At 41.2% G+C, this 67475-nt stretch overlaps 1 protein-coding gene across 4 annotated transcripts; it reads right to left on the bottom strand.

Annotated features, from left to right (window-relative positions):
* Positions 1-7075: 7075 nt before the first annotated feature.
* LAMP2 (lysosomal associated membrane protein 2) lies at positions 7076-44901 on the bottom strand. 4 transcript variants are annotated; one of them, XM_059050070.2, is made up of 9 exons: positions 44676-44901; positions 34008-34126; positions 33107-33320; positions 28343-28501; positions 27220-27407; positions 26298-26420; positions 22901-22964; positions 22089-22253; positions 7076-12755 (listed from the first exon to the last, which is right to left on the bottom strand). In XM_059050070.2, the coding sequence occupies exons 1-9, from the start codon at positions 44737-44739 to the stop codon at positions 12616-12618; spliced, it is 1236 nt and encodes a 411-aa protein (XP_058906053.1). In that variant the 5' UTR covers positions 44740-44901; the 3' UTR covers positions 7076-12615. The 4 variants fall into 4 exon arrangements, with proteins under 4 accessions (XP_058906053.1, XP_066879662.1, XP_058906054.1 ...); XM_067023561.1 differs by having other exon boundaries at positions 7076-9925; XM_059050071.2 differs by lacking the exon at positions 7076-12755 and adding an exon at positions 17316-19714 and having other exon boundaries at positions 44676-44897.
* Between the last annotated feature and the right edge of the window lie 22574 nt (positions 44902-67475).

Below are 67475 nucleotides of genomic sequence, written 5' to 3'. Positions count from 1 at the left end.
TGGAGAATGGCTTTGTGATACACTTGTGTATGCTGATAGCTCCCTGGAATTTTGGGAGGATGGGACACAGATGGGACTTGGGAATATTACAGTACATTTTAATCCGGCAGTTCTCAATGCATGGTTTCTGAGCCAGCAACATCAGGATCACCTGGAAACTTATTACAAATGCAAATTCTCAAGCTCCGCCTCAGACCTCCTGACTTGGGAAGTTGTGGGAGGCGAGGCCTAACAGGTGTTTCTGGTGCTTACTAAAGTTTGAGAACCTTTGTAACCCCTAGTGTAGTGTGAACAAATCACCCTGGATCTCGTTATGGTTGGTTCATTTAGGGCTTCACAACACACTCTGATGTCCATTGGAACGTCTGTCGATGTGTATGAAAGCAGACAGCCCAGTCACAACTCTTCCGTAGCTCAGTGCGATCACCTAATATTTCAGGGCTGAAGTTTTTCATAGCAACCTGCATGAATCTTTGGCCAGAATCATTGAGGTTGGCCGTCAGTCATCCCGTTGTTCTAGGCTGGGCACATGCACGTAAAGGCAGCAAGTTGTTTAAGAGCCTGGGCTTTGGAGCCAGAGAGACTGGCTTCATACATCTTCTCTACCATTCACTAGCTGTGTGACCAAAAACAAACTAGTGAATTTCTCTGATCCCCCAAAAGTATTGGCTCCCTTCCCCCACCGTTAGGGTTCTTCTCTGTGATGATGGGGTAATGGGTATAAAGGATACCCACTGTGTGCCTTCTCATACCACTGAGTACGTACTATGTGACACTGTATGGCCATTATCCCATTGGTGACCATCACAGCTCCAGAAAGTACAGGCATAATAGATACCTCTATCAATAGTTCTTCAAGGAGGATATTTTACTCCCATTTTTACAAATGTGGTAACTCAATAAGTTACCCAAAGTCATTTAGCCGGGAGTTGGTGAAGCCTGGGTTCTAACCCCAGTCTGCCTGGCACCAAACTCCATGCCCTTTCTACTGTATCACAGAGCCTCAACCTTGTACCCTTACCAATTAGTAGCAGTTAACAGGGTCTGTCAATACCTTGATGGATATAACTGACCATAATGGAAGGACTCTGAATCATAGCGGCAGTCTGGTGGAGAGGGAGGTGAGTGGAGATGGCAAAAGAGTCAGGCTTGGTCACTGTGGAGTGTTGGTGCTAGGACAGAAGGTGCGGGAAGGAGTGTGGACAGGGCTCCTGGGGGTGTCAGCCTGCTGAAAGCTGCAGAGACAGAGATGCAGAAGAGGCTGAGGCAGCGTGCGGTGGCTGCCACGTTCTCTGCCCCACCTCCTCCGAGCCCCTTGCCGTCAACACTTCCACTACCATTCGTCTCACTCCGCTGCAGAAGCAGTGGGCTCCAAGCCGACCCTTCCTGTGGGGGTCTCTGCAGGCAGCAAGTGTAAAGTTTAGGGATGGGGAGAAGCACCTCTCAGGTGTCACAGGGGGCAACAAAAGACCGATCGATAATAGGTGTGCCTCTGCATCCCTCTGGGGGTGAGAGAGCTGTGCCTGATGCATGGCAAATGGCAGCCAACCAGACTAATGAGCAGTGTCAAATAAAAAGTTTTCTTTGATAAAAACAAGTTTCAAATGAGGGCCGAGCCCTGATATCTGGTAGGAGTGGAGGCTTTGTCTTCTCACAGAGCCAACTCTTATTTATAAGCAGGATGCAAGAGAGAACCAAGGAGATTAAAACCCACTCTCCTGGGAAATCATTTTCCTGAGGGCCTTTCTGACTGTCAAAGTAAACTAGTTTCACCAAAACAAGAAGTAGGAAAAGCGATTAAAACCACGCACAATCCCAAAACCTGGAGGCGACGGCTGTTTACATGTTAATGTATTTACCTGATACACACACATATGCATATATATATCCACATACATACATACCAAGACACAATATAGTACATACTTTTTTGTAGCCTCCTCAACTGTGAAAGTAGTGGCTCAAATCTGGATCCTTTCCGTGGTGGGCTCCGCACCCCGCATGGGGGAAAGTATAGGGATTGGGAGAAGCACTTCTTGGATGGCAGGGGAGCAGTTATAGATATAGATACATAGATATAGATTTATTTACCAAAACAGAAATATGGTACATACTTCTTTCCTACATTTGTTTCTCACTTAACTTGAATATTGTCTCATATTTGAATTATTTGAGAATGTGACTTTAAATGGCCGTGTAACGTGCTGTCATGTCAGTGTTTCAATTTACTTAAGCTGTTCTGTCTCATTGGGCATTTAGATTGTTTCCAAATTTTCATTTCACTCTCAACACTAGGTGTGCAGAGTTTTCTGTACTGTGCCCAAGAGTAAATATAATCATTTAAAATATCTTTAACCAATTTGAAAGATATCTTGTTTTGATTTATATTTCTTTGCTTATTAGAAAGATGGAGTATTTTTTCAAATTGCTTATCCATTTGTATTTCTTCTGTCATGACTTAGCTATTCATGTCCTTATTCCAGTGTACTCATGGAATATTCATCTTGTTTTGTATTTATTTGATAGTAAGGATATTAACCTAACCCTTTGTCATACTTAAGATGCAAGTATTTTCCCTTGTTTGTAGTTTATCTTTAAATTTGTGTGTGGTGGCATTTTGATAGTCAGAAGTATTAAATTCTTATATATTGAAATATTTTCCCCGTCATTTCTTCTTTTTCTTTTATTAGGAAGGCCTTTATTCTGAGATAAGATACAACCATCTATATTTGATTCTGTATCTTTTACAGTTTTTAAAAATTTAACTCCTTAATCATCCTTGAATTTATTTTGGTACTTATGAGGTAGGTCTCAATGTATTTTTTCCCCTAAATAATCAACCTAGTATCTCAGCATCATTTTTCAATGTTCCATTCTTTCCCCATTGATCTGAAAAGAACATCTTTATCAAATACCAAATACACACACACAGTGTGTGTGTTGTCCATTAAATTGTTGGTCTATTATTATATCCATCTAACATTTGATCCTAGCTTTATAGCACATCTTAATAAATGCAGTACAAGTTATCACTCATTTATTTTTTTCTAAACTTTCTTGGTAGTTATCACCTGTTTATTCTCAGTTGAAGCTTTATAATTTGACCCTACTCCTTTGAGTCCCAGATGTACTTCCTTCAGTTGGATTCTGTGAGGCTTATCCAATCACTTCATAATTCATTCCTTTTTAAAATATAAATTTATTTTATTTATTTATTTTTGGCTGCATTGGGTCTTTGTTGCTGCGCGCGGGCTTTCTCTAATTGTGGCGAGCGGGGGCTACTCTTCGTTATGGTGCACAGGCTTCTCATTGCGGTAGCTTCTCTTGTTGCAGAGCTCGGGCTCTAGGCTCGGGCTCTAGGCAAGCTTCAGTAGTTGTGGCACGTGGGCTCAGTAGTTGCGGCTTGCAGGCTCTAGAGTGTGGGCTCAGTAGTTGTGGCACACGGGCTTAGTTGCTCTGTGGCATGTGGGATCTTCCCGGACCAGGGATCAAACCCGTGTCCCCTGCATTGGCAGGCAGATTCTTAACCACTGTGCCATCAGGGAAGTCCCATTCCTCTTTTTTTTTAACCTAGTTTGAGTAGATTTCTGTTCCTTAAGGCTTTAATCTCAGCCCTATTCTTTCTCTTCACTTCCTCCTTTCATGATCTTATCTAAACATTTGACACCTATCATCTTTAGGAAGAAGATTACAATCTATATAATTTTAAAAAGCTCACGTTTACTGCTTACTATGTATATTTGGTGGCATTCTCTTATTTAATTCCCTTTAAAACCCTCCAAGATAGGTAGTAGTACCACCTTCATCTTACAGATGTAGAAACCTAGGCTTAGAGAGGTTAAGTAACTTGTGCTGCATGTTAAGAGCCAGGATTCAAATTCTTTTCTGATATACCTGCCATCCTAAGCTACGTAGCATTTAAAAGAAGGAAATGTGAATACTAAAAGTTCTGTCTGCTTTAAAACTGAAAATCATAGCCACCAAAGATACAGACTTCTGTTTTTGGAATTGAAAATGACACAAGAAGCAGTATGTCATACTAAAGGGAGGTTGTAATGGTAGCGTGCTTAAAGGCATTGGCTCTGACCACTTGGGTCTGAATCCCAGATGCATTCAATGGATTAATGGTGTTATAATCCACATACAGCACTCTCCACAGTGCCCGGTACATATCAACTCTAAGACGTACATTTTTCGGAGTTCCCTAGTGGCCTAGTGGTTAGGATTCCGGGCTTTCACTGCCGTGGCCCGGGTTCAATCCCTGGCTGGAGAACTGAGATGCTGCACGGTGCGGCCAAAAAAGAAAAAATATATATATACTTTTTTTCACATTTTTGAAACCAGTAGGTCTCTCACAGTTTAATTGGCAGTATTTATCTTACAACTGCTGGCATCTTAGATTTGATGAAATAAAGTAGAAAGTGCTTAATAAGTATTTAGCTATTACACAAGATGACCACTCATCCGCCAGCAAGTATTTCTTCAGTGTGAACTATGTGCCAGGCACTGTTCTAGGGACTGGGATGGACTAGTAAACACAGCAAAGATTCTTGCTCTCATGTTTACCTTCTAGTGGGAGACAAACATGAAATACAGATTAACAAGTAAAGTATATAGTATGTCAGATGGTAATAGGTGGTAAGTAACAGAAGTGAAACAGAGTAAGGGGGATGGGAAGGGGTGGGGGCAAGGAGTGCTGCTCTATTAGACAGAGTGCACAGGGAATGCTGCCCTGACTAGGTGACATTTGAAGAGACCTGCATGGGATTAGAGGGTGAGCCAGGAGGATAGCTGCGGGAATATCTTTCCAGGTAGAAGGCAGAGCAAGCACAAGGGCCTTGAAGTGAGGGCACCCTTAGGGTCTTTGAGGGGTAGCAAGAGGGCCATTATGGCTGGAGAGAAGCGAGTCCAGGAGAGTAAATGAGGTGGGAGGGGGAAGTGCTGCAGATTATAGTTGGAAACTTTAAGTATGTGGATAAGGATTTCTTGAAATCCTCTCAAAAAGGCTCTAGATCTAAGAGTAGGAACTGCGTATTGGGGTTCACAACCACCTAGCAAGGATTGCTGAGTGTCATGGCTACACTGCACTTAAGGCTGGGGGACTGCTGGGGGTAGAGATGGCATTAATTTAGGTAAAGTGAGGAGAGAGACAGTTCCACTGAGTCTCTTAAACACACTCATGCACAGTCAAAATGATTCATGGTGCAGAACAGTTTGAGGGCAAAATGATAATGATACGTGATCAGAATAACTAGATGAGGCTACTCTGAAAAAGAAAGTGACATTCAGGGCTTAACATTACTAAATGAGGTACAGCACAAACTGGCCTTGGTTTGATCTTTCAAAAGGCATGCTGCCACAGCATCCGTCCTTGCTTCAAGTGGGCTGGACAAAACTAAAGTTATTTTAAGAATACGGAAGAACATTTACAGGGTAACTACATGTAGGACAGAAGAGTACAGAAGTCAGATTTCTGTAACCATTTAATGTAAGGTACACGGTTTTTAAAAAATCTTTTGTTTCTTAGCAGCCAGGATGCATAGTGGTTCAAAGCATGGTCTTTGAAGGCAGACGGAGCTGGGCTCAAATGTCAGTTTTGTCACTTTTACTCTTTGTGGGACTTTTGTTAAGTAACCAACTCCAGCCTCGGTTACCTCCTCTGTAAACTGGGAAGGATACTGCCCAACCTCAGAGAGTTGCTATGAGGATTAAATGAAATGTGTGTAAAGTGCACAGCACTGTAACTAGTTGCTCAATAAAACTATAGGGCTTCCCTGGTGGCGCAGTGGTTAAGACTCCGCCTGCCGATGCAGGGGACACGGGTTCGAGCCCTGGTCCGGGAAGATCCCACATGCCGTGGAGCAACTAAGCCCGTGCGCCACAACTACTGAGACTGTGCTCTAGAGCCCGCGAGCCACAACTACTGAAGGCTGCGTGCCTAGATCCCGTGCTCTGCAACAAGAGAAGCCACCGCAATGAGAAGCCCGCGCACCGCAACGAAGAGTAGGCCCCGCTCGCCGCAACTAGAGAAAGTCCGCACGCAGCAACGAAGACCCAACGCAGCCAAAGATAATAATAAAAAAATTATAAAATAAACAAATAAAACTATAGCTGCATTTTCCTACTAAAAATGTATTGTATACCAAGATTTCTCCTGTTCATTATCTCTTGAAACAGAGGGACTCAAATTTACAACTGCCATCAAAATACACAGACAATAAAAGCAAAGACAAAGCAAAACGTTTCCCTAGAATTAGGCAGTTCTAGCATTACAGTGTACACACTGAATTTAAAAAGATGGACCTCCAAGTTGACTTTTTAGATACATGGCAACACACATAGAACCACTCTACTTGCTATCAATAATCTTAAAGTGCTTCTTTCAGAGGCTCTATGAGGTGCAGAGTTGTGAAATATATTCAGCGAAGCTGAGACAAGACAGGTTCTGTCAAGAACCCCCTCCCCAGTCCCACAAACGCAAGGTAAGGTCATTTTTTGACTGAATTAGAAGCCATTAAACATTTATCAGAAAATGAAACCCTGTTCCTCAGGAACTATGGAGAGATCCAAAGTTCAATTCCTTCTCCCACCAAAAATGTCTCTTATGTAAAAAGGAATGTATGTCATTTAATCCAATCATATAACATGTGAGCATTAGGCTGGGTTATAAGGAATTTTCAGAAAATGGATAGCTCCTTCTCAGCCCCTGTCATATCCCTGAGGTGTATCTTGCTCAGAATGGAATGAATTTCAACAGTGAGTACATTTTATCAATGCAGACATACATATGCTGAAAGTACACTTATTATGAAGCTCTTACATTTGATTTCCATATTTTATTTTCAATACTTTCTTGTAATTTTCATGACCACATAGGCCCCCATATTTGAAATGTCTGCATTAAAGGTTCTAATGCCTTCTTAATGACGGCACTTGGTTAATTTTTGCAGACCTATGAGATCATGAGTCCTATTGACAATTCAAAAGACAATAATTTGAGGAACTTAGATTTTATAAATCAATCTAAGCTCTTAAGACTGAGAACATGGAATAAAAATGAAGTTATCCATAGTGATATAGATTGTATGATCTTTATTATATTTTAATCCATCAATCTAAAATTCACACACATCAGATCAAACAGGAGTACCACAGTATTTATTTTGTAGGTATTAATTAGTTTACTATATTGATATATACAAAACTTTAGGTAGCAGCAGGCATCAGTTCTTCCAAAGAAGCTTAGGTAAAAACAATTCTTTATGAGTTCAAAGTCCTACTATTTGACCCCCCCTATTGTACTGACATAAAAATGAACTCAGTGAGCAAAGCTTATGGAACACTCAGTTCATAGATTTTGGGCTTCCTGTATTTTATTGGAGTTGAAGCAGTTATTGTTTGAACCCTCTGTTAATATATTTCAATTAATCTTAATTCTCAAAGAATTAAAACATGTTTGCTAATTATCTAAGATAAAACCATGATACCCAATGAAGAATTAGTGATGTTAGTCTCCTACCCCAAAAGTAGAAAACTTTTAAATGAACCCATAATTCTGAATGTATCTGAATTTTCCAATCCATATACCTAGCAAGGTCACAAGCTGATTTAAATAATCTGGCTTTTAGACAATCATCTCAAAAATATTTTTTGAAACGAAGCCACTGTTCTTTATGATGCCATCATTTTGACCAAATAACAAATTGTTTTCAAAGGAGAACATTTTAAAAGGAAACATTCTTTATATACTTAGCAAAGAGACGAGAGCTTGAGTCTACAAGTCAGAACCAGAGAGTTCTAAGGGAAATGCAGTTGAGCAATCTGTTTCTACTCCAGTTTGGAATATATGCTTTTGAGATGCACTATATATAAAGATAGTAAAGAAAGATGTTGATGAATTTTCTTTTTAAAAAAAACCAAAATTTTCCAATTTCATGTATCAGCAAAGAGACCTGGCATCAGTTAATGCCAGCAATACAGTGGTGAGCATCTGCATTGTGCTAAGAGGTAGATGGGGACCTAATCCTTGGATGTAATAACTAACTTTATTTAAGATTTAGGCTTAATTTTTTAATCCAAGGAACATTTTTAAATTTATTTAGTTTTGGCTGTGGTGGGTCTTTGTTGCTGTGCACAGGTTTTCTCTAGTTGTGGCGAGCGGGGGCTACTCTTCTTGAGGTACAGTGGCTTCTCTTGTTGTGGAGCACAGGCTCTAAGAACATAGGCTTCAGTAGTTGTGGCTCGTGGGCTCTAGAGCGCAGGCTCGGTAGTTGTGGCCCACGGGCTTAGTTGCTCCGCGGCATGTGGGATCTTCCCGGACCAGGGCTCGAACCCGTGTCCCCTGCATTGGCAGGCGGATTCTTCACCACTGCGTCACCAGGGAAGTCCCAATCCAAGTAACATTTTTAAAGTGAAGGCAGATCTTTGGAAAACTTTTCTTTTTTAGTTATATAGAGATAAAATAGCTTGATAAAATAAACATCTGCCTTATGCTAATAACAGGAGTGCAAAGCAGCCATTTGGACACTAGAGAAATACAATAGTGTGCTTCCAAATCAAAGGACAATTCAATAGCCTAGCCAATCAAGCAGACACTGGGAGGAGTGGCCTCTAGTACCTTACTCCAGTAGCCAGAGCCATTAGAGGTCCCTACAGGGATATAAGTCTGTATCAAAATCAACAGATTTACAGAATAATCCTGGTCCAGCTCTGGCCAGGCAGCCATATGACTGATGATACTTCAGGGCCCACTAGCCTCTAGAGTTAGCACATGCTGCTGTGAGAGAAAAGAAACCAATACATTAAAATTATCATTTAGAACTTATTCATACAGGGGATGAGAGAGTATAGGAGGCACACAAAATAGAGAAGCTTTGTTTTGTTTTTTTAGTGGAGGATGAATTAACTTTGTGAACAAGTTAAGGCTGTAAGGGAAAAAAAATTCTAAATCATAACTCTAAAAAAAATAACCCTTTCTATATCAACACCTTAAAAAAAACCCACCATAGATCTTACTCATCCTTCAGCATAAATGGCAAGTCTGAGGTAATCAATATATTCCAAACTCCAGTAGGAAAAAAAAAGACATCCCTGTTTGTTTGGGGTTTTTAAAAAATATTTATTTATCTTGGCTGCACCGCGTCTTAGTTGCGACATCCTTGTTAAAATATATAGTAGCCACTAACAGTAATAAAGAAAACAGCCAGACTTTTGCTATTAAATACAATATTATGAAGACATTCCTTTCTTTCTTTCTTTTTAACTAGCAGGAAAATTAAATCAGAATTTAAATAATCGTGTTTAGGCCGTGGGGAACCTAAGTCTTATTACAAACCAAATTTTATGTTTGCCACCAATGAAAACGAATTCACTATGTTCTTGAATTTGTTTCCTGAAGCAAGTTAAATTCTCTAACAGCTTTGATTTTGCAAATAATGTCAGAGGCAAAATACAAGTAACTGCAACATATAAAATTATACTTTAATAGAAATGCTTTCATAATTGGATCCAGAGGCTTAGAATCATTAGTCACTAAAAAAAAGTAGTCTAAGCCACAATTTTTCCTTCAATTACACTTTTACAAAGGAAGAAACAAATAGGAAAAAAAGAAGAAATTGGTCCTAATAGTGCTACTCATGCCCAAGTTAGCTAGCAAACTCACTGAGGTTAATCTGCATATCTCAGACAAGCAATTGCACAGCATTTCCTGGCTCTTTAGCCAATGGAAAACGTAACTTCTGATGGCAAAAAAAAAAAAACCCAAAAGCACTACATTGAATTGATTACACAGACTGATAACCAGTACGACTTTTCCTTCTTCCAATCATATAAGAGATAAAGACAACAATTATAAGGAAGCCCAAGGCCACACCCACTGCAACAGGAATAAGAAAGTTGAGGTCAGAGTCAGCAGAACATTCTTCAGCTGTTAGAAAAGAACAGACAGAAAGCAAGGAAAGGAAATTAGTAAGGAATGCAATTAAGCAGAAACAAAACAAGAAACAAGCATTTTGAAAGAGTACATAGGTTAGTCTTTTACAGCATTACCCTTATTTTCTTATTTTCACTATGTCCACCCAAGTACTTCCAAGCAACTGATCCTCCTGTATCTCTCACTGTCACTTCATCTCAAATAACACCTAATTCCTCAGTACAAAAAAGCAGAAGTTAAGGGAAGAACGGGAAAGGGTCCAAAACAAAGAATTGTGCTTGCCTAATATGGGAAGATTTTATGTTGAATTGTCTAATGGCACCGCGGGGAAAGAGCAGCACTGCGGGAATCTTCACTTAAAACCACTACCTGCTTATTTCCCCACTCCCTTTCTCCCCTGCCACAGCTATCGTGAAAATACTAAATAAGAATTCTGTATGAGTAATAACATCTAAGTTAAAAAGGGCTCATGATCAAGAAAATGCAGTATAATTTTTTTCATACAAGCATTAGGTAGCTATCAGGTTATATGTAATTATTTTTAGCTGAGCAGTGGCCTGGAAGGATAATAGCACAGTCCAATGGACATTGCAGTACACTCCACCGGACCAGCAGGAAGGCGGTGTGCACATGTAATGTAGATTCTGAGCTCTGGACTGAGACAGAACTGAGTTTCAATCTTGATTCCTTCAATTACTAGCTAAAGGACCTTGGTCAATTAATTTAAACTGGGCCTCACTTTCCTCATCTGTAAAATGGGGATAAGAATACCTATATTATAAGGTATCTGAGGATTAAATAATATTTCTAAAGTATATGATACACATCAGGAGGTCAACAAGTGTTCATTCCCTTCTCTTTTCCCCCCGCGTTTGTGATCCCATCCAAGGAGGTTTAGGCTTTGAAGTAGCAAACAGAGGTCAAAATAGGAGCCATTGAAAAAGCCAACATTCAATACTTTTAAGAATACTTAAGCAAACAAAGTTGGTATCATGTGTCATTTATTGAAATTAGTTAGTACAGAAACTCAAAGTGCCCAGTTCTGATCTCACAGTTTCAAGTTTAAACTAGTCTTACTATTGAGTGACTAGACTTCATTGGGACAATTTTTAATCAAAATGCTAATAATGGTTTTGTTGCCCACTAGATATGTAACCTCAGTGAAGTCACTCCTCTTTCTGAAAAAATTATGGGGTTATAGTAAGGAACCTTTAAGGTCCTTTCCAGTATAAGTCTAATGCAATTAACAAAATGTGATACTTGGTGTGATTTATGATTGAATAATAACTTGCATTTTTCCTCTAGTTTTATCTTTTCCTCCTCTTGCACTTTTGTCATTCATAAAAAAAATGCTGCTGAGGTTCTGAGTATATAGAACAGATTTTAGTAATGACATTAGGTTTTATTAAAAAGATTTACTATATTTTACTGAAAGCCTTCAGAGACTGATAGCTGGGTACCAAAATGCTGTAATCGGTGAACTACAAAAATTCTGAACAAGTCAATATATACATAGAATGAATTAATAAAATAATCACTTCCATGGGAAATTCTCAAGTCTACTGATTAAGCTTCCTTCTTATTTATTTGTCTATACATCCAATATCTGTGCTGCACTTCTACCATGGAGCGTGCTTCAACAGGGGCTGATTATCTAGCTCATTTTCATGCCAACAGCTTCTGTCTACACGCCATCTATGCTCTGCCCCACAGGGGCCGTCTTGGAAAAGGCAGAAGCCGAGTTGCTGCTTTGCTTCGCTGCCTCCCTTCTGAGATTGCTGCTGCTTACAGCTCATAAGTACCAGTCTGATGACAACACTAGATAGATTTTAATGCTCTAGAGACCAACAAGATGAGGTAGAGAAACACAACACAATCTCTCCTAATTAGTTCACAGAATATTTCTATCTTGCAATGCTAATCAGGCATCCAAGGAAGAGAAAAACATTTTTAAAAAGGCAAGTGGTTAAATATGCTTGAATCCTTTCCATCTATTATTGCTGAAAAAGAAACAGTTTTTTGAAAACTCTAATTCTGAAGCCAGTTGAAGCTCTGTTGCAGCCTCTTGGGTCTGTTTTTCACCTAGGGAAAAAATCACAAGCCAAAGATACTGACTTCATCTTCAAAGAAAGTCACATAACCTAAAAAATGCTGATGGTCCTGAGGACATTCAACTGAAAACCAAGTTGAAGCATCTGATGGGCATTTATGCCACATCAACATTTATTTAATGAACTATATGCAAAGGCACTGTGATGAGCTTAAATCAGGATAATTCTTATACACTGAAACAGAACACCGGTAGTGAAACAACATTTATTAATTCCATTAGGAGACAACTACATATTTTATCTTCATAATGGCCATGTTAATGAGTTTAAGGCATCTTGGGTTAGAATCAAAATTTGGCCAAGGCTTCTTAAGATAGACCTTGAAACACCGCACACCGATGTTCTTTTCAACAAGTTTGTCTTCAGGACCAGTAAATACAACATTTTTTTAAAAATTTTATGCTGTTCTATTAACAGTTTTTATTAATAAAGAATTATCTCAAAATGCTGGGACTGATTTAAGAATTAAAGTTTCAATATATCAATCTTAAAGAACAAAGTATTTCAAAACTGAAAGGGAAGAAAATCTTGTTATGTGCATGTATTTTTATATAATCAATCAGACTGCAGGTTCTAAAATTGCTCATATCCAGCATGATGGCGCTTGAGACCAATAAAGTAAGCCAGCAACACTAGAATAAGCACTCCTGCCAAGGCTGCTCCCACCGCTATGGGCACAAGGAAGTTGTCGTCATCTGCACTGCAGTCTTGAGCTAGATGTGGAGAAAGGACAATTGAGAACAGAAACAGTGACAAAATTTCAGATCTGTACATTTTAAGTTAAAGTGACAGTACTTCCCAACACACATATTTGTGTTTTACACCAAGGCAACAAGTCATTGGAATTCATTACCAGCAAATGAGATGTTCCACAAAAGTGATTTTCCAAATAACCAAATCTTATACTTTTAAGTACCCCCCAAAATGCAGTCATTTTGGATGAAAGATATATAAAATGATCACATCATACTTCACAGATTTTTCAAATGGAAGATAATGGATAAATATAATTAGCCTTTCCTTGATGATCAGGCTTTGAGCTTTCAGAGGCAAATAGTTATGATGTTGAAGAAGCATAGTGCCTGGAACACTGCAGATTGGGAAGTATTAATGAAATGAACCAAATGAACAACTATATAAAGCATATGTAAGAACCCAATGCATAGGAATATGGGGCCATTTAGTAGTAAGAAAAGGTATAAACTGGCCCTGATTGCATAACTGTTTGCCTCAAGATTTCAGTCTGGTGTAGGAGTCAGATAAGAAAATCAGTGGTTATAATTTCAAAATGTGCTGTAATAGGGGCAGGGAACACACAGTGTCATCGAAATATTTCAGAGGCACACTCAACTCAGCCTTGTTACACAAGACACAGTTTGAAAGAGGTGACACCAGAGCTGAATTTTTAAGAATGAGTAGGAATTAACCATGCAGGTAATGGGTGAAGGGCGTTCCAGGTATAGAAAGCAGCACAGACAACTATGGAGGGTAAGAAAACATAGCACTTCGGGTGAAATGCAAGCAGGTTGGCATAGCTAGAACAATGGCTTAAGAGGTACTCTTGGAGGGCTTCCCTGGTGGCGCAGTGGTTGAGAGTCCGCCTGCCGATGCAGGGGACGCGGGTTCGTGCCCCGGTCCGGGAGGATCCCACACACTGCGGAGCGGCTGGGCCCGTGAGCCATGGCCGCTGAGCCTGCGCGTCCGGAGCCTGTGCTCCGCAATGGGAGAGGCCACAGCAGTGAGAGGCCAGCGTACCGCAAAAAAAAAAAAAAAAAAAAAAAGAGGTACTCTTGGAAAAGAGGTGGAAAAGGGTACTAGGATCATCTCACAATGGCACCATATGCTCTAGGTAGTTTGGCCTTATACTGATGCCCCCTCCAAAAAAATTGCTGCAGAATTTTAAGCAGGATATTTGTTTCAGAAGTTATGGCAGATGGAAGACTGAAGGTATTAAGTTAGGAAGCAACTCTACTGCTAGAAGCCAGATGACCAATAATATGGTCCTGAACTCGGTAAATGAAGTGCAGATGCAGAAGGGATGGACTAGAGATCCAATTAGAAGACAGAATTGACCAAACAGATGTAGGAGGAGACAATATTGTAGAATGGCTTCCAATCCCATGATAATGTAGACACCGGTGCCATTCATTGTGATAGGGAACACAGGGGGAATGTATGCATTTCAGTTTTATTTGTAGTTATTTTTGTGGGGTTTTAATTTAATTTTTAAAATTTGCGTGCTGGGGCAGGGTGGAGAGGGATATGTGGAAGAGGGAGACATTCCGTTTTGGATCTGCTGAGTTTAAGATACCTATGTCCTAACCAAGTGGTTGACGTGATAGTTCAAACCAGGGACAAAGATATTTCTCAGCAAGGGCGGATAAGAGTAATAAGAGGATCAGAGACAAAACCCTTGGGAACACCAATATTTGAAGAATAAAGAAAAAGTAGGAAAGGCAGGTAGAAAATGGTGCCACAGAAGCCAAGGAAGGAAGCAATTTCAATTATCATGGGAGAACAGTGTAAAATATTAGAGACGCCTGAGAAATGTCCACTGGATGTAGCAATACGGAGGGTGGGGGCTAGGAGTCAAATTGTTGCAGGTTTAGGAGTGAATGGGACGTGACTGGTTAGGAGATCAAGAACTTGGGATGGGGAACACACAGTACTCGTTATGAGACGTTTAGAAGAAAGGTAGGTAGTTAGAAGGGGGACACAGGGTCAAGAAAGGATACCTTCAGGGTGGAAGAGACTTGTGGTTACAGGATGAGGGAAAGAGCCATGAGCATTTTACAGGTTGAAGACACTGGTACAAAGTCTCCTGGGAGGCAGGGGAAATGGGATTCCAGAAGCACTGTCCAGAAGAAAACCTACTGAGACTGGAGAAGAAAGGGATAGTACAGATGGAGATATGTTTGCAGAGAGAGGAGGTGGCTAGCGTGTTGAACCACCGCTTCTATTTTCCATTTCCTTGCCTCTTATTGCCCTAGTTCTCCTCCTAGCTTGCAATTTACCAGGGATTGATAAATCAGATAATTAAACTTATTAGAACTGTGCCGAAAATAAAAATGAATAGCTGCAAGGCACATCTGATTGTGTTTGCATGTAAGAAATGTGCCAGCCTTTTGCTAGTCTCTGGGGCAATAACTGGGAACAAGATGCAATCCTAGAGTTTATGGACTTTATGACATCAATTTTGGCTGCCAGCTCAATGATCTTTTTTACTTGCTTCTCGGTTTTGTTAAAAATCCAGATAGCTGAGGTTGCCAGATGTGACTTGTGAATATATGGTGTTAAGAGCACCCAGTTAGCTCCTCCCCTTCAATTTCCCAAATCACCACCCAGCATATAAACTATTAGGTGACATGACCATAAAGTATTATGTCTTGGATTTAATATAACTTGGTTTTTAAAAACTTCATTAGATTAATTTCTTATTCTGGCAACGAATTCATAGTCCTCTTTCCCAAATTGGGTATTTGACCTAGTACTGAAACGACTTTCATAAATACTGCCAATAAGGCTTTGTTAAGGCTTTCATGCAAGACAAATATTCCCAGAGTAGATCAAAAAGGCAATTCTGCTAATACAAAGATCTTTCTAGATGTTGTCATTTACTTAAAATGCTCTCAGTATGTGAAGTATTAATTTATAATAATTATTGATTTTTATGAATTTGGCCTTTAAAAATTCTTTAGGTAATGGAAAGAAATTTTGGTAAAACAGTAATTTTAATAAAATCACATCCAAGAAAAGAAAACCTCATTCTATAAGTCATTTTGACCTGATCTATTTGCCTAATGTACACTTGAGACTTTTCTGGGGAAAGGAAAAGTGTATTTGTGGAAGAGTTTAATAGTCACGGAAGCAATGAAGATTTTTAAAGATAAAGTTTCATTGACCGTTGAAATCTCGATGGAAAGGTTCATGTAGATTTTTAAGATGCTGTTAATCTTCAATTTTCTGTTAGTTCAGAAATTTTTCAAATACAGTTTTCAGCGTGAGGGCTGAAAAGCCAAGATGTACATTTCTAATAAAGTATAAAACAAACACCTCTTCAAAACCAATGTGTCAAAAATTCTCTTTGGAAGAATCAGCATTGAGAAGCACATCCTTACGTGACATCTTATTTATTATATAACTTTTAGATCTATAGTCAAACTGTTTGAAGTATATTACATGAATCTGAAGATACCTGAAGCTACTCTATACTAGTTTCAAAAATAAGATATGGTAATTATTGATGCAGAAAGTTATGTACCAGGGTAAAAGATCAGGAGATAGGTAGGAGAGAGCTGAGCCCAAGACAATGTAACATTATCTATCTAAATAAACAGATAAAAGGCTATAATCCTAAAAATATCTGAGTCTCATAATAATTCCTCCTAAAAAAAACCGCAAGAAACTTCAGATGGTGTGTTTTACACTGTATGTAAATATGTTCTTGATGCCTAACAAGTAGCTTCTTATCAGGTTCCTTCTGAAAATACTCAAATGTACATTTTTCTTCATTGAAATGAAAAACTATCACTCAAAGAAATAAGAGTAACAGGACTTAACAGCCCTCAGTCCCCAGATGAAAAAACGAGAGAGACTCCAGTTGAGTAGCTTGACCAAAGTCACATGGTAGCTAGTAGAGCTGGGAGCTCTGGACTAACTACTGGCAGTCATGTGGCTTATCTGGGTAATCCAGAGGAAAGCGACTAGCCAGGCTGCTGAATTTCTGTGTGATATACTAAGGTGGACTGGGAAGCTATCTGGAGATTGGAAGGTTCAGGCATTTTAAGGTGATCTGAGAGAAAGATTACACACAATCCTATTTTGGCTCAGATCAATAGGTCAGTTTGTGTGGCTGAAATGTACAGATACTAAATATCAGCCTCAATTTAGGACCTGAGAAAAGTGTACAGAGATATTCTGTCACTTTTACTATGAAATAAATATTCTAGATCACTGGTTTCCTAATTAATTGCCTGAACATCAGGTTCAGCTGGGGAGCTTACACACACACACACACACACACACACACACACGCAAACACGTGCGCGCGCCACACACATCTCATCCCAGACCTGATTCTTACTCTATAGCCACCCCAACATCAGTAGGGACCTATGTATGGGACCACTCTTCCAGACAGTAATACACAGAACATTCTGGAAATAATTAATTCTACTTCTAAGCATTTCTTAAGTTTTTCCTTTTGGAAGAAATTGCCATTATGTAGTATACAAAATCTAGACTTTAGCCAATGGGAAAGAAATGTGAGCAAATTTCCTTAAGAAATAAAAGAATCTTTATTGTTTGTTTTAGAAGCAATATGTTGAGCAAATGGACAGGCAAATATCTGAAGAGAAATACCATACATCAACTAGTGGTTTAAACATCTGAGGAAAAAACATGGAAAGTATTTACATGGACCAGTTTCTTTATACAAATGCTAACCCATGAAAAATACCCAGAAACCAAATAGAGTGTTATATCATCAAGGTGTAAATCCGTGAAAGCAAAACTACAAAAGGTACAAAGAACACACATGGCTATAGGAAATGATAGTGTAAATGATAGCATATAAACTGGCCCATGTAAAATACAAAAATATTCAATTAAGTCAGATTTTCTATAAAACAGTACTAATTAGAGGTATTTTAATATAAATCAGATATATAATCTAAAGGTAGAAACTTTTAGAAACATTAACAGCATTAAGCCAGTGTGCCACCCACTTGTGCTTCCAATTTTTATTTTTTAAAAAAGCTGCTTTGTTTTGACTCATGAGAAATATCTAAGGCTCACATTCTTGCAAGCATTATCCATTCTTACAATGTTAACAATCTTACACTAAAACACTATTTAAATAAAAATATTTTTTAAAAATCAGATTTATATTTAGCCTTTAAAAAGTGCCTTAAGCTGGCAATGCAGCTCAATGTAGCTTTTAGAGGGGCTTAGTCAGGAATCTTATTCTGAGCTAGTAAGATTTTCAGGCTACTCTAAACAGAGAGCAAATTTAGGTGGGAGAAAATATTTATCATGCCAATGTAACTCGAAAGGTAGTTATAGACATACACATGGTAACATGCAATTGCCTCTGTGTGTGTGTCACTAGACTACCAAATTTATTCAACGCAAACAGTTTGGAACCCAGATATCTCATTTTCTAGTGAATGGGAGGCACACATAATCTCCCATCCCCCAAAACACGGAACCTGCCATATATTGCTGCATGTTAACAATTTTTTAATATTTGCTCAGCCATCTCAATACCAAAAAAAGAAAAAAGAAAGACCTAGAAGCAGCAAGAAATACTTGATGTGCTAACTATCAAGCAGCAATGTTTTACTTTCTCATATAAACATTAGGTGGTGCAGGTTAAATGGACAATTGGTGCGACTCCCCAGAGCACAGAATTGAACACAAAGTACATGAATTAATGATGATGCTACCATAATGAACAATAATAATGTAAGTTTTGATTAGCACAGAACTATTTAAATGTGAAAGCCAAATTAGTAAATGTTGTAGCGATCAACACAAGCTGGAAACAAAGAACAGCTTTTTCATGAACAAAGAGAAGGCCAAGACTTTTGGGTTAGGTGCAAGTTCTTTATCTAGGTTCTAGGACATACTGGCATTTCTTCTTTAAGGAAAAGAAAAGAAGAGAATAAAATAAACCATCACCAACAAGGATACTAAAAAGCTAAAGAGAAATCTACATTAATTTTAGCACTGCATGTAGAAGCCAATTTACGGGTACAAAGGACTAACACCCCAAATTGGCACTGCCTAGCAATTATCTCTAAAACGTCTAGAAAATGGATTGAAATGCCCAGTTGGAATAGTCTTGTGTCTTACAATTTAAAAGACGGAAATATCCAGTTTTTTTCTTAAAAAGATTAAACAATAAGATTAACACCTATTCTAAAATTTTTAAAGCTTTTGTATCTTTTGTCACTACAGCCACATTAAATACAAATGTATTCAAAAGGCATTAGAAAAGCATGCATTGCTAAGAACATAATAATACTAGACCCTGTTCAAATCTATTGGCATATCTCTCATAGTCAAATACACAGCAATGCCAAAGCAGCTAAGTTAACCTGCAAACAAAATCACCAAAAAAATGCAAAGGAGCAAGTACAAATCCACCTTAGAATGTGTTGTCTCAATTCGACTACATGTGGAGGTGCGGTTAACCCTTTCCTAAGCTGTATATTTCTAGCCAGAATGTTTAAAGTGAGAACAATGCAATACTAATTCAAGACAATAAAATAGAATCTATAATCCACGTGATTTTGCTGTAGAAATAACTTTTAAATTCCTTAGTTGGGAAAACCAGAATCATGTGACTAATTTATAGTTTATAGTTTTAGGGGTATTTTTATCTATTTAAGTTCAAAATCCTCTGTACCACCTGTTGTTAAGATCAGAACTGCAACTATATATACCTTAAATCGAACAGTATTGCATGTTGGATCTTGGATCTTGTACTTGCTTTATTGTTTTGTAACAGAGTCACATGTGGATTAGTGTTACAGAGTCTGATATCCAGCATAACTTTTTCTTCTGCCAATTAGGTAAGCAATCACTATAACGATAATCAAGCCTGAAAGACCAGCACCAACTATAATTGGTATTAGAATGATGTCATCATCCAGCGAACACTCTTGGGCTGTAGGTGAGAAAAAGTGTGTAACAAATAATGAGTATAATAAAAAAAATGATGTCCAAAAGTAAAAGATGTTGATTCAAAATTCAGAAATGCTCTTATAAGATCAACTTTAAGTAATTAAGACAGGTATATTTTAATGGTAAAGCTACATAAAATTATGGAGTGTCCTAGAATTAAAATCCTAAACCTTCTTTGTCCTTTCATTCATGTATGTGTGTATCTAGAGATAGATATATATGAATATATACTCATTTATTTATATCTATGAGTAAAACAAATACATGTGTCTATATTTCTTTGTTTATATTCCAAGTGCTTTCCAAAATAGGAGTATTACTTTATCAGAAATGAAGAGAGCTAATCTAGCCAGATAGCTGCACAGCAGGATTAGACTCTTAGTGGTAGAGTGAATGTCTTTTGGGAAACTCAGAGCAGATCAGGAAGGTTTAACTGTGGGATTAGAACAGCCATGCTGGCTCTGGAATCCTTTAGAGCAAAGATGGGGCAAACTATAGCCCGTGAGCCAAATCTGGCCCCAGGGCTAAAAATGCCTTTTGAACATCTCTAAATGATTGGAAACAAAACAAAAAAAGATGATTTTGTGACTCATGAGAATTATATGAAATTCAAGTTCCAGTATCCACAAGTAAAGCTTTATTGGAACACAGCCTCACTCATTTGTTTATTGCCTGTGGCTGTTTTCATGCTACAACAGCAGAGCTGAATAGTTGTGACAGAGACCACATGGCCTCCAAACCTAACACTGTCTGAGGCTTTACAGAAAAAGTTTACAGATTCCCGACTTCAAGTATATGCTTTTAGTGGCTGCAAAAGTCAAGAAACTGGGACCTCTTACTAATTTGAGTGTGTTTACCACATTTATCAATCTGGTCAGGGCTGGCAGCCCACAGGGGCTATTTTCCCCATTTCTAGAGAGTAGTCTGATCCAGTAAAATCCAATCAACACTCTTACCTTACTGAAAGTCTATTTCCTCCTCCTAAACAGTGAAGTATTACCACTGTGTTGTATTTATAGGTACCCACAGTCAAGAACCTAGCTCCACAAGTAGATTACGCATTCATTATCAGTACTAAATGTTGTATACTCTTTTGGGTGACATTTTTAATTCTATGTACATAAAAACCGAAGTTTCAAATTAGAGAAAAAACACAGCTCATGTCTATTACAGCTGACTAGATAAACAGGCTTGAGCGGATTCTACACTGCAAATGCTTTTAAGTTCTAAACACAAATCTGGACCTAAAATTAAGGTAATAATGTAGGCGAGCTCGATAAAGACTCAAAAGTAAAACTATTAAAGGATCAAAATAATTGAAGTATGTAAGCAAAACTGACAAAGGGGGAAATGAATTCTTGAATGTATTTTTAAATTGTGATTAACCCTTCTAATCACAAGAATGGTAGGGTGAAGAGCCCAATTTATTCTGGCCTAACCAAGTCAGGCTAGGTGTTCAGCACTACTGCAAAACTGCTGAGCAGCTCACAGCACATTCACTTTAAACACAGCTTCCACATTTCCTTCTAAACCATAGAATTAATTGTTAAAAAGGATGTGGATGACTGGGACGGCTCTGCTGGGTAGAACTGTGATCCACAAACCGTCAAATTTAAGTAATTGGTTTTAAAGGATGAGTCAATTAAGGAATTTTATGTACTTTTTCCTCTTCAAACAAATTTTAATCTTGTGATGCCAAATGCATCTTTCATATTCATATAAACACACTGTAATAAGCCCTTCGCAAAGCTTTCACTAAAAATCTGATAAATACCACCATGAGCCCTGAGTAGACCTTCAAAAAGCCTCATTCACACTGGCACATGCTTTTAAAACTCTCTAGATCTTTCTGTAAAACTCTCCAGATCTTTCTGGCTGGCCAAAACACAGGTCATGATAGCTGAGGCTTTCCTACTGCAATCTTTTGTCTTAACAAAATGAGACCAAACTGCTTTAATTCTGGTATGAAAATGTTTCCAGCAAGAAGATGGCCCCAAGAAGGCAGAGGCAAGATACTCAAAAACTGCTGCTCCCAAGTGCCACCCTTCCCACAAACTACAACCCATGGAGAAATGTCTACACCTTAAATGAAGCTCACTTAAAGCTCCTATCAGTTTTAGCTTTAAGAACTTTGTTGCAAATGGTTTTGAGATCACAAAACAAATCTAATTTGAGCAAAATGATGAGCTAAATATAGTTACACAACTTGCTCAAGGCTATGAGAACTCTACAACAGAGTCGAGAGGTGAATTCATATTCCTCTATTTCAGTGCTTAAATTCCCATGACTCATAGGAAAAGCCGCCCAGCAGTCAACCTAAGAACATAAATTATTAATAAAACTTGCTTGATTCTTACCTGTAGAATACTTTCCTTCCATCACATTGAAAGGCTGAACCCTTAGATCAAAGGTATTTATCTGAAATGCTCCAGACACTGAAACAGTCTGCTCTTTGTTGCACATGTAAGAACTTCCCAGGGGGGCATCCCAGTAGCTGAGATTGTTATTTGCAATGCTAAAAACTTTAAGGGGAAAAAAAACCATGTTAGTAACTTCTTATCCCATCAACAACAACAACAAAAAAATGGGACAGTCCTCAGGATTTTTCTGTGAAATATGGGGGCTTAGGGTACAGGGTCTGCCCACAAAAAGCCATTCTTAAGATCACTAGGTTCTGTATCTTTCTATAGATGTTTCTACAGTCTAAAACTCACTCATATTCTTTTTTTTTTTTTTTTTTTTTTTTTTGCGGTATGCGGACCTCTCACTGTTGTGGTCTCTCCTGTTGCAGAGCACAGGCTCCAGACGCGCAGGCCTAGCGGCCATGGCTCACGGGCTTAGTTGCTCTGCGGCATGTGGGATCTTCCCGGACCAGGGCACGAACCCGTGTCTCCTGCATCGGCAGGCGGATTCTCAACCACTGCGCCACCAGGGAAGCCCTCACTCATATTCTTAACCATTATCTACCATGCTTTGAAAATATGGGATACTGCAAAAGATAGAACACTCTAGTTCTAAGTTACTGATTTTAAGTTATGGTCAAAGTACAATTTTGACATAGAATCTTCTGGTCCATTAAATAAGGCACTATTTGGTAACAAGATAATTACAGTTTCTATTCTTTCAGTGTAATCCATACTCTTTTCCCCAAGGCCAATGTTTTGCTTACCAGAGCCGTTAACCAAATACATGCTGACATTCACCTCCTTTAGATAGAATCGGTTTTCATTTTTCTGTGTGAAAAAGAGTTAATCAATGCATCACAACTGTCTACAGGTACAGTTAATGTCTACAGAAAGAAAGCAATCTAATACTATTACCCAGAAGATAAAACCATGGATTAGACCTGAACCAGTAGAATAAACTGCAACTAAGTAAAAGGACTCAAAATGTGACAGAAACCCTTTCCCTCTTCATTTTGTTTCCAACTTTTGGATCAGAGGTGTGCTCATATGGTTCTTAGACACTCAGCAATTCACTCCCTCCATTCCAATCCTTCTATCACTTTCTGAGCTCATCACCTCTAGCCTGGATCACAACAGCCTCTTAACAGGGCTCCCTGCCTTTCAGCCTCTCCAGTTCTAACCTTGCCTTCGCTGCTATTTTCTTTCTGAAGCACTCATCTGATTAGCCAGTCATTCTAATTATTTCGGTGCTTTTAGTATGTACAAGATAACATATCTAAGTGTTCCAAGGAGCCAGCAAAACGGACCAGATATGGTTCCTGCCCCCATTGCATTTGCAATCTGCCAGGTAAGAGAAGATAGATATAAATAAATAACCATATTACAAAAAAAGTGATAGGTTATGAAAATTAAAAGGCGAGAAGTTACTTCCAACTAAGGGAGGAGCAAAGGTAACACAAGCTTAGGGATGGGCCATTTGAATTGGGTAGGATTCAATTAGGAAACAAGCAGAAACGAGTATTTGAGAAAGCAACTGCATGAGGAAAGGTAGTCAGAAAATGAGCATAATCACAAGCACACGAGCATTTGAGAACTTACGAAGTGACAAGCAATGTTCTTAAAACTTTACATAAGAGGCTTCAAGGAACGGAAGAATTACAACACCCCATTTTGTAACTGAATTATGGAGGGTGTTGAGTTAACTTCCACAAGGCTACACAGTAGTCAGTGAGCTGGGATTTGACACCAGGAAGTCTGGCTGCAGAGCCTGGGTACTGGTTACTCATACGCTCTCCTACCACACGGGATGTACACAGGGAACAGGGTAAGGGAAGCATGAGGTTCTTAAAAAGGGAAAGAAGGAATCATAAAGCTGGATATGCAGGTTACATTGCATGGCAGGGAGGGGAGGCTTGAACTACCCTGGCATGGAATTAAGATGTTTTCTTGTCCGCAAAACAGAACTACTGCAGGTTTCTGAGGAAGAGCTGAGCTTCAGGAAGATCAAGCTGAGGCCGAAGTACATTGGGGGAGGGGAGGAAGAGATGGGACTAGTTAGGAGGCTGTCTGAAACATCCAGGTAAGAGGTAATGCAGGCCTGAATCAGTAGGGAATGAAAACCAGGGGGCAGACTAAGAGAATTTCAGGAGGAAGCATAAAGAGGACCAGACAACCCTATCGCATTTCTCCTTGGCTTGGCATTCAAGGCTCTCCACAATTAGTCCCAACTACTCTTCCAAACTTATCTTTCACTAAACATGCTACATGTCTCATTCTCCACCTGATCTTGATTGTGTTCCTTTATCCAGGGGTAGCTTGTACTTTTTCAATTACTCCCCCCACTTCTCCCCCATGTGTACAAATCTGACCCATCCTTGAAGGTTCAGCTTAAATGCCATCTTTTCTGTTAAACCCTCCTGGACTCTCCTCTAGTTAGAATTAATGGCTCATTCTTCTACACTCTTATAGCACTTTGTATTTTCCTCTGGTTTAGCACTCATCCCACAGCACTCTACTTGCCCAAAGAATCAATTCCAAAAGCCAGCATGACATTCAAGGCCTTCCATAAAAACGGTAATTATTAGTACATTGCTATCTTTACCACTAATCCATGGGCATCTGAAGAATACAGGCCTTCCTCTTTGTATCCCACCATAACATCCTACACATACACCGAATTCAATAAATTATCCTTAGAAGCAAGTGTCATGATAGGATTGAAGGTGAGATGGGCCCCACTGAACTCTGGTGACACTGCAGATGTTTCTTGATTTTTCAAAGTGCCTATAGCATGGTTAAAATGTCACTATTTTGTATTACATTTTAGAATAGTCTGCTGGGCAATTAAATATTATAATCATTAAATATTACATGTTTCCCCATGAGAGTCAGAAGAAACCATGTTCCTTTTAGAATCTTACCTCAGCTAGAAAGATCAAGCTCAATCACTCAAAAGGGAGTGAATCTAAAATATTACTTTCTTCATTCTTATTGACTATAATATAATCTCTATGAGGTAACTTGGGGAGCCTGCTCTTATCACACTGAAGATGACAAGCTTAACTAGACATTCGTTAATAGTAATTCACTGGTCATATATGTACTACAACGGAGTAATTATTTGAATGCTGGAAAAGGGAAGGTTTTTATAAACCTTTCTAAAATAGAATCCTCAATCACTCGGCATATATTCCATAGAGAAAAGAGGCTTTAGACTCAAAATACCAAGTTCAGACACGAAACAAAGACATACCTAACTTTTCATATATCAGATGTTGAGACTATTTCCCCATCCCTAGATAAGAGTAATCTGATTTAAAAGCAGAACTGTTTTTTAGCCCCTTATACAATAACTTTGGTGGTTCAACATTTTCCCTCATTGATAGCCCCTCTTCCGCATTCCAATTTTCTGTAACATGTGTACATACACATACACACACACACACACACACACACACACACACACACACACACACACACTCTTTGAAAAATTATGGGGATAACAACTGCTCTGAGAAGGTGGAAATAAAGGTCCCCAATGATCAATTTATGCTACCTAGAAGCAGAACATGCATGGAAACTTCTGCTTAGGGTTCAGCCCTTGATGTGATCATGAACAACAAAAACCTGAATGCTGCCATTATAAACTATCCTGACGTAATGCACGTAAAGTACTTGCACAGAGCCTTGTACATAGTGGGTACTCAATAAGTGTTAGCTATCATTATTACTGATACTATTACAAATAGTAGAGCCTTGAAAAAGCCTAAAATATTATAACAGACAAACCTGAGAATTTTCTAACCAAAAATAGAGAAAAATATTACGGAACTTACTTTGTCTTTTATAAATAGACTTTATTATAACATATATCTATATGGATAGAGTAGACTTTTAAAAATATGGGTTAATTCTTACTCCTACCCTAAGGTCTACATAAAAACAGAATAGCAGAATTCGAGTCCAGCCCACAGAACATTGAAGTGACCCTGAGGGATTAACAGGGATCAATGGACTACACTTTATAACTAAGTAGTGTTGAAATGGAAAAGAGAGGTAATTATCCCTCTCAACAAATACAAACACACACACACACACACACACACACCCCTTTTTAGACTTTCAGATGTGCTCCCCTATTCTGATAAACCTGTCACTCACCACAGCAAAGACAAAGTCCAGATACTTGATGCTGCTGCTGCTCAGCCTAAGTAGAGCAGTTTGAGGATGGCAGCTGCCAGTGAAGTTGGTTGTGTTGGGATTGATGTTAATAACCAAAGCAACCTTCAGGGGAAGAAGAGGGGAGAGAGGTACAGATGAACCATAAAAATCTACAGCAAAACCTTATACTCTAATAAGACCAAGTTCGTGGAGGACAAAAAAATCCTTTTGTCTCCTAGATATGGATACTTAAGTGTATGATACCTTACTTTCAAAGCTGGCCCGGGTCCTCAAGCTATGACTCAGAAGACTTTAAAAAAAAAAAGGAAGACAAGAGGAAAGCTTCTTCAAATAATGAGCCAAATGAAAACACATTTTTTAGTGGAGCACAAGAGCCATCTGTGTAGCTTGTGTAAAGTCCTAGGACTCTGAAAATGGGATTGGTTTGCTGGCACGCCCTCTGTAGCCCCAGTGGAGCACTGCAACCAGAGGTGCCATCGGTACACCCCTATCTATATCTACCTATCTACCTATACCATTCAAGTCATCAAATAGCTGGAGAAACAGCTGCACTGTTCCACACCTAGTGTGGTTCAGGTAAAAGTGTGAAGGAGTTATATTTTAAACTAACGAAATAAAGATCAACTGCTCGTATTCTGATCTACTGATGGCAAAATGAGTATACACCCCAAAGAGTCCTTTAAACTACTAGGTTTCCGGCTGGCCAATACAACACCTTGACAGTGACATTAACATTTCACGGTTGTAATAACTCAAATTCATCAAAACTCTACACGTCAACACAAATCTCTATTTAAAACTGCAGCATTCTAATAACACTAGTCTTGGGGGTGAAGGCTGGACCCACTACATTTGAAAGGAGATACAGAAAGAATGTATCAATAAAAACAGGCAACTATACCTTATCATGAGTAATGTTCAGCTGCAGCCCCATGGTAGCCAGAAGACATGTCCCATTGCTATTTACAACTGAATAGGATCCAACCTCTGGCTTTTCCTTTTTAGGGGGTGTTGTAGTAGGAGATGGCACAGTGGTGGGAACGACGGGCACCACTGTGGTTAAAGTTTTATCTTTATCACACAAAAACTCTGAAACAAACAAAGGACAAAATAAATTTTTTAATTCATAAGGCCAGGGAAGGGCAAACTATTTCTCACAATAAAAGTCCAAAAGGGTTATATTTAGGGTAGAGAATATCTTGATAGTATTATTTTAAACTAAAGGAGTCAGAGGTCCTCAAACTGCTGCTTCATATGCAGACAGTCTTAAGAGTTATGACGTGGCAGACAGGCTCCAGACACATACAAATGCATCATCTACTCACGCGTGGCCACACACTCATCTTTTCATACCCTTAAGTCCCTTTGTTCCCCCAAAACATCATCCGCCTCTGAGGTGAAAATCAGAGGTTTAAGTTTGAAAACAGTCTGCCCCTACCTAGGCCTGTCCTCTTCTTCTCCACATATAACCACTATAAGGAAAAATACTGTTTTTAACTGAAAAAAGTTTAAAAATCATTGAAGGATTTAAATACAAATGAACCTTTTATTTCAACCTCTTCTTAGGACGTGTTGGTAGTTTTCCAGAACTGGTGCACGAGAAATTATTGTATTTCCAATAAAGTCACATAAAAGCTACAAAATCAATTTATAAAAGTCAAGATTAGAACATAGAAATCCCACTTCTCAGCCTTTGTCTCGGATCTTCAAAAGCTGAAGAGCTGGGGATCAAATGCTACCTGAGGATTTGTTCAAACAAAGATTAGGTTTTATCCACTGAAAACGCTACAGGTAGCACATTTTAAAAGACCATTCCACAACATGTACATCAGAAACTTACAAGTGCAAGTTCCACAAGAATAAGAATTGCTGTTATTTATAAAAACTTTACAGTGCAGTGCAAGGTGTAAGTCTTAACATATAAATGCTTTAAGATAACAAGTTCAACTAAAGCTACCTGGTATATGCTAATCTTAAGTTAGGACCCAAGTACAGAAGTATATATATATTTTTTAAGTGCTCACCTTTTGTGCTCACCGTGCCATTTTGGACAAAAGCTTGTACATGAACATCCCAATAGTGCTGGACAACATCATTCTTTCCCAAGGTTGATAAACTATTGCATCTAAAGATGTCATTCAATGGAACACTGAATGCCACACGGTCAGAAACAGTAAAAACTCCTGTAAAAGAAGATTAACAATAGCTATTTCCAAGAAGGTAGGAGGAAAGTGATCATATAACTATACATTAGACTTTCATCTCTTCTGTCTGCCTGCGCTGCCCCATTCCTGAAGTGACAAAAGACAAGGCCTGTTCAGGAACTGACAAATTCACTGTGGCTGAAACACAAGGAGTAAAGAGGAAAGACGTGATGGGGATTAGGAAGGAAAGATAAATTGCAGGTGGTCACACTTTGAAGCATCTTCTATGATCTAAGGACAGGTTGGGTTTTATTTTGTTAGCAATAGAAGGTCAGCTTCAGTTTTTAAAGCTGGGAATAACAAATGTATCATTTATTTTAAGGAACATAGCAAAACTGTAGAGGTTAAGCAGAGCAGAAAACTTTTAAGGAAAGTCATTTAAGAGGGAAATTAGTTAGAAGGCCAATGAGCTGGTTAAGGGGAAAGGCGAGGAGGAGTTGCCTAAAGCAAGATAGTGAGGGGCAGTAAGAAGAGAGTAAAGAGGCCAAATTGAAGACACATAGCTAAGGTAGAATCAACAGGACTTAGTGACGAAACATCTAAAATTCTCTCCTTTCTCCCCCCTCCACTGAGATTGGGATATTAACATGGTGTTTGTAGTAGCTTAGCATTTCTCACAGATAGTATTTCATCCTGACCCCAGAAGCACAGGTAGATGGGCTTTCGTTTCCTGGACTTGGGGATGAGTGATTCATTTGGATTTATGGGATATCAAAAGATCATATTTCCATTTCAGGAAAATTTCAGAATATGAAAGCAATAAGTTACCACGTTTCTGTACAGAGTTATTATAAGACTATGATCACACTTATCCACCCAAATGGCTTAGCTTCTTTGGGAGAAGCAAGGAAGGAAGGTATTCAAGGCCCTTAATATAGGCTGCCTTCTGTGCCTCTCCATCACATAGCAAGGCAGGACTTATGCTGCCTTGGCACCCCCTACCGGCCAAAGGAAAAAAAAAAATTTAAACCAATGAACCAAAACATTTTTCTCCAAAACTGTTTCCCACTGTTAACATCAGTGAATAGATGTATGAACTAGCTGTATGTAGATAGACCTCAAAAACAAATGAGTGCAAAAACAAGCTGTAGACATACTGGAGTTACATTATAAAACTATGTCATTTTTAGGGCTTCCCTGGTGGTGCAGCGGTTGAGAATCTGCCTGCCAATGCAGGGGACACGGGTTCGTGCCCTGGTCCGGGAGGATCCCACATGCCGCGGGGCAACTAGGCCCATGCACCACAACTGCGAAGCTTGCACTCTAGAGGCCGCACGCCTGGAGCCTGTGCTCTGCAACAAGGGAGGGCCACCTCCATGAGGAGCCCACGCACTGCAACGAGGAGTAACCCCTGCTCGTGGCAACTAGGGAAAGCCCGTGCACATCAATGAAGACCCAACGCAGCCAAAAATAAATAAACAAAAAATAAATAAATTTTAAAAAATAAAAAAACAAAACTGTCATTTAAAAAATGATGTATTGTTTATGAACATATATTGACATATACATTAGTCAAATACAAACACGTGGAGCTTCCCTGGTGGTGCAGGGGTAAAGAATCCACCTGCCAATGCAGGGAACATGGGTTCGAGCCCTGATCCGGGAAGATCTTACATGCCGCGGAGCAACTAAGCCTGTGCGCCACAACTACTGAGCCTGCGTTCTAGAGTCCGTGAGCCACAACTACTGAGCCTGTGTGCCACAACTACTGAAGCACGCACGCCTAGAGCCCGAGCTCCACCACCACAATGAGAAGCCTGCGCACTGCAATGAAGAGTAGCCCCCACTCGCCGCAACTAGAGAAAGCTGCAAGCAGCAACAAAGACCCAGTGCAGCCAAAAATAAATAATAAATAAATAAATTTAAAAAAAAGAAAAAACCATCATCAACAGTCCATTTAAGGAAGCCATTTAAAATCTCAAATAGTTTCAAATATTACAGAGAAGCCAGCAATAAAAATTGCATTTTCCCTTGCTTAAAATTAAAGGGATGAGGGAATTCCCTGGTGGTCCAGTGGTTTCGACTCCACGCTTTCACTGCCAAGGGCACGGGTTCAATCCCTGGTCAGGGAACTAAGATCCCACAAGCTGCACGGCCCGGCCAAAAAAAAATAAAATATAAATAAATAAATAAAGGGGGGAGAGACTGGCATTAACCTTTCAGAGTCCACAGTTTTTCCATCAAATCTGTCAGATTAAACCCCATCTGCTTTTACTGCCACCCCCCCTTGGTCTGGCTACTCATTACATCATCACTTGATTCCTATAACAGCCTCTTAAACTGGCATATCTGCCTGTAGTCTCCTCACTTCCAATTAATCCTGCAGAACATTCTTTATAAACTACTGTCTCTGCTTTTGTTACATCATTCTCCTGCTTAAAAACCTAAAATGGTTCCCCAGTGCCTACCCCATCAAGCTATAAATGCCTTTCCTTGGCTTCCAAGGCCCCCTATAATTTAGACTCACTGCACCTAGCTAACTTGATTTTCCTTCTACTATACACACAGCCTCTATTTTAATCAGGCAGCTCTCCAATTACTGCTGTGCATACTATGCTTCCCCCTGCTGGAAATATTCTGCTCAAAATTCTCCACTTATTCAAAATCTACCATTAGGCCAAGTTTCAGCTCAGGTCCTCCTTCTCTACACCAAGCTTTCTCACTCCTTCAATGCACGCTGACCTCTGCTCCTCATCAGGACATCCTGTCCACAGGCATCCACTGATGGGCTCAGGGACTATGTACCATATGCAGTTTACTCTGTACTTTGAGAGGGTCTAGAGCTTTCCTCACATTGTCAGAAAAGATTTATGAACACTTCATGCCCAAAACACAAACAATAACAAATTCACAAGGATCTCAATGCTTTCCAATTTATCCATATAACTTGGGTAAACAACTTCACTTTGCCTCTCCAACTAGTTTTTAAGCTCGGTGAAAGTTAGGGGCAAATCCTAATACTAGTTCTGAAAGACAATATATGGCAGAAAGCTAAATACCAAGATATCCAATAATAAACCTGCTTTAGTTATCCTCTCAAACGAAGACATCAGTCAAAAGAAAACTAGGATTTAATGTCCAAGTCTCAGTTAGTGACACCTCCAAGTTTTACATGAGCTCATTCACTTCTGGATCTTTAAAATATGATCCTATTTTTGTGTGTGTGTGTGTGTGTGTGTGTGTGTGGTACGCGGGTCTCTCACTGTTGTGGCCTCTCCTGTTGCGGAGCACAGGCTCCGGATGCACAGGCTCAGTGGCCAGGGCTCACGGGCCCAGCCGCTCCGCGGCACGTGGGATCTTCCCGGACCGGGGCACGAACCCGTGTCCCCTGCATCGGCAGGCAGACTCTCAACCACTGCGCCACCAGGGAAGCCCCTAAAATATGATCTTTTGATACCCCATAAATCCAAATGAATCACTCATCCCCAAGTCCAGGAAACGAAAGCCCATCTACCTGTGCTTCTGGGGTCAGGATGAAATACTATCTGTGAGAAATGCTAAGCTACTACAAACACCATGTTAATATCCCAATCTCAGTGGAGGGGGGAGAAAGGAGAGAATTATATCCCTAACAAGATTGAAATCTCCATTATCCATGCCTTCAAAATATTTTAACACACATTTCAGTTCTAGTAGTCACAACAATGGCCTAATTCCCAATGCCTTCCCAAGTTCATTTTGACCTAAAATTCTCTCAAAATAGCAGCAAATGTTGATTTCAGTCATCTTACTTTTTAAAGAACTTTTTTTTCCTTACCTTTTTTACTTTTCAGTCAAAATCCTACCTAAATGGTAAAAAAGATTTGAAGATGAAGTATTTCTGCTGGTCTCAGGTTACTAAACTTGTACACATTTAAAATAGTTATTAGTAGGGCTTCCCTGGTGGCACAGTGGTTGAGAGTCCGCCTGCTGATGCAGGGGACACGGGTTCGTGCCCCGGTCCGGGAAGATCCCACATGCCGTGGAGCGGCTGGGCCCGTGAGCCATGGTCACTGAGCCTGCGCATCCGGAGCCTGTGCTCCGCAACGGGAGAGGCCACAACAGTGAGAGGCCCGCGTACCCCCCCCCAAAAAAAAAACACAAAAAATAGTTATTAGTAAAGGATTTTCTCATTCATTCAACACTTGTTGAGTGCCCACTATTGAATGAAATAAATAATAGTAGTTAAGTGCATGCATGGACTCTGTAAGCTCAACACACTTTGGTTCAAACACCAGCTCACGCACTTACTAGCTTGTGTGACCTTTGGGAAAGACATCTAATCTCATCAAGCCTCATTCCCTTTACCTGTAAAATTGAGATAACATCTACTTCCCGGGGTTGCTGTTAAAGATTAAGTGAGATGCTGCTGGCAACACACTTAGGATACTATTGATACATGGTACATAGTAAAGCACCAAGCAATGACAGCAAATATCCTTACTGTGTCAAACACTATGCCATGCAAGGAAATACAAAGACATGGTGTTTCCATTCCAAACAGGAAGACAGACTTGCATAAGGACGGCTTTTAAATTATTTACATTTCTTTTTATTATTAATAAAGAGTAAGAGAACACAACACAATCCAATTCTTAAGGTTACCTTTTTCTTTCGCATCAGGAAATGTTGTGTTATCATTAGTGTTGTAGGAAAATGAGATGCTGTCGATTGAATACGAATACGTCTCCTCTGTAAAATTCACAATCCAGGAAAAACCAGATCCAAACTGCACTGCGATTTTGGGACCATTCTGGTCATCCCCACAAGAGCTTCCACTGTACGTTGCAGCACCAAGGTCTGAAATGGTTACAGTTTTCTAAAAGAAAAAAAAAATCTGGGAGTTAGGCCCAAACAGGCAGTAATGAGCACAAGCATTTCCAAGCGGGGTACCACTGCAGTTGACCTCACGCGCCCCGCGGCCAGCCTGGCCCGTCTGTGCTGACCAGTCTCATATTCGTCGGCTACACACCAGTCCCTCTGGACAAATCCATGCAAGTCTAAGGAAAAGGAAAACTGGCCTGAACCTCTGTTATTAGGTTGATTTTTAAAAAAAATCAGATTGTAAGCAGGCAGGACCTTAACCAAAAGAAATAAGCAGGCAAAAAGGATTGAGAGGATACCCGCCCCCAAAGGAGACTTTAATAGCAAGCTATTAAAAAAAGGACAAGCTTTGATGTTAGTACATGTTACAAACACTATAGAAGTAGTTAGACCTGAAACACCATACAGTCTTCAGATTATTTGCCCCTAACCAACTCCAAAAAACCTCTGAAGAACTGATGAATTAAAATATTCATTCCTAAATAAATAAATAAAATAAAAAATATTCATTCCAACATTAAACAGAATACCTTCAAGTGTACATGCTAAAATAGCTCCACAGAATTTACACGTTACGTCAGTTAACATATGAAATCTTATTTGTATAAATGAATACAAAGGCTAAAATAAGAGTAGAAGTAAATTCCTACTATAAAACTCAAAGAAAAATAAAAATACTTACATTATGTTTATCTGTGGTCTCATAGCGTATTGTGAAATTCATCTGCCATTTTGCATAAAGGCAAGTGGCGTTTTGTGGATCTGTCAAATTAAGTTCCAATGCATAAGATGAGACAGCTCCTAGATTTATTAAAAAGAGTAAGATTTTTTAATTGGACTACAAAAACATACATAAAATAAAAACAAGCTCTATCCAGCACTGAAGTTCAACCAGCTCTAAAATGAAACAAAGTATTTTTAATATATATGGTAACTTGGCCATTATCTTTTTATCGAAATCCTGTTGATAAAGTTAGCAATACCCCTTCCCAAAAAAGTTTACTCAACATAGGATGCTTAGGTAATGGCACAGACTGGTGACATTTGCCTTTTACCTCCTAATAATCGTTTCCACACTCTGTGCCTCGCTAGTTTTGTTTTGGGCAATTATAGTTTACCTGTTAGGACTTTTGTTTTTTAAGGTAAATGAGGTGAAGGGGAAGCGTGGGAGGGGTGTTAAACTCCTGCTTTTCTCAAACCAGCTGGTGGAACTTTCTCTACATAAATAATGATAGATCTGATTTCTGTGGTCTTGCTGCTTTAAATCCTGTCACAAGCTATGTGATCTATGACACTTAGAAGTCTTGGCAAACTATTTTATTCCAATGTGAAAAAATGATGATGTGGGCCAGGTCTAAGTGTGTGTACCACATGACCAAAGGAACAGTACTGCAAAGGTTGTTAGATCCATAAGCAAAAGGTTAATTTTTATAAATGCAGCATTCATCATTTTTGTCTCATAATAAAATCCAATTGATTAGAAAGCCTAATTAATCTTTTGACATGGGACTTCCCTGGTGGCGCAGTGGTTCAGAAATCCACCTGCCAATGCAGGGGACACGGGTTTGAGCCCTGGTCTAGGAAGATCCCACATGCCGCGGAACAACTATGCCTGTGCGCCACAACTACTGAGCCTACGCTCTAGAGCCCGCGAACCACAACTATTGAGCCCGTGCTCCGCAACAAGAGAAGCCACCGCAATAAGAAGCCCGTGCACCACAACGAAGAGTAGCCACCTCTCGCCGCAACTAGAGAAAGCCCGTGCACAGCAATGAAGACTCAACACAGCCAAAACTAATAAATAAATAAATAATTTTTTTAAAAAAATCTTTTGACATGGACTTAAAGTCCCTTCCTACATTCTCAGCCTGCTACCTCTCTTTTAGCAGAGAAACCTTTCAGGGACAGAAAAGCCTTGGGACTTTTCAGCTAACTTGACTCTGATCTTCTACACTAGGTTAAACATGGGGACATTACCTATTACAATGAAGAGTCCAAGGACTCAAAACACGATATGCCAGCAAACTTACCAGCAGCAGAAATGATGGGCCATCATCTAAGGATTTTCTTCACTAACACACATACCCAAGGGATGAGCTGTTTCCGGTTAAGATAGCTGCATAGCCCTGAATGATACCTGAGCACACCAGCGTCACCTACAAGTGGGGACACGCTATAGACTACAGAGAATAAAGTCCTAAGAGGAATAACAAGAAGGCGTGCCTCAGCAACAGCTTTCAAGCTGTACACAAAGCTCTCGTCATGCTCTGCATGCTCTGGAGACCAGGCTGCCTCGCCAAGCCTGAATCTGATATGCTAAAGCTTGTGGTTGCTGACAATGCCTAAATGTATCGGCTAAGGCTCCAATAAGACCTTGTGAGGACCAAGTAGGTTTTACAGGCTTTCTTTTCTCAGAACAATATGGAATGGAGCTGGCATCATTGATCCAAGGCTACCCTGCAGTGGTGTTGAGAACTGCAGCTTAGAATTCTTCTAATCACCTGGAGGCCGGCTTTCCATACACTGTCTCTCTTGGTCTTGTTTAAAGTCCCTCGTTTTAACATATTCTCCTTGTGACTATTCAAAGCATTCAAAACTATCAGAAACAACCAAGAAAAGCCTGGCAGGTATTAGTCATTTTCTTTCCAAAGATATTAGAGTAACAAACAAACCAGTGTAAAACAATGATTAGTATCAACGTGTGCTGGGGGGGGGTGGAGAACTCTGACCTATGAGACAGAGGGCACAGGTTGTGGCTCACACTTGCCACTACATTAACATCAAAACAGCCTACCTGCCAGCCCATAAATGAGAACTGAGAAATGCCCTGAGGGTCCAAAACATTCTGTTCTCATACCTTCATAGCCCTTCTCGCTGTGAGAGCTATGCCTTCACAGGGCTTCCTTGGCATCCCGGTCTACATCTCCAACTGCACAGGAGCCACTTTTACTCAAGGCCTATCACCTCAAACTCAACAATTCCACAATGAAAATCTACCCTTCGACTTCCTCCAAACGAAGCCCACCTTCTCAGCCTCACTGGCTCGAAAGGAAAGGCAGGACCTTGTACCGACACTCAGGCTCAAAAGGTTTTGGGAAGTAGCTTCTACTTCATTCTCTTTGTTAAGTCCTACTGATTTTTTTTTCCCTTCAAATTCCCTCTGAAATCCAATCCTTTGCCTTTTATTTCTATTTCAACTCCACCACCACACCCCTGACTTACTACAGGTACCTCCTAGCTACCCCTGGAACTGCTGTCGGATTAATGGTCCTTAAATACCTCTTCCTGGGGCTACCCTGGTGGTGCAGTGGTTAAGAATTCACCTGCCAATGCAGGGGGGGGACAGGGCTTCGAGCCCTGGTCCAGGAAGATCCCACATGCCGTGAAGCAACTAAGCCCATGCGCCACAACTACTGAGCCTGCGCCCTAGAGCCCGTGAGCCACAACTACTGAGATCTGCGCGCCTGGAGCCTGTGCTCCACAACAAGAGAGGCCACTGCAATGAGAAGCCTGCGCACCGCAACGAACCACAACTAGAGAAAAGCCCGCGCATAGCAACGAAGACCCAACACAGCCAAAAACAATAAAATAAAAACTTTTTTTAAAATTAAAAATGAAATACCTCTTCTCTCAGGGTACTTTCTTGATCAAAACCTTTTTTACTGGCTCCAAAATTCCCACATTAAATTTAAATTCCTCTGCCTGACTTTCAAACTAATCTTTAATCTTGTCCCACCCTATTCCTTCAACTTCTCTCAAGCCATGTTCCCAGAACACACCCTTTAATTTGCCTGAACTTGTTCCAGTCAACCTCCCAGGCTTCTACTGCTCCTAACGTTTGAAATCTACGTGTTCACCTCAGGAGGGATTTAACTTTCTGCTGTCCCCAAATCTGAAACACCCACCACCCTGCCTTTTTGTTACAATTTCTGGCAAATATCCCCACCCACTACAACAGCTGAACATGTTAGATGTCCCAGCCTCCCTTGTGGTGAGGATGGCACTTACTTAGATTAGGCTCCATCCAGCAAAGGCATCCACCCCAGATTCTGAGTAAGAGGGCGGTGAAATGCAGCCAAGAAGGGAACTATCACACTCAGATGCAAGTAGCTACAGCAGGATCGGGGTCCCAGGCAACAAGGCCAGAACAGCTAGTGGCAGTGGCCAGCAGTGCAAGCTACAGGTTAATGCTTGGTGATGGCAGTGCAGTTCAGTGGCATGAGTTGGGGTATTGAACTAGGCTTTGGGGTATATAGTCAAGAGCTCCAGTAGTTCTGAGTTACCTAATGAACATTTTTTTATAAAGTAAAAATTTACTGATGTGTTACATACAGAAAAGTACACAGCATACATTCGGAAGGGATTTAAAAGGCACAAAGTATACAGCTCAAAGAATTTTCACAAACTGAACCCGCTTGTGTCAGGAGACATTGTGTCAGGAACATTCCAAGTACTCCTCAAAGTCCCCGTTCCCCCTTCCCGTTACGATTTCCCTCCCAAGGGCAGCCGCCATCCTGTCTTCTAACAGTATAGTTTACTTTTGCCTGCTTTTCAACTTGATGTAAATGAATTCACTCACTATGCTCTTTTGTATCTGGCTTCTTTCACTCAATATTATGTCTGTGAGATTCACCCGTGCTGTTGTGTACAACTGCAGTTTGTCATTTCTCTCTGTGTATAGCCTTCTTTCACTACTTGTCTATGCTACTGCTGATGGGCGTTTGGATAGTTTCCAGTTTGGTTCTATTACAAATGGACACATCGGTGAACACAGGTGTATGTGTGTCTATTGGGTATGTGTCTAGGAATGAAATTGCAGGGTCAAAGGGTTTGCACATGTCCCAATATCTTTCTAATAATTCCTTTTCTGCTTAAAAAAATGAGATTTTATTTCTGTTGCTTACAACTAAGAACCCAGACTGATATGCTGTCCACTTTTCAGCAGCCATTTTCTCCATAAAGATTTCCTTGACTACAAAAGACCTCAAGGAGCAGTCATAGGGCATAGCCCCACACTAGAGTGCATTTTACACTATCATGAATTATTCATTTATTTTATGCCTGTAAATCCTGTCTCCCCTACTGTCATAAGCTCCAAAACAACAGTTTTCAACTGTTACTTCCCAACAAACTGATGTGCCTTGGTAAATTATAGTACATAGCAAGTAATTTGTTAACTATTAAAAAAGTAACAAAGTCCATGAATGAATGATATACATGGGTAGATTCAAGATTCCCTTTTGATAAGGTCTCTGCCACTCATTTGAATTTCAATATGCTCCCTTAAACAGATGATCTTATCTATGCCACAGCCCCTAGGAGTGTGTCTTTTATATGAATGTCATCCATCACAAGTGTCATGGTGGGGGGAGACCATGTTTATTACTTCCCTTTATCTCCTATCATTCCTAGTAGTGCTGAATACATATTAGATTCTCCATAAATACTGATTGATTAGATCAAGGTGAAAATACCATGCAATAACGACCCAGAACACAGCTTAATCTAATTACAGGAAGAGCCTTTAGCTCTTCCAAATCATGAACCCAATCTATCAGGCTTCTGGATACTCCCTCAACCCCCATGTCCATTTTTCGCAATAAATTTTGACGTGGATTTCAAGCTAGGAATAATCCTCTTCCCAGAAGTTAAGTTTATAGTTGAAACATTTACACTTTGGTAAAAAAATCTTCAGCAAGCCATTTCCATCCTTATTGAAGTGTTTGATTTTCAAATAGCCAAACCATTTTTGTCTAAAAGGCTTTGACATTAAAAACCCACAGCTGAATATATCCTAGGGTGTGTAATTATAGAGCTGACAGTTTATTCTCCAAAGAGACGAAAAAGGCAAATTCAACTTTCTCAAATTCAAATATCTTCTTAATCTTGTTTCCAAAGAGATCATTTATAGGTTCTTTTAGAACTCAGAACAGACTCTGTTCTCCAAGCATGGCACACTGCAAAAAGTGGCTAGGTTTTTATATGTCTATTTGACCCAAAGTGTAGTTGAAAAATATACATTTGTAAACAATATGGGAGTGGGGTGGGAACATAATACTAGTGGTAAAACAAAACCAATAAAAAACAAACAGTGATCCAAGAGGCAATATAATGGGACAGTTAAGAGTCCCATCACCGGCATTGAAGAGCTAGAATTCAAATCAGGCAGTCCAATTTACTAGCTGTGAGACTCTGGGCAAGTTAACCTTGCTAAGAATTGTAGTGTGTACTTCTCCAATACATTCTTTGAAAGCATGAAAGCCCTTCAGAGCTAAGAGAACTTTGCCAAGCCAAGTTAGAGATTCCAGCTTAAAAGTTTCCCTTCTAGTAAACACAGCACCTAAAGGGATCCTTCCCAAATTTTAGGTATGTCTACTTTCATCATACTTAGTTATGGCCTCTTGTCCTCAAACTCATCAATTCAGAATGAGGTTGAGCAAAGGGTCTTAAAAACAAAAAAATAAAACAAGCCAAAAAAAATCAGGACATAGGCAACAATATCTATTTACTCTTTCTTTTCAACTCATAGGTCTGTTAAAGTCAAATCGACTGTTCCTCAATTCCTAATATAAGTACAATAACTGCTTCGGTTTCTGATACTCTGGATTTCTGGTAGAGCTCTTAAAAATAAAAGTAATAATAGATTTTAAGCTATGAAATAATTTTTTTTAAGGTCAGAGAGTGGGTAAGGAAATAAGACTCAACACCATTCAACTAATGGAAAGGGCTTATTGCTGAGTGCTGTTTGGCAGACCTCCAGAATTCTTTTGCAATGCACAGCAGGATACCAACAAGTACTTATAAAGTACACTTTTGGATCTGATGGGATCTCTGATAATTTTAATCTGAAATTATGATTGGAATGCTTTTGTCACTACAGGAGGAAGAGCAGTCTTCCTGCACCATGGAGCACTGAAGTCAGCTATAATGCTGTGAAAAAAATCCTTGATCACAAATTGCACTCAATGATATAGGGGAAGAAAGCTGCACTCATGAGGAATATGTGAATATCTATAAATCCTATCAGATGTGCTAACCAACGACTAATGGATGAATAATAAGCCTGTCCTTTCAAGTATCTTTTTTTTTTTTTTTTTCAGTACGAGGGCCTCTCACTGTTGTGGAGCACAGGCTCTGGACGCGCAGGCTCAGCGGCCATGGCTCACGGGCCCAGCCGCTCCGCGGCACGTGGGATCCTCCCGGACCGGGACACGAACCCGCGTCCCCTGCATCGGCAGGCGGACTCTCAACCACTGCGCCACCAGGGAAGCCCCAGGTATCTTTATTAAAGCTAGAATAATTTCAGCAGAATCTTGAAATCAAAGTTATCAGTGGTAAGGCTACAGAAAAATCTCAGTGCTTACTTTCTTGCTTTTTGATCACCTCCAAAAGAGAGAGATTGCTTCTTTGTGGAAATCTTATTCTCCTTTTCACCTAGGACTTCCTAGCTCCCCAGGTGAACCTCCACTACTTGTAGATGTGTGTGAAGGGGTACAGGTAAGATACTAGCCTTATTGTATGGGATTACAGTTTAATAAGTTGCTATCTGTACTGCTTAGCACTGATCTTGAAGTTCTCCAACGGAAAACACACACAAAATATCTTGCAAGACCTAATTTAAGGTTCACAGAAGAAAAAGGAGACCAAGTTGGTCTAAGTTCACCGTCATATCCCCAGTGCCCACCAATAAAGACCCTCAACAAAAATTTACTGAGAGGTAACCATGTGCTACCTGGCCCTGTGCTAGGGAGGCAATGGGAAGTAACAGTACAGAAGACAGTCTCCACTCTCGGGGACTAAGACCACAGGGGAGACTTCACTATTTCCGGGGCAATAAAGAGTGGGAAATAGGCTAGCCTAATAACCTAAGAGTTTGGGAAAGACAAGATTTACTCCTATTCCTCCAAATAAGTCACCTGGCTGGCCTCCTTCCAACACTCAGGTCTCTGCTCAAATGTCACCCAACAGTGAAGGCCTTCTGACCACAAAATGTCAAGGAGGGTCACAACCCCACCACCCACTCCCTATCGCCTGCTCTTCTTCCTCATTACCTGCCTCATTTTCTTCACAGTGCTCAGCACTGAAATTCTATTACTTACCTGTTGGGCTGTCTTCCCCCACTAAAATGTAAGCTCTGCGAGAGCAGGAACCTGATCTGTCTTCTCCATTGCTCTATCCATCCCTTTCACCTAGTGGCTGGTACACAAAAGTCATTCCTTAAACAACTGTGGGAAGGAGGGACTCCTACCAGTGAAGTACACACTCAGGACACTTATATCAGTTTTTTTCCCACCCAGAAAAGCCTCAACCCTATAAAAACCAGATGTCAGACTAGTTACAGGAATCAATAACCACAGAAATCTGAAATCTATGTCACAAAGGGAACATAAGCAGTGACGCTAGGAAAAGTTTTTCATCCACTACTCTTTGTAATGCCTCTATACAGCTTTTCTTCATAAAGTTCTCTAGTCAGTTATAATTCATTCAAATAAATACCAGCATAACTTAAATCTCTGTGAAAAAGACCAATACATAGGCTCTGAGAGTTCTTTTCTATATTTACTCTAGAGCAACTATTTTTAAAAGCTACCTGCTGCAGCTGGGATAGTGTTATAAAGTTACAAAGTGAAAACGGCCCAGCTGGAAGTTAATGAGACCATAAATTCAGGAACAGATCCTCCTTCGTTGGTACCCTCTGCAGTAGTCAGGAACAGCATGAAATTCATAGCAGGTACTTTACAGATATTTCTTGACTTTTCAAAAAACTATTCTTGGCACCCATTTTGATATATAAAAGTAACATGCAAAACCCACCAAGCAACTGAAGAATTGCTCAATTCTTAAGGAAAAAAAAAAAAACACATGGAAGGAGTTTGAGCTCCACAGTGAACCAATAGCTGGGTGCACAAGCAGCTGTAGAGAAAAGGGAGTTTCCATTTCATCCTGGCCCCTCTGAGAAATCTGACCTGCCTACATTATTAACGTTCACTTCTCCAAACCCTGTTCTGAGCTTGAAAGTGGGGGGATCAATCTTGGAAATCTTCCAAGAGAATGAATCTAGTTAGTCCCAATCAATAAATGGCAAACTAGCAGATGAGCTGATGGGTTCTTTTATGTGCTTCTTTTTGCCTGTTTATTTTCTGCAATGAGCAAGCACTGCTTTTATAAAAACAAAACAAAAAAAGCTTTCATTAAAAACAAAAATTTAATGACATGAAAGCCAACAAGACAATGATTATTTCTTTTCACTTTCTCTAAACAATAACAGTGTTGTTTGTGCAGATCCAATTGGCAGTGAACTACTGATTACCAGATGCCTTGGTCAGATGTGTTCTAGTCACTGATAAGGTGCTTTTCGTTGTAAACAATCCTCTCTTAGGGTCGCTTGGGCCTCAGTGAGTACTTCACAGGGGAGTTAAGGCTTCGTTCGAACTGTGTTTGAGCAAAGCCTCTGTGGCCCACTTTCAAGAAGGGCTACAGAAGAGTTTCCTGCACTATGCCCAGCTGGACTCTCTTTTGGCATCAGGACCCCTTTACTCTATCCACTGAAGACCTCAAAGAGCTTTGGTTTATGTGAGTTACATCTATTGGTATTTGCTGTACTAGAAATTAAAACTAAGAAGTGAATAAAACACATCAGACCCATGAAAGTGGTGATGTCATCACACATTCATTCTATAGCCTCTGGAAAACTCCACTGTACTGATGAGAGGATGAAAGTGAAAAAGACAAATGGCTTTAATATCATTCTAGAAACAGTTTTGACCTGACACAACCCCCTCCCCCGGAAAGATCCTTGAGAATCACTAGATTAGATCATCAAGACCCCTTCCAACGCCATGGCTCTGGAGCGAGACTTCTCATCTTTTGGCACTACTGACGTTTTGAGGTGGATAATCCTTTGTCGGGGGTGGGGGAGTACTGTCCTGTGCATTGTGGGATGTTTAGAAGCACCCCTGGCCTCTTCCCACTAGATGCCAAAAGCAATCCCCAATTGTGACAACCAAAAATGTCTCCAGATACTGCTAAATGTCCCCTGGTTGAGAATCCACCATTCCAGGGTGTTGATTTTATTCTACTGAAATGTGAATTACAAAATGTGCACCTCTCACTACCCTCTCAGGCCCCTAATATATCTACTTCCTCTCTACTCCCATCTGGATCCGTTCCTTCTGTTCTTTTATTAGGTCACAAACAGCAAGAGTCAGAGGTAGCAACAAGCACAGGATTTATCAGTTCAGGAAGAGATATTCTGGTCAAAGTTCACTTTTCAGGCATTAAAAGCCCTCAGGGACCCAATGCTTGGGGGTGGGGTGCACATAGCACCATCAGCCAACATTCAGCCAGTCATTCTTACGACCTGGTAACAACCCAATCCTTAGGAAATTACCTACTCTCCTCCTCCGAAAACGAGGTAATAGACCAGTTGTGTGAGAGGGAAGAAGAAATGGAGCTTCTGAAGGCAAAGAGGCAGTATACATACAAGACTCAGATATACCACCCCTCTAAAACCTCAACATCTGGGGACATTTTCGTCAGGGTCTAGCTGGGAGGAAGTAACAAAACTGGTTAAAAAAAAAAAGAAGAAGAAGAAAAAAAAACCCACGATGTCCTCAGCACCTCCAAGTCAGATATTCACTCCCCACCAAAGTTCCTACTCATCCCTTTTAGTCTCCAGAGGTTGGGTCCAAGTTTTCTCCCCTGGAAACTGCCCCAGCCACCTCAGATCCCTTCCCCATCAAAAGTCCAAGTACCAAACTCCAATCCACCATCATTCTTCACCTCTTTAATCACCCTTCCTCCACAGCTTCAGATTCCTACCCCCCGCCACCCAAGCCTTTCACTGCCCCTCAGAATCTAGTCGTATCTGTTCCCCCCACTTACCCCAAGCTTTTCTCCACGCAGGCAGTCTCTTCCCTCAGTTTTCTCTCCCGCCCCACAGTTTTCCACCATCTTCAAAACTCTTGCCAGATACTAGGACCAGGACTCTAAATGTCTATGGCACCCCAGAATCTGCACGTTCCGCCCTCCTACGCTCATCACTCCTTAGAATCTCCCCCCAAGTTACTCTTTCTAACCCGATGTGCTCCACTCCTCTCTCTTCCCTACCTACTCCCTCGGCGTCCACCCCCCCGTTACTTGCCCCGTTATGGGCCCTTCTCCCCTGCCATCCCTCGGTCGGGCCTTCTCTAGGTCATCGCTCGTCACCTCGGGCCAAGCGCCGAGGCCCAGTGTCAGTCGTTCAGCTTCTCAACCCCCTCTCCCCGGACCAGTCTTTCAGGTTGTGGCCTCTGAACTGGGCGCCCCGGGCCCAGGCTCAGGGACTAAGCAGGAGGGCCCGACAACTCACCCAGGACGAGGCAGAGCAGAAGGAGCCCGGAGCCTGGAACCGGGGCGAGGCGGAAGCACACCATGATCCCGCAGAGCAGGCTGCTGCGGCGACAAGTGCAGCGACAGCAGAGAAAATCCTCGCAGAACCGGGGCAAGAGCGCCGCTGACCACCGACCACAACGCCGCAAAACCCAGTACTCGCCGCTTCAGCGCCGGTCATAAGACCAGGGGCGGGACTCTTTCTTGCCTTCAGCCAATCACCGCGTTTGAAGGCGGCCAGAGGGGTGGTGATGCAGAGCCCGGTGGGCGGGGTGACCACGCCCTGGCTTTTTGGTTCACACTCATTCTTACGCTCCTAGGAGATGGGCGCGGACGGCTCTTTCTAAGGCTAAAGAGAAACGAACTTTTTGGGGCGGGGGGGCTAGATAGTAGAGATTATTTCAGTTCCGACTCCTTGAGGAAGGAGAGAATACTTTTGCTGGAGTAAAAATGGTTGCTAGGCATCGCAACGTAATACCTACAAAAATAATACATGATTATTCTCCAAACACTGTTGCCCATGCAGTTCATGTCATTAAAAGGACAAGGGAGCTAGAGGGTGATACAGTCACTGAACGCCAGAGCAGGGCTTGGCCTTGAAGTTCACCTAGTTACAACACCCTGTTTTTCAGATTGGGAAACTGAACTCAGAAAGAGGAAGAGTCTTATTTAAATATAGAAAGAAAGAAAATGAGGAAGAGAGAAATAAAATAGAAGGACAAAGGGAAAAAAACAAAGATCATCCATATTCCTACTACACAGAGAGAGACACTATTATCTATCTATTTGTCCATCCTTCAGGTTGTTTTTCCTCTGCCTATACACTTGTAAATATTCTTTAATTAGAATTCATACTAAACATACTATTTGGTATAGTTGACAATTGGATGGATGAAACCTAAAATACTCAACAAACGAAAGCATTCAAAAACTATACAAATCTCAAGTTGGGATAAAGCACTGATTCTCAAAAATTAGTTTCCAAAAGAATTATTTGGGGATTTTTAATAACATATTGACTCCTCAACCTCATTCCCCAGAGATTCTGAAACAGTAGATCTTTGGCAGTCCTAGGAATCTGTTTTTATTTTTTTAACAGGAACCCCAAGTAATTCTGATTCCTATGGTCCCCAGACTACATTTTGAGCAACACTAAAATAGAGCTTCAAAATCACCTAGTCCAGGAGATCTTAATCTGGTTCCAGTGGATGAACTTGGGGTTGAGGGGTGTCTGTGAATCCCCCAAAATTACATGCAAGATTTCTGTATGTGTATTTTTCTGGGGAAGTTTATAGCTTTTACCGGTTCTTAAGTGGGACCTGTGACTCCTCACCCTAACACCCACCCCTGCTCAAATATTAAGATCTACCCGCCACTGTCCTTTGCTTTAATGTGATTAATTCCTGAAAGTGAGAACACTTAGCAATGAATGTGTTCTGTCATGGGTGAAACTGAGTCATGAGCAAGTGACTTCCTCTAAGAGGGACTGGGCATACACTACAGTATTAGGCACTGCTTTTAGCAAAACAAGGTCATTTGACTGCCCCATCATCAATAAGGCTAGGCAGCAGCTATGTCCTGAAGAACCCACAATTGAGTTGAGCACTCAGAAGTTGCCCCCCCCCCTCAATTCTTAATGAAGCGATTCTCTCCCCTCTGCCTCAGCTGTAAACTGCCTCACTTTAATGTTCAGTGAAACTCTAAGTTCCAGAAGAAGAGACAAAAGAGCATGGTGGAAAGAACATTGGATGGGCAGTCAGAAGAGTTGGGTATGAGATACCACTTACTGGCAGCATGACCTTGGGCGAGTCACTTCATCTCTTTGAGCTTCTATATCTTTATCCCAAAATAACATAGTGTGACTAGAGCTGTTTCTCAATCCTGGCTGCACATTGGGATCACTTGTAGGGCTTAAAAACTAGAGATGCCCCTTGGTCCCACCCCTTGAGATTCTGATTCAGTTGATACGGAGTGGGGCGTGGGCATTGTGTTTTTCTCAAAACTCCCCAAGGCAATATTAATGGGCCAGATGTGATCTCGCTAAGGTAGCCCCAGCTTTACAATTCTAGGATTCTATGAGAGTAAATGCTCACTTGTTTAAAATATAAGAAAACAAAGTGTCCCAATGAGTCAAACATCCCATTTAACAAATTGTTGTCCTGAACTTCTTGCAGATGTCATCAAATGAAAACATAGAACACGGAGAGATATCAGAGGCCTTACAAGCTAAATCCACCACCATCACCACCTTTACCCCTGACAAAAACAAATGCTGGTTCCTTGACTGGGACAGCCTCCTTCAGGAGACAGAACAATGTTTTGGGGGTGGTGAGTAAAGGTTGGGTTATTTTGTCAGAAGAAACAAGCCAACAATTCTCAAACCTCTGTTTGGTCTGAGTGTCCATACTTGCAGTTGTTTAATGTCCCCTCCTCCAACACTGTGAGAACTACTCCCTTTTTTTGTGCACTGTCTCCCATCACCCCCACCCAGTTGAAGGAACTTGACCGGAGCTCTTCTGCAGGAGAGGCAGATCCGTATGTGGGACTAGGGTCCATGGTTTGAGGAACTTTGTGAGATCCCCTGGGATCTGAGCTTCACATCTGTGGACTTGATTATTGATACTGCTGTAAACAGAGCGCTTTTACGTGCACTTCCTCTCCTACCAGACCTCGTACCTCCCCCCAGGGCAAAACTCCTCAGTCCCCCACCACCATAGGTAGATTCTGACTCTTTGGAGCAGCTCTGAGAGCACATGACTTCTTAGCCAGGGAGCAGGGAATCACTGGCAAACACTGCCCTAAATGTGAACACAGTGAATGGTGGTAGAAATAATGACCTTCTCAGAGTTGGTAAATGACAAAACAATGAGATGTGTGGGTCCGAGGGAGGAAATGAACAAAAAGATACAGATTTAGAATGGAAAAAATGACAAACGCTTATTAAATAAATGAGCGACCCTGAGGTACTTGTGCCATCTGTTGAATGAAGAGAAACCTACTGTCTAACAGTTGGGAGTTCTGTTTTATTCGGGGAGTTTACTGAGCACTGTAGCCCGCACCCGAGACAGCCTCTCAGAGAGCTCTGAGCAACTGTTCCAGAGAGGCAAGGGAGGAGCCGCGATATAGAGGAGTTTTTTGCTGGGAAAAAAAAAATGTTGTCGAACATCAAAAATTACTGCTAATCATACAAAAAACAGACATCTCAAGTTAATGATTTTAGTGCTTTTCTCAGTACGGGAAGATGCAAGAATCTGGGCTCACTGCAATTATTCCTTAGATATGCATCTTCCCTATCTAGGGCCACTATCCTGTTTTCCTCCATCCTGAATTCCCCTGGGGCGCACTGTTGGGGGTGGCTGCCGCGGCTGGCTGCTAGCTTGGTGGCGGGCGACGTTCTTTGTTTACTGAAATGGCAGGCGACATGTTTTTCTCCCCACATCATGCAATTATTTTATTTGCATTCTTTCTCTGCCATTTTTCCTTTCCCTACTCATCTTTTTTTTTTTTTAGTTTCTCCTACACTCCTTTTTCCTTTCCCCTCTGGCATGGTCCCCTTTTCTGGGTAAGCCTGCAAACTGTGACTATACACTCATCACTCAGCCCCAACAGAAAGTTCACAGTGGGCTCAAAGGGCTGCCGGCCTTGAGCTAGAGTGCGCTGGGTGAGTGGAAACAGGCCATTGGAGCTATTTGTTTCTCCCAGCAGGATTCTTCTCGACCTGTTCCCCAAAGATCTGGTCTAACCTGCTAATGATTCTCAACTAGCAGCATGCATCACGATCACCAAAAAGGCTTCTGAAAACACAGATTACTGGGCCCTACTGTGGAGTTTGAGCCAGTCTGGGGTGGGGCACGAAAATCTGCATTTCTGGCAACTTCCCAGGTGATCCTGATGTTGCCATTCTGGAAACCACACTCTGAGTAAAGAGGCCCCAAACCCAGGTCACCTGTCCTCTGGGGAATGGGGTTAAGAGGTGGGGGAGAAGACACTTTCATTAACTTCTACAGTATTTCAATTTTTACAGCAATAAGATTTTTTTTGTAATAATGGTTTTTAAATTGAGTGCAAATCATTTAAAAAATCAAATAATTTTTTTAAATATGAAATCTAAAGGAAATACACTTTCTAAAAAATTTTTTTAACATCTTTATTGGAGTACAATTGCTTTACAATGGTGTGTTAGTTTCTGCTTTATAACAAAGTGAATCAGCTATACATATACATACATCCCCATATCTCCTCCCTCTTGGGTCTCCCTCCCACCCTCCCTATCCCACCCCTCTAGGTGGTCACAAAGCACTGGGCTGATCTCCCTGTGCTATGCGGCTGCTTCCTGCTAGCTCCTGGACTCCAGTCCCACTCCTCAAAGTAATAACTGGTAACAGTCTCTTTTTCTCAACTCTCGGGAAAAAATTATGCATGTACCTGCATATATATTTTCATTTTTTAAATTAGATAAATACGAGCATGCTCTACATATTGTTTAGTGACTTGCTTTTCTCGCTTAGTAGCATATCTTGAAGATGGTCTTTAAAAGTCGTATAGCTTTGCCTCATTCTTCTAAATAGCTTTCATTGTGTAGCTGTACCATACTTTATATTTATTTATTTAATTTTGGCTGTGTTGGGTTTTTGTTGCTGCACGCGGGCTTTCTCTAGATGTGGCGAGCGGGGGCTACACTTCATTGCGGTGCGCAGGCTTCTCATTGCGGTGGCTTCTCTTTGTTGTGGTGCACGGGCTCTACGTGCTTAGGCTTCAGTAGTTGTGGCACGCAGGCTCAGTAGTTGTGGCTTGTGGGCTCTAGAGCGCAGGCTCAGTTATGGCGAACGGGCTTAGTTGCTCCGCGGCATGTGGAATCTTCCCAGACCAGGGCTCGAACCCATGTCCCCTACATTGGCAGGCGTATTCTTAACCACAGTGCCACCAGGGAAGTCCCTGTACCATAACTTATAAAACGCAAATATTCTTAAACCCCTCTTCCCCAAACAAATCCCTAGATCTGTCTGCAGCATCGCCCTGTGGTTAACAGAGGAATTGCATCACCTAACACCATTAATAATAAGGGAATTTTAATAAATTACTTAGACTTAGGTCACTGTTTTGAAAAGTGGAAACTTGCCACAAGGTAAGCACCGCTGGTGTGGCCGAAGCAGAGTGAGGTCCAGCCGTTGTGATGCTGAAGTGGATTTTTGGAACCCATTCAACCATCCAATTATCATGCAACATTAGGCAGGTCATTCCATGCTCTGTGTGCATCTGATATTCCTCGCCACACCGCCCCCTCCCGACTTGGAGGAGAAGGGACAGACTCAGCTGATGGAAGGAAGTTACTTCTTAGAAGAGGGACAACTTTAAACACTAGTTGGTCTCGTGTGTGTATGTGTGTGCGCGTGTGTTTCACTTTAATCATTTAAAGAGGGGTGGTATAGTGCAGTAGTTGAGAGCGGGGCTCTGGCATGGTACTGCCTCAGTTTGACTCCTGCCTCTACTACTTACTAATTGTGTGACCTCTGGGCCTCAGTTTCCTCATCCATAAAATGGAGATAATAATAGTAGTACCTATGACGTAGGATTATGGCAAGGATTGAATGAGGTACTTGAAAAACGCTGACAAGTAGTAAGCACTTGACAAACATTCCTGTTACTGTTATTAGTCGTAGTAATTGTAGTGTTCCCTTCTCTCTGCCAGTGTGTCATAGACCTAATGACTTCTCACTGTCACTGATTAAGGAGGGGCCGTTGCTATCCTTCATATTTTAATTTTTTTTCTATATAAATGAATACATGTCCAATGAAGAACGCTTGTAAAACACTGCTAAACACCAAGAGGAAGATTAAAATAACCTGTGGTCCTACTTCTGCCTAGAACATTCCTTCTCCTCCCACCTCCTCCAACACCAGGCTGGCTTCTGCTTCTCCTTCAGGTGACATGACTCTCTCCCAAGAAATCTTCTTTAACCAGTCAAGGCTGAGTTAAGGGGGTTTCGCCAACGTGCTCCCCTAAAGCTCTGGACTTCCCTCATCATGGTGTTCAACACACCGTAATTGTCTGTTCACTGGCCCAGACCCCACCGGAGCCTGTGAGCTTCTTTAGGGCAGAGGACATGGCCATTTTTTGTTTAATTAATTTTTTTATTGAAATATAGTTGATTTACAATGTTGCAATAATTTCTGCTGTACAGCAAGTGGGACATGACCATTTTTTTCACCAATCTATGCTCATAGTAAGTGCTCAGTAAATGCTTATCAAATTCACGAATGAATGGCAGGCCTAAGAATAGGTTCTCGCTTTTGGAGATCATATGGCCTAAGTGCTGAGCTGGCGGAATGGTCTCCCCAGCAGGATACTTCCCAAGTTTTTTCCATCTGTGTCACATCAGGGAAAGTGGCAGGATACATGCCTTCTTTCCACTAGACCAGCCAGCTGACCGAGGACAAACTGCTGACTTCTGCTTCTACTACCTTCTCTTCGTCTATATGTCTCTCTTTGTCGCACTCTCTCTTTCTTTCTTTCTTTCTTTCTTTCTTTCTGTCTCTCTCTGTCTCACACACACACACACACACACACACACACACACACACCCCTCTGTTAGCTCTTCAATGGAATCTCCACATTCTCTTTCAACTGAATAGATTATGAAGGAGAGGGATCCCAGGACATTAGGACCCACAAAACGGTGAGACTGTGTGTTGCTTAGGCAATAATGTCATATCATTCCCTTCCTTTGCAGTTGGAGTTTGGAGGAGAGGGTTCAGAATCAGAGATTCTTACCTCCCCCCTTTATGATACTGTTGATGGTGGCAATAACCCGAGGCTTCAAGTGTAACTGAGAAGGCTGCTGCCAGCTCTTTGGAGTAAGATGGCAGCCACTTACTGCAGGCTCCTGATAGGAAATGATAGACATTTAAAATCAGAAGAGCTCTTGTCTGCTTCAACCCCTTCATTTTGCCCAGGGAGGTCAAGTTACTTGGCCAAGTAGGCAGCAGAGCTGGGAATAGAACTCTTACCTCTGTATTTCTTGCCTAGTGCTCGATTCTCAGTTAGCTCAGACCCTGTGCTCTAAAAGGCCCCCTTCATTAAAGTTTCATGTCATTGAGAAAGGCCAGGAAAACACTGAGGGCCCTGTTCAGTTCCGGAATTTATTACATGGAGACCTTAGCACTCTTATGAATTGAAATGTGTAAGTTTCCTAGCAACTTCACTCTTCCAGATGTTATTTATTCACTTTTCTGGCTGACTGTTCATGGAAGTCCTTGTTGGCTTTACAATGGGCTTTGAGGAAGACAGTCCATCTGGCCAACTCCTTCATTAGGGATATAATAGGAGGCACGAACAATAAGTACACTTCACTTGATTCCATCCCTTTCCTTCCATCCATATTTCCCCACCCTTTCTCCCCAGACACAGTGATTTCTGAGAGCCAGGGTGGCTTCCAGGGTAGACACAGCCACCTGAAAACCTGTGAAACCAGGATTCAGACACCAATCTTCCTGCCGCATCCAGCACAGGGCTCACACCTAACACTCGCTCACGCTCCTCAGCATAAAACCCAGGAAAGATGGCTTCTGAGCCCAGTTTGGCCACTACTCGCTCCGTGGCCTGTTCAGGTTACTTAATCTCTTTAGCCACTTAATCACAATTTCCTCTACTGTCTAAGGGTTTGGACAACAGCAGTGTTTCAGGGAGTCCATGGGCTCAGAGGAGGGATCTCAGAGCAGGTGGGCAGGACGTCCTGACTTTCACTCCACACCAACAAGAATGGCTCCAGTTTTCTCTGTTTTATGTATTTTTTTTTAGTTACTGCTAGATCTTTACTTATTTATTTATTTTTCTTTTTGGCTGCGTTGGGTCTTTGTTGCTGCAGGCGGGCTTTCTCTAGTTGTGGTGAGCGGGTGCTGCTCTTCGTTGCAGTGCACGGGCTTCTCATTGCAGTGGCTTCTCTTGTTGCGGAGCACGGGCTCTAGGCTCGCAGGCTTCAGTAGTTGTGGCACGTGGGCTCAGTAGTTGTGGCGCATGGGCTTAGTTGCTCTGGCATGTGGGATCTTCCCGGACCAGGGCTCGAACCCGTGTCCCCTGCATTGGCAGGTGGATTCTTAACCACCACGCCACCCGGGAAGTCCCCAGTTTTCTCTGTTTTAGATCGTGGGTTTTTGTGGGAAATTTTGCTTGAACAAAGGGCTCTGTGGCTAAAAAACTACAAGAAACTTTGGACTAGAAAATCGCCATGGTCACTTTCAGCTCTAACAGTCTAAAATCCTAGCTTCTTTCTGGGTTTCCAAGATAGGCCTGTCTGATAATGAAGGATTCTGGTATCTTTTGTTCTAAAAAGAGCAGCTAAAATGAGAAGACTTGAAGAGCACATCCATGGCAGGCCTCTAGGGTCACCTCTAAGCTGGTGACACCAAAAAAATAGTAATAGCTACACGTGTCCTATATGCCAGGGATTGTTGTAAGCCTTTCACATGTAATTCTCACAACAACTCTATAAAGTAGGTATTATTGTCTCTCTTGTTTTACAGATGAGGAAACAGAAGCACAGAAAGGTTAAATAACCTGCCTGTCTTTGTCAGCTCGTGCTGCTATAACAAATTACCGTAGACTGGGTGGTGTAAGCAACAAATATTTATTTCTCATAATTCTGGAGGCTGAGAAGTCCAAGATCAAGGTGCTGGCAGATTCAGTGTCTGGTGAGAGCCAGAGCTGGTTGACAGACAGCTACCTTCTTTCTGTGTCCCCACGTAGTGGAGACATCATCTCTCTCATGTTTCTTCTTATAAGGGCACTAATCCACCCTCATGACCTAATTACCTCCCATAGACCCCACCTCCAAACATCATTACGTTGGGCATTAGGGCTTCAACATATGAATTTAGGGGGGAAACAAACGTTTAATCATAGCACTGCCCATGGTCACATGTCTATTAAGTGCAAATCCTGGCAGTCTAGCTCCAGTGTCCATGTTCCTAACCATTACCCTGGTTGTACAAAGTCTCTAGCACCAGGTGCTGTTTCTAATCTCTGAAAATCTACCTGCCCATTGGACATACCTACTCAAACAGCTCATTGTCACCTCAAACTTAATTTCTCCTAAACCAAACTCATCATTTCTCTTGTTCCCCAAGCCAGGTGACCCTTCCCATTTCCTTTGTCCTCATAAAGATTTTAGACTTTGTTTTTAATATCTTGACATTATCTTTAATCCAACTCCTCCATACCCCAAACTAGCCACTCACCAAATTCTGCTGATGTTTCTTTTACTATTTCTCTTGAATCTATCCTTAGCACCCTATTCCCACCCTAGACCAGGCTGTCATTGTCTAGCTGCTCTCCTTGACTCTAATCCTTCTTACACACCAATGTCACATTGATCTCTCTCAGATATTGCTCTTACCACATCCTCTTACTACTCAAAACCCTTCACTAGCTCTCTCTTTCTGACTATATTAACTCTAGATTTTTCTGCTTGGCTTTTAAGGCCTCCACAATCTAGTTCCTCTCTACCAAGCCAACCTTATCTTCACATTATACATTCTCTGCTCTAGCTTTGTTGGTCTCCTTATTGCTGCATAAGTTTTCATTGACATTACGTCTGTGGCAGACATGACTTGTTGCTTACCAAAGAGTCATTCCCCCTACTTCCTTAGTGACAGAAACTTGATTATGTTACAGGTGAAAATGTGCACAGCTCCAAGAGATGAGTCACAATTGCTCTAAACCACTCATGCAAGCCTTTGCTAGTGATGGATATAGGAATGACCAAGTGACCTAGTTCTGGCTAATGAGACATGAGGAGGACTCTGAAGGAGCTTCTGGGAGAGGTTTTTCCTCTCACAAAATGAGATGAATTGGAAAAACACTACATCAACCTCTTGCTGGAGGTACTAGAATTAGGATGTGATGTTTGGTGCTGTGGCAGCTATCTTGGAACCATGAGGGGAGACATCATTGTTGCACTGAGGATGCCAGAGCAAAAAGACAAAAATGTCGATGGTATGGTTGAGTTGCTACACAAACCCTGGGACTGCCCACCTCGCAACTTCTTGTTAAGTGGAATAATAAAAGTCCGTATAACCTTAAATTAAGTCACTGTTAGTTGGGGAACTTTGTTGCTTGCACTTGAAGTCATCAGAACTAATATCCTTCATCCATGAAGCTGTCCATTTGTTCCACCAACAATTCAAATCCTGAAATGCTTTCAAGATGCAGTTCAAACCCTCCTTCTCTGCTGAGCTTCTAAACTAGCATTTAACATGTGTCCTACAGTTCGGTACTTCATTACGATGAGGTTTTGTATAGCTTTTCACTCTAGCTTCTCCGAGGTTCATTGTGACTTTCCAACTAGACTAAGTTCCTTGAGGAGCATGCCTTCTGCTAGCATATTTTTCCCCAGCGCTGCCAGCAGTGCTTAACATGGTGCTGCAGTCATCAACCTTCCTTGTCTGAATAATAATTGTGTCTGTAAACTATTGGAATGTTTAGTGCTGAATAAGAGGCACCTTGTGTCTCTCCTCTAAATAAGTTATTTTTTTACTCCAGCACAAATAATTCAAAGTCCAAAGTAAGCAGGTGACATTTTACAAGCTGAAAAGGTTTTTTTGAGATTTGACAAGTTGTTAAATATTATTTAAGCCCGAAATCTATACTGTGGAACGAAACAGACTCATAGACATAGAGAACAGGCTCATGGTTGCCAAGGGAGAGGGGTGTGGGGGAGAGATGGATGGGGAGTTTGGGATTAGCTGATGCAAACTAGTATATATAGGATGGATAAACAACAAGGTCCTACTGTATAGCACAAAACTATATTCAATATCCTGTGATAAACCATAATGGAAAAGAATATGAAAAAGAAGGTATATATATATATATATGTATAACTGAATCATTTTGCTGTACAGTGAAAATCAACACACATTGTAAATCAACTATACTTCAATAAAATTTTAAAAAAAGAAAACAGAACTTTAGGTATACAATTTTGTATATAAAATATAGATTTTACCTAAAGATGTGAAAAAAATCTATACTGTGGAACATATAAATTCGTGTTTCTCAGTCAACCTTACTTCAAAAAACTCTTTCTCAATAATGACTGCACAGTAGAATCACCTGAGGAACTTTTTAAAACGTACAGATGTCAGGATCTCACCTCCAGAGATTCTGACTTAATGCCAGGTGTGGTCTGTTTGTCAGAGGTTTTAAAAGGTCTCTGCGTGATTCTCGTGTACAATCAGGGTTCAGACCCACTGCTATAGATCACTGTGTGGAAGTCCTAAAGCAGGGTTCTTAAACTCTAGTGTCCATAAGAATAACCTGTGCTTTATGTCAAATGATAATTTCTGAGCCTCACTACCAGAGAATCTAAGAGTCTGGTTGGGGCCCAGGGATCTGCATTTTTAGAAAATAGCCAGATGATTCAGATGTATTTGGTCTGTGGGATACATTTTGAGAAACTCTATCCTAAATGAAAACATATCTAGAAAAGTCTGTGGTCCATTTACTTGCTTAAAAATATACTTTTGGCAGAAAATTAATCTGTCGCTGTTGTAAGTCAGATATGGGAAAAGCAATTATGGTTCTCTGCTCTAAAGAAAAAAAAAAACAAGATTTGTTCAGTGTTTAATGAATCACACCGAAGGACAATGCTAATTTCCAATGCGTTAGAAGTGAGTATAAGTATGGAAAAGAAAATAGTGTTTTAAATGATAGGAACATTTTCCTTAAAATTAAGTGGTCATAAACTTTGCAAATGATCCAAATCTAGGAGATCGAGCTATTCTGATGATTCAGATTCAAATGCATCAAGATTTCTAACAATGTGGAACAGTCTGGTACAGTGAGTCCAAACCAGTGAGGTAAAACTAACCAGAGATCAACATAAAGTCTGCTTTGACTTTGTTTTTAGTGTTTCACAGGTACAGGATGGAAGAGACCATACTTGGCGAAAAAGATCTGCAGGTGCTTATTACTGGCAAACTCAATGTGAGTCAACAGTATGACTCTTTAAAAAGATGTAAAGTGCAAGCTTGGACCACTTAGGTAGAAAACTCGAGTCAAAAGAAGTGATATCCCCATGGACTCTGCCCCGGAGTCATAGATCCAGTTCTGGGTGGGTACCACAGTTTTGGGACATTAAACCAGAAAGCCTCCAGGAAAAGGAGACCAGAATGGAGAGGGACTTGCTCATGCTGGAGAACAGAAGTCCTAACGGGGCAGCTGTCTTCAAGGTCCTGCAGGTTGAACTGCAGAGGAAATAGGAAGATTAGTTTGAAGTCAGAAGGAGCCAGGATTCAGTTCAGTAGGAAGGAACAGTTTCTAACCATAAGATCTTAAAAAGTAAGAACTTGCACTGACTTGTTCTGAGTCACTGAAAGTGTATTACAAAAATGCTGAAGGAGCATTTATCCAGAAAATGTAAAATGCATTTCAGCACTAAAAGAAAAGTTAGATAAGATGACTTCTAAGCACTCTATCAACTTAGATCCCACAGCTTTCTGAAATTCCTTGTGCCTCAGTAGTTGTTAAAGGAGGGAATTTACAGTAAATAAAAATACAAAAGGAAAGGGACCATGTGATAAAGAATGCAGACAGCCTATAGAAACTGGAAAAAGCAGGGAAACTCATCTCCCCCCAGAGCCTCCGGAAGGAATGCAGCCCTGCTGACACCTCGATTTTCTTCGGACTTCTGACCTCCATAACTGTAAGATAATAAGTTTGTGTTGTTTTAAGTCACCAAGTTTGTGGTGATCTGTTAAAGCAGCAACAGAAAACTAATACAACAACCCCTGTATGAAAGACTAGCAAGTTTCAGGGACTAAGAGCCCTGAGCATTTTGCCCCCAAAGTTGGCATTTATAAGATTTTGATGGAAAATGTTGTTGTTGTTGTTTTTTTTTTGGTTGGTTTGCTTGCTTCCTTTGCCACTTAAAAGTCCCAAAATAAGAGCACATGCCAGTTTTCAATGGTCTCAATAAAGAGTTTGGTTTCTCATCTAGCCCTCTAGAAACCTGCACATCTGGACAACAATTGTGGGGCAGTTTGAGGCCCTGTCTCCGTTTTCCGTGCCCTCTCGACCCTTCCCTCCCCTCCGCCACTCAAGTTCCAGGAAATCTACCTAGAACCATCTTCATCTGATAATTTCTCTCCAACTCATACCTTCAACTTGCAGTATGGGTAGGGTTTTTTGCATCCTTGCTAACATCTTGCTTTGTAATCTAGTTATCTAGCCATTTACTCACTTAAGCAAGATGCTCTGCTCCTCTCCATCCGCATTAGCGGCCTTTCTGTTCTTCATGTACAATCATACCCCAGGGCCTTAACACTGGCTGTTTTCTCTGCCTGGAACATTCTTTTTTTTTAATTTATTTTTTATCGAAGTACAGTTGATTGACAATGTTTCAGATGTACAGCAAAGTGATTCATATATATATATTTTTTTCTTTTTCAGATTCTTTTCCATGATAGGTTATTACAAGATATTGAATATTGTTCCTTGTGCTATACAGTAGGTCCCTGTTGTTTATTTATTTTATATAGAGTGGTGTGTATCTGCTAATCCCAAACTCCTAATTTAGCCCTCCCCCACCCCGCCCCGAATAGTCTTTCCTCAGATATCCAGATGGCTCTCTCACTTCTTCCAAGTCTTTGCTTACCTGTCACTTTCTTAATGGAGCCTATCTTGGCTACTCTATTTAATGCTGAAACACCCCCCTACACACACACACACACACACACACACACACACACACACACACTTTCAAACTCCCTTTTCCTGCCCATTTTTTCACAGCCCCTATCTCCTCCTAACATAAAATATAATTTATTAATTATTATGTTTATTGTTTAGGGACTGTCTTCCCCCACTAAAATGCTAATGACACAAAGTGCAGGATTTGTGTCTTTCCTGTTCACTGATAGATCCTAAGCATCAAGTACAGTGCCGTGTACATAAAAGATACTCAGTAACCATTGTTGAAGGAATGGATTTATTCTCCTCCCTGTGCTGACACTAGGCCAGATCAGAGGGTACAGCTATGAAAGAATAAGACGTTGTGTGACCTAGAATCGGCCTGCCCAATATTGCACACAGGTTTGATTTTTAAAAAAATAAATTTATTTATTTATTTATTTTTTGGCTGCGTTGGGTCCTCATTGCTGTGCGCAGCCTTTCTCTAGTTGCGGAGAACGGGGGCTACTCTTTGTTGCAGAGCACGGGCTCTAGGCCCACGGGCTTAAGTAGTTGTGGCACGCGCGGCCTTTGTCGCTCCGAGGCAGGTGGGATCTTCCCGGACCAGGGCTCGAACCTGTGTCCCCTGCATTGGCCACTGCAACACCAGGGAAGTCCCAGGTTTGATTTAGTTTGACCCGCCAGGCTATAAACACCTGGGGACAAGTACACTCTTACTTCCCTCTAGCCCCCAGGCGCTCAGTCCCTATCTCCCCCTCCTCCCCACGCCTATCACTGTGCCGGTGCTTGCCTAGTCTCTCCAAGTTTCTCTCCTCTACTCAGTGGAAAAGAGTGGGAAGGGAGTCACATCACTCCTGTCCCGGATCTAGATACTTATGGATATACATGGTGTTGAAGCGCTGTGGATAAAACACAAAAGATGCTTAGAACAATAGTTTGGGGGTTTTTTCAAATATATATTTGTAGGAAAACCTCAAACAACTCCCAAACTAAAAAAAAAAAAAGTTCAGGTGTGTATTACCTTAAGCAAACCCAATAAATGAGAACTCAGAAACTGCTGAGGGGGAGCAGAGCACATCAGCCCAAGATGTACCACTTTGGCATGCGTATTGTTTTGAGATGAAGGCAATTAAACTCCAGCAGACTCAGGAAAAGCTTTTTACCTCCCCAGGAAAAGCTTTTTACCTCCCCCTTAACTGCCTAGAGGAATTGAGGTAGGGGGCCAATACTAGGAAAACAGCTATTACCAGAGAGAACTTCTATATCACAAAGACTCCCTTGCAAGGCATGGCAAACATTTGTTTACTAAACATTTCCTCTTCCCATCTTCCTGTGAATTTTCTTTCTCCCCTTTGAAGCCCCAGACCCCTACCCCCTTCTCCTCAGCTCAGGAAGGTACAGAAGCCTCAAGTACCTGACTGCCAGGGACTCTTCATTTTCTTTGTGGAGCTTCTGTACATATGTAATTAAATATAATTAAAATTGTTTTTCTCCTGTTAATCTGCCTTATGTCAATTTAATTATTAGATCAGCCAAAGAACCTAGAAGGGTAAGAAAAGTTTTCCGCCCTTACACTTATAAAGGTAGATTTGATTTGGGAGTGGTTATTTGCATTTCAAAGGATGCCTCACCTCACAGAAAGAATTTACCACAGGGCTATTTCAAATAGTTTACTCAATTGAAAATATTGAAACTGAATGTCTCAAAATGAAGGATTAAGTGAAGCATGTTACATTCATACAATGGACTATCAAAGGGTCATTAAAAGTTATACAATGGGAAAATGCAAACATTGTAATGAGGGAGAAGAAACTGGAAACAAACAAAATTGTATAATTACAATGATTTTTTAAAATCCATAATAAAAAGCCTGGAAGGAAAGACTCCAAATTATTAACAGGGATTGTTTCTGAGTGTTGAGATTGTAAATAACTTCCTTTTTGTCTTTTTCTTTTAATATAGGTTTATTTAATTTATTTTTTTGGCTGCGTCAGGTCTTAGTTGTGGCATGCAGGATCTTTTGTTCTGGCGCGTGGGATTTTCATTGGGGCATGCGGGCTTCTTTCTAGTTGCAGCACACGGGCTTCTCTCTAGTTGTGGCACGCGGGTTCTCTCTCTAGCTGTGGTGCACGGGCTCCAGGGCGCGTGGGCTCTGTAGTTGGCAGCACGCGGGCTCTCTCCTCGAGGCGCATGAGCTCAGTAGTTGTGGCGCGCGGGCTTAGTTGCCCCAAGGCATGTGGGATCTTAGTTCCCCGACTAGGCGTCGAGCCCGCATCCTCCTGCATTGGAAGGCGAATTCTTTACCACCGGACCACCAGGTAAGTCCCTTTTTGTCTTTTGAATTGTCTGATTGTCCACATTTTCTATAATAACTGTAGTATTTTTATCATAAAGATTAAAATAAACTTTAAAAAATAAAAATCAAGGTTTGAGTTTTAAAAATTCAATTCACACAAAACTTTTCAGAGTTGTCACTGCTGGGGTGTGTCTGGTGAGGGGGGGTGGATTCCAGGACATCTGTTTATGAAGTCTTTATATAATTCTCCCATTTGTTTAAAAATAGGTCTATAATAATCCAATAACTAAGGGAGAGGAGTGGGAAGAAAAAAAACCTTTTAAGATCTTTCCGAGAAAATGTGTGGCAGTTGCTTCTGTGGAGAGTGAGGGAGGAAACTATCAAGTGATCATTTAAAACCCGTATCTTATCATTTTGCGGGCTTGACATGAATTGGTTAAATGAATTTAACCCGTGATTTATTTGTTCTTTGTATCCAATGGGTGAATTCCCTATAAAAGTTCAAAACTGGTAGATAGGACTATACAAAAAAAGGTGAAGGCGGTGATGACAAACCAATACATTAAAGGAGGCTGTTTGGAGAAATCGCTGAGTCAAGAGTCGGGCAGTCACGTGAAGATTTTAATAAAAACGAAACTTAACCAGAAGTGGTTGGCTCCTCCCCTCTCCACCCCTTCTTGGTATTGTTACAGGAGCTGGGAGCATGGGTTTCTGTGCTTTGGATCCTCAGCGGGGCGGACCCGGACGGGCCAGGGCGAGAGAAGTGGCGGAAGGAGAGGGATCTTGGCCCGCCTGGCGCGCCTTTGGACATGTGGGTCAGCGTTTCGGGCACAGGAACAGATCGATCTGGGCGAAACATTGGCTTTTTCTGTCTCCTGCGTTTGGGACCTTCGGAGGGCCGGTTGCAGCTGTGGGCGGCCACGCTTGCTGCCAGCGGTCAAGGCGACCTTGCTCAGCAAAGCGACTATTGTACTTTGAGCTAGTGACTCCGGAGGCTTTGCCGCTTTCCAGGCATTCCTCCAGGAGCTTTCTCCCCCTGGAGGCCTAGCCTTTAAACGCAGTTTGTTTTTGCAGTGCGATGCTGCTTTATTCTTGGCCTTGGCGCCAAGAGTAGCCTGCAATTCTGACCAGTTAATCACGGCCTCTCGGAGAAAAGAACAAAAAAGTGCGGCGGTCCTTTATGTCTAACGTTGGTGATTCTGAGTTCACTGACAGTAGTTGCTTTGAAGTATTTCTCCAGAGCACTTAGTCAGCTGGTATCCTTTATGGCGCAAGAATCTGCACCAAAGCTTGGCGCCTCTCCTGGGTTGGCTATAGATGACTTGGATAGAAAGGGACACCACAACTCTTTCGTGCATATGCATATGTCAAAGCTCATCAAATTGTACCTTTTAAATATGTGTAGTTTATTGAATGTCAGTTATGCTTCAATAAAGCCGTTTAAAAGGAACACAGAGGATTAACTAATAAATGGTAATCAAGACTATGTAAGTATGGGAATACCTCAGAGATATTGCGGGTTCGGTTCCAGACCACGGCAACACAGTGAGTGACACGAATTTTTTGGTTTCCCAGTTCATATAAAAGTTACATTTACATTATATTGTAGTCTATTAAGTGTGCAATAGCATTATGTCTGAAAAAACGTACATACCTTATTTTAAAATACTTTATTGCTAAAAAATGCTAACCATCATCAGAGCCTTTAGCAAGTCATAAACTCTTTGCTGGTGGAGGGGAGGGTCTTGCTTCGACGTTGATGGCCGCTGCCTGATCAGGGTGGTGGTCTCTGAAGCCTGGAGTGGCTGTGGCAGTTTCTTAAAATAAGCAAAAATGAAGTTTGCCAAATTGATTGACTCTTCCTTTCACCAATGATTTCTCTACAGCATGCAGTGCAGTTTCGTAGCATTTTTAAAAATAAATTTATTTTATTTTATTTATTTTGGCTGTGTTGGGTCTTTGCTGCAGCGAGTGGGCTTTCTCTAGTTGCGGCGAGCTGGGGCTACTCTTCGTTACGGTGCGCAGGCTTCTCATTGCAGTGGTTTCTCTTGTTGCGGAGCACGGGCTCTAGGCACGCGGGCTTCAGTAGTTGTGGCACGTGGGCTCAGGAGTTGTGGCTCGCGGGCTCTAGAGCACAGGCTCAGGAGTTGTGGCGCACAGGCTTAGTTGCTCCACAGCATGTGAGATCTTCCTGGACCAGGTCTCGAACCCGCGTCCCCTGCATTAGCAGGCGGATTAACCACTGCGCCAGCAGGGAAGCCCTGTTTGATAGCAATTTACCCACATAGAACTTCTTTCAATACTGGAGTTGTCAACTAAAAAAAAAAAAAGCACAGTGTAAAAGTTGAGAATTATGTTTTATTTGGTGGACTTACTGAGGACTATAGCCCAAGATACAGCCTCTCAGATAGCTCTGAGGGACTGTTCCAAAGAGATAAGGGAGATGTGTGTGTGTGTGTGTGTATGAGTTTTCGCTGTAAAAAAAAAGTGTAGTCGAACAGTAAAAGAGTACTACCAATAGCACAGGGAGATCAGCTCGGTGCTTTGTGACCACCTAGAGGGGTGGGATGGGGAGGGTGGGAGGGAGGGAGACGCAAGAGGGAAGAGATATGGGAACATATGTATAACTGATTCACTTTGTTGTAAAGCAGAAACTAACACACCATTTTAAAGCAATTATACTCCAATAAAGATGTTAGAGTACTACCAGTCACAAAAAACCAGCCATCTCGTTAATGATTTTAGTGCTTTTCTATGTGTGGGAAGATGCAAGAGTCATTGAAATTATCCCTTTGATGTGCACCTCAACTATCTAGGGCCGGTATCCAGTTTTTCTCCATCCGGAATCCCCTCAGCGTGCACCGTTGGGGGAGGCTGCAGTGACTGATGGCTTGATGGCCACAGTCTCCTTTGTTTACTGAAATAGCAGATGACATTCTTTGTCCACTGAGTGAAACGTCTCAAACCCTGCTGCTTTATCAACTAAGTTTATGTAATATTCTAAATCTTTTGTCGTCATTTCAACAATCCATTAAGTTCTCTGTCTTATATGGGCACTGTTTGTGCTGCCCCAAAACAGTTACAATAATAATGTCAAAGATCACTGATCACACATCACCATAACAAATATAATAATAATGAAAAAATTGAAATATTGTGACAATTACCAAAATGTGACAAAACACCGAGTAATTACTGTTGGAAAAAATGGCACCAATAAATTTCTTGACGTAGGGTTGTCACAAACCTTCAATTTGTAAAAAAATGCAGTATCTGAGAAGTACAATAAAATGAGGTATGCCTGTAACTGATAAAATGCAAAAATATATTTTATCTATGTCACTGAGTGGTAAAAAAAATTAATATCAATTGCCCTTTTTTGGTGACTTAGTTATTACTTATTTTAAAGCCTTAATTTCTGTAAATATAGGCACATGGTTTTATTTGCACAGTTTTTCCTAGATGAGGATATTTCGTTAGTGTTTTATTTATAAGGGCTGTGACACCTAAGAAAACGCAAAGCCACCATGCCTCAAAAACAAATAAAAACAAAAGAAAACATCACAGACCAGTAGGAAGTAACAGGACCAGAGTCAGGAATCCGGCTAGGGAGTCAGGCTGACCTAGGTCTGAACTCAAACTCTGCTACTCGCTAGCTGTGTGAGTAGAAGTGAGTCCCTTATTTTCTCTAAGCCTCAGCTCCCTCACAGAGTCCCGAGTGAATCAGGGTCAGCAGAGGAGGAGCAGAAAGCGGGATCATTTGGCTGGAGCCCCTACTCTAGATGGGAGAATGACTATCACACAGATGTTGATCCTAAGTGAAATCCATGGAACTCTGGTGCTAGAGGCTGGGAGTCTGATGAATGTCTTTAAAATCTGGAAGCTTGGGGCTTCCCTGGTGGCGCAGTGGTTGAGAATCTGCCTGCCAATGCAGGGGACACGGGTTCGTGCCCTGGTTCGCGAACATCCCACATGCCGCGGAGCAACTGAGCCCATGTGCCACAACTTGCTGAGCCTGTGCCCTAGAGCCCGCGAGCCACAACTACTGAGCCCACGTGCCACACCTACTGAAGCCCACACTCCTAGAGCCCATGCTCTGCAATAAGAGAAGCCACCATGGTGAGCACTGCAACAAAGAGTAGCCCCTGTTCACCACAACTTGAGAAAGCCCACATGCAGCAACGAAGACCCAACACAGCCAAAATAAAATAAGTAAATAAATTTATATTTTAAAAAATCTGAAAGCTTCCCAGGTCTTGAAGACCTTTAAGGCATAAATGAGATAATAATGAATGTGAAGGCTCAAAACAGTACCTGATACATAGTAAGGACTGCACTCGATCAATGGTACCTATTTTTATTTTGTTATTATTGGTGGAGGAACCACCTACCCTATAGTATTGTGAGAAGAGCATTAATGAAATAAAGCAAGTAAAATTCCTAGCAGAGAGCCTGAGTCGTAAGGGATACTCAGTGGGTATTAGTTCTCTTCCCCCTTTTCTCTCCTTACTTTGAAATGTTCACCTCAAATTCAGCCCACTCCATGAAGCTTTCCCTGCTTCACGTCCAGCAACGCAATGCCTGCGGCCTTTCCTGTGGCTATGGGCCAGGACACGGAAGCATCGTGAGGGGGACCTGGATTGTGTCACCTGGCGCTGAGCTGCCCTGGACTTTATGTGCTTTAGCGTAGCTGCTGTGAGGGCAAGAAGTGGAGTGTCACGGCTTGGGTTTTCCAGAAGCATATGCTGAAGTGGAATTGGTGTTGCAAGATGTTTAGAGATCAGTATCTGTGAAAGGAAGGCATGGGAGGCAGGACTGGGTAGAGGGAAAAGTCGAACAGTGATGCTAGCGTCACAAAGCCGTGGCCACCCCACGGGGAGGTCTGGAGCAAGTGTTGCCTGGCAGAGTGTCCCACAAGGGGCTGACAAGTCCAGGTCTTTATCCTCCCCTCTCTCTCAATCACCGGAAGCAGCTGCCCTGGCAAGAGCATGACCTCGTGACCTGACGTGGAAGCCAACCCGCAGGTCCTTCCTTGAACGGGGATCAGGAGGGTGTGTTCTCTGTGTCCACCACATTGGGGGGTAAACCAACAACGCAGTAACACATACCAAACTGCTGATTGTTCAGAACACTGAATTCCAAACGTATCTCAACAAGTTAAGGAAAAGGATTGGCAGTCATCCCTTGATAGAGGATAGTAGGAAAAGTGAGTTGAAATGTATGTGCACCAGACACTTCTACATGTGCCATAAGAGCAAAGTTTGCTCTCCCCAAGAGGAAAGGAGACCAGACTATTGCCAAACGGGTCCTGTGCTATTGGTAGGGTTTTATATAGCACGGGAGCAAGGTAAGTTAGGATGAGGAGCTGCCCCAGAAATCAATCAGGCGTCACGACAATGTTTCTCATCACTTGGGATGAATGTTAAATTCCCAGACCCACCGCCTCTACTCCATTCTACTCAATCAGAATCTCTCAGGTTAGACCCAGGAATCAGCATGTTTAATAGGCATCCACGTTGCTTCTTCTGCAAGTTACAATTTTCAAACCCTGCAAATCTGAACAACAACCAGTGATACTCTATCTCTCTTTCTAACCCTTTCCAGATAAGCATAATTAACCTCCCCATGAGGGATAAAAGGAAACATGCCCAGATCACAGCAGCCAGGGACAGCTCTCAACCTCAGGTTTCAGGTAGTAGTGGAGGATGTATTTGACGCTGTCTAGCTGCCTGCCACCTGTACACTGGCCAGTTGTTCCCTTGCCTGCGAGTTCCAGATATGAGTTGCAGAAGCTGTCAGGTCACTAGTTAGCAGGGTCAGTGGGAGATGCTGGAAAATACAGGTTAGGTGTACATGAAGGATGTGTCGGAAATAGAAGCTAAGCAGTCCTGCCAGACAGTATATAGAGCAGTCTGAACATTCTTGCAACAGTGGTTGTGTAATTTATGCATAGTATAAATCTACAACTATTTTTATTGATTGATAATGCTTTTCTATTTTACAATAAATCCTCTTAGAAGTAATGAATACCAGTAAATGAAAGTATGTGTTTATAAAAATCTAGGCACCAAGTTTGATGTTATATATGTAGCTCACACAAAATGTCTATTGATGTTTACCATCCATGGAGGCTGCAGTGATATAACTTACCACACAGAAACCAGAAGAAGCATCACCATCTACTTCAGAAGTCAGTACGTAGTTATTCTAATAACGGACTCAAGGATCACACATGAAGATATAGAAGGTTTACATAACTCTGTGCAGCATGACTTGTCATGTATATCAAATGGTTGTCCTAAAATCATTTTGCTCATTTTCTAAATTTCCTTGTGCATGTATGAAGAGTGGCAGTAGCCATGAAGGTGTTGGCTGAATTAGCCAAACAAATGGTTCAGTGATACCAACTTGATATCAGTGCCTTCAGGTGCTTCAAATGGAAGAGAAGCTAAATTAATAATGGTTCAAGGAATTCCCTGGTGGCACAGTGGTTAAGAATCTGCCTGCCAATGCAGGAGACATGGGTTCAATCCCTGGTCTGGGAAGATCCCACATGCCGTGGAGCAACTAAACTGGTGTGCCACAACTACTGAAGCCCATGCTCTGCAACAAGAGAAGCCACCACAATGAGAAGCCCACGCACCACAACGAAGAGTAGCCCCCGCTCTTTGCAACTAGAGAAAGCCCGCGTGCAGCAACAGACCCAATGCAGCCAAACATAAATAAATAAATAAATAAAAATAATATTTCAATTATTTCCTCCAATGCATGGAATCAAATAACAATTTTGGAAGTTA

Source organism: Kogia breviceps, chromosome X (assembly GCF_026419965.1).
Source record: "Kogia breviceps isolate mKogBre1 chromosome X, mKogBre1 haplotype 1, whole genome shotgun sequence".
In the NCBI taxonomy this organism is placed as follows: domain Eukaryota; kingdom Metazoa; phylum Chordata; class Mammalia; order Artiodactyla; family Physeteridae; genus Kogia; species Kogia breviceps.
Note: the sequence above shows the minus strand (reverse complement) of the source record. Positions and strands in the feature narration are given on the sequence as shown.

What these genes read in the sequence shown, in the direction of transcription:
- LAMP2 (XM_067023561.1), bottom strand. Translation starts at nt 44,739, where the DNA reads ATGGTGTGCTTCCGCCTCGCCCCGGTTCCAGGCTCCGGGCTCCTTCTG. An exon ending in TGGACTTTGTCTTTGCTGTG is followed by an intron (nt 22,965 to 26,297) that starts GTGAGTGACAGG and finishes TTTTTCACACAG; the next exon opens with AAAAATGAAAACCGATTCTA. An exon ending in GTATTTGGTTAACGGCTCTG is followed by an intron (nt 22,254 to 22,900) that starts GTAAGCAAAACA and finishes TTCCCCTTAAAG; the next exon opens with TTTTTAGCATTGCAAATAAC.